General features: G+C 46.0%; 2 protein-coding genes across 5 annotated transcripts; one reads left to right on the top strand and one right to left on the bottom strand.

Annotated features, from left to right (window-relative positions):
- Positions 1–14028: 14028 nt before the first annotated feature.
- On the bottom strand, positions 14029–26672 carry Mfap3 (microfibril associated protein 3). The gene is made up of 3 exons (XM_051167714.1): positions 26526–26672; positions 17274–17711; positions 14029–14949 (listed from the first exon to the last, which is right to left on the bottom strand). The coding sequence occupies exons 2-3, from the start codon at positions 17545–17547 to the stop codon at positions 14180–14182; spliced, it is 1044 nt and encodes a 347-aa protein (XP_051023671.1). The 5' UTR covers positions 17548–17711; positions 26526–26672; the 3' UTR covers positions 14029–14179.
- Positions 26673–30560: 3888 nt separating this feature from the next.
- Fam114a2 (family with sequence similarity 114 member A2) lies at positions 30561–56186 on the top strand. Of its 4 annotated transcripts, XM_051167711.1 has the most exons (14): positions 30561–30842; positions 31182–31281; positions 31602–31694; positions 33737–33825; positions 35242–35376; positions 35817–35975; positions 37437–37563; positions 43233–43312; positions 45449–45571; positions 46371–46510; positions 49565–49637; positions 50502–50537; positions 53111–53164; positions 55860–56186. In XM_051167711.1, exons 1-14 carry the CDS (start codon positions 30648–30650, stop codon positions 55992–55994), a joined length of 1539 nt encoding a protein of 512 aa, XP_051023668.1. In that variant the 5' UTR covers positions 30561–30647; the 3' UTR covers positions 55995–56186. The 4 variants fall into 4 exon arrangements, 3 of the variants coding, with proteins under 3 accessions (XP_051023668.1, XP_051023669.1, XP_051023670.1); XR_007833092.1 differs by lacking the exons at positions 53111–53164; positions 55860–56186 and adding an exon at positions 50106–50238 and having other exon boundaries at positions 30566–30842; XM_051167712.1 differs by lacking the exon at positions 50502–50537 and having other exon boundaries at positions 30566–30842.
- Positions 56187–70905: the final 14719 nt, after the last annotated feature.

Below are 70905 nucleotides of genomic sequence, written 5' to 3'. Positions count from 1 at the left end.
CACTGCTACCTGCCACTGGGCGTGGCCCTGCCCACTTCTCTCTCTCTCCTTCTCCCTTTTACTGCTCTCTCTCTTACCTCTCTCTTCTTCTCTCTCCCTATCTCTCTGTTCCTCTCTGGGGTACCCCTCCCCCTTTTCCTTCTTTCCCCATGTTCATTTAATAAACTTCTGTATATCAAACCTATTGTGTGGCAAAAGAAAGGGGGGATGGGAGAGAGAGAGAGAGAGAGAGAGAGAGAGAGAGAGAGAGAGAGAGAGAGAGAGAGAGAGAGAGAGAGAGAGAGGCGCGCAGAGACAGAGAGAGGTGAGAGCGGTGAGACTGGGGCAGAATCCTAACACTGGGTCTAATTGAGGCTGAAACAGACTTTGGCAGCAGCTCTGAGGCTAGGTTGGCACACGTGAAAGACAGAGTTCTGAAATGCTCCTGTGTTTACCCTAAGAATGTTTCTCCCATTCCAGAAGGTTGGGGAGGTGGGGAGAGGCAAGAGAGAGCATAAATACATTATGCTTGAGATGTTTTGTTTTGTTTGGGACAATGTCTGACACTATAGCTCAGATCTCCTGGAGTTCATTCTATAGATGAGGCTGGCCTTGAACTCAGAGATCTGCCTGCCTCTCCCTCCCGAGTGCTGGCAATAAGGCATGTGCCACTATGCCCTAGGTGAGATGTCTTTCTTTAAGGCACAACTGGAGATGCTGACTGGGCCTTGCTCAGGGGAGGTGACCAGGCTGGATATGGAGCCCTAGGTGACAGAAGGTGTTAAAGAACTTAAAGCGAGATGACGTCAGTTAGGAGGGAAGAAAAGAAAAGAACAAACAAGCAAACAAACAAACACACAGACTCCCCATATTTCTGAGGCAGTCCCTGGGGAACTGCACTACAGGAAGGAAGTAGTTGCCTCAGGGACCCAAGAAAAATCTGTTGCAAGAAGAAAGAGTGGTCAGAAGCTGGCCAACAAGATGGGGGAAGTCCACAGGGTTCTGTGGTGTGGAAGTGCAGGGGACACAGTGACAGAAATGTCAGCAGAGGGATGATGCAAGGGGCAGAGGTCCCTCTCAAATGGGAGGAGGGAAACTGGAGATAGGGAGACAATCAAGCCATTGGCAAGTTTAGTCTTTAACAGGAAAGAACCAGCAGGCTTGTCTCTTGTCCAATGCTGGGGAAAGGAGCAGATATTTTAATAAGAACCAATGCTTATTAAGCGTATTTTTATACTCTCTGCACTGCATTTAATGCTGCACATGAATTATAGTCCCCCCAAACACTTCTTGCTCACCATAGCCCTCTGGAAAGTTCTATCATTGTCTCTAATTTACTGACAAAGGAATCTGAGCTATGAAGAATACATATTCATGCCCATAGACACAGCCAGAGGGATGGGAGAGGCAGAGGTCACCCTAGAGCCAAGGGCTCCAACAGAAGAGATCCTTCTCACCACGTGAAGCTCCCGAGTCTGAAGCCCCTTGCCAGCCTGGGGGTGCTCGGCATACACACTTGAACGCTGATGGTCCCCCAAAGGAACACAATAGCAATCAGCAATAAGTTAAAGCAAATGACCACCGCTTTGCACAAGCTTCCCAGGATCCCCTGCTCTGCTGTGTTACCTTGGCATTGTGTGGCTGTGTGCAGGACACTTACTGCCTGCACCATGCCCAGGGCTCCCACACAGGACTGCAGGGGGAAGACGCTGATTCCACGAAAAGCACCTGACTGCTCAGATGTCCTCCTCCAGCCCTGACCCTAAATTGCACTCGTCTGTACCAGGCTGCAGGTCTCTCCGGGGGCCATGGGCACACTGCTGTGATAGTCTGTACCCTCAGTAGAAGGCTCGTCCATGCCTGGGTGTCATAATCAGACTTCACGTTTGTAAGAGAGGACATTTCTCTTATATTAAGACACTAAGTTTGTAGTGGTTTTTGTTGTTTTTCAAGACAAGGTTTCTCTGTGTAGTCCTGGCTATCCTGGAACTCACTCTGTAGACCAGGCTAGCCTTGAACTCAGAGATCTGCCTCCCGAGTGCTGAGATTAAGGGTGTGCACTACCACTGCCTATCAAGGAAACTAGCAGAGTAACCCCCAAACCTGTCAGTAACCTGAGAAGGGTGTGTGCCTCTCCAGCCCTAATGTGAGTTAGAAAGGCTGGATTGAGATTGCCATTAAGAATACACTAAGGGGGACTGGAGAGATGGCCCAGAGGTTTAAGAGCACCTTCTTCTCTTCTGAAGGTCCAGAGTTCAATTCCCAACAACCCCATGGTGGCTTATAACCACCTGTAATGAGATCTGGTGCCTTCTTGTGGTGGGCAGGCATACATGTGGGCAGAACACTGTATAAATAATAAATAAATCTTTAAAAAAAAAATACACCAAGGAAGCTGGGTAGGAGTGGCACATGCTTTTAATACACCAAGGAGAGAGGCCCTGTTGGGAGGCTTTCTGGGGATACTGTGATTCTGAGCTGACTTTAAAGTCAGGAAGAGTAAAGTCTGGAAAGAGCAAGGACCAATCCCAGGTCACATGGTGAGGTGGCAGAGGTAATTGCAGGTTTTGCACCCATTTTGGGTCACGTTCCTCTTGGTGTCCATCAGGGGACCAGGAAATGTTTGTTGAGTGAATAACTATCACAGTGCAAATGTTCAGCTTCTTCCCGAAGCTCTGGGCTGGCGGGATAAGGGGCAGTGCCGTTTTGTCGAAGTTGGATCTGCTTTCCTTCAGATGCCCAGGGCTAACATCTCCTGGCTGCAGTGACATTATTCTGTCAAAGATGTCAAGGATCTTTGGAGATGTAGCCAGAGGAAATTTCTAATGTCGAAGCTTTGTAGGTTCTCCTTTACCACTGAAAGGCTGGCAAGATGGCTCAGTGGGTAAAGGTGCTTTCTGTTACATCTCACAAACCTAGTTCCATCCTAGGATGCCATGGGGGAAGGAAAGAGCTGACTCCTTCAAGTTATTCTGTGACCTCCACATGCACATTGTTGCATGTGTACCATCTCCTAGTAATACTAAATAAGCCATTTAAAAGTTAAAAAGAACGAGCTGGATGATGGTGGCGCACTCCTTTAACCCCAGCACCCAGAGAGGCAGGCGGATCTCTGTGAGTTTGAGGCCAGCCTGGTCTACAGAGTGAGTTTCAGGACAGCCAGGACTCTGTTACATAGAGAGACCCTGTCTTAACAAACAAACAAACAAGTACAACAACAACAACAAAAGTTAAGAAAAATAGGACTTAATCAGTTGGACAGGTCTATTAAACACATGACCATGTCCCCACACCAGAGCTCAGGAGTCTATCAGCCCCTGACTCCAGTCACCATAGTCCTCCCTGGGACTCTGGTTATGCCAACTCACTGAGCACCCCTGTACAAAGGGTCCTAACTGGTTGCTGACCAAAGATACAAGCAATAAAACCAATAGTCAGCATCTATCAAAACAACTAGGGGAGGCCACATATCCCTTAAATGCATGTCGTTATGTTACCACCAATTTTCACTATAAAAATTAATGATGTGGAAGACACCCAGCACCCTGCCCTGGCCTTGCAGCCTAGGGTGACAGAAGACATCTAGTGCTCTACCCGCACCTCACAGTGGGTAACACTACAATGAATAAATATGTGATGGAGAGGTGGGAAAGATAGAGAAACAGAGTAGTGTGTGTGCTGTGGGGAGAAGAGAAACTGGGGAGATGATGACAGGTGAGAGAGAGAGAGGGCTGAGGTGGACATGCTGTCATTGCCCAGTAGGGTCAGTAGGATGGTGTATGACAGCCTGAGCTTATGCAGAGGCAGACTCAGCTCCTGAACCTGCTACCCAGCCGCTGGATTGCCCTGGCTCTGGGTAATGTAATGACAGAGGTCCCAGATAAGGAAAGGTTCACTTTCTGGATTGGGCCTCCTTAAAGGACCAGCATGATCTGCAATGCCACCAGAGGATATGTTGATGTCTGTGGTCCATGCTGCGGCCCTAGGCCACAGTGAAGCCTGAGATCTATGTTGACGTGTGTAGTCTGCTCCGATGCCTGATGCCTTGGAGATATCCTCGGGCTTTGCTGCCTCAGGGGGCCATGCTGATGTGAGTGACATGTGTAGCCACCTGAGGCTGGGTTGAGGCTCATGGTCCATGTAGCCGCTGAAGGCCATGAATGGGTCAGTGACTAGGGGCCGGGTTGATGTCTGCAGTCTTTGTTACCAGCGAAGCCCATGTGAATGCCCATGCTGTGGGCTCCTACCTGAAGCCATATTGATGTCTGTGCACTCGGCAGAGTTGGCCCCACCCCTCTTGGGCTACCTGGCTCACCCCAGTTGATGGCTTCTGTGGAGGATGCAGGCAGAGAAAGACATCCTCCTTTGTGGGGCTGGCCACTAGGAATTTGACCATGTTCTAATGAGCATATGGATAACACAAAATGGACTTGTTTTTGTGTGTGTGTGTGTGTGTGTGTGTGTGTGTGTGTGTGTGTGACGGGGAGTGGACATGGGAAGATTGAGAGGTGAGCATGACTTGGGTGCACGATGTGAGATTCCCAAATAATCAATAAAAATATTAATGATAGACCCTGAGGTATTGATTGCACCTCTACTATTCAGCCACCAGCCACCGGATGAGCGTTCTTTGGAGGACCAGCAATATCCTTGGCATGCTGGAGCTGGGCAAACATACAATATAGGATGTCCATTCAGAGTTTGAAAGTAAGAACTTACTTTACAGATAAAGTCCCTCAAACGGGCCAAGACATTCAGAGAATGATTTTACAAAAGTGCTTGCAAAAGCAAAAGACAGAAACATCTAGAATATACATCTACGGGAGCTGGTTAAAGAATACCAGCTGGAGCTGGAGAGATGGCTCAGTGGTTGAGAGTAGTGACTGCTCTTCCAGGGGTCCTGGGTTCAATTCCCAGCACTCACATGGCAGCTCACACCTGCCTGTAACTCCAGCTCCAGGGGATCGGACACCTTCACAAAGACATACACTTAAGAATACCAGATAGCTACTCAAAAAAAAAAAAAAAGAGGTTTATAGATAGAGTTATAGAAGGCATCTAAGATACAGGGTCTGGAGAGAATATACAGGAAGGGAGATGATGGGAAAGAAAGATGGGGGTAACATTTGTATAAAATAAAGACATTTTAGGGGAATAAATGTTGAAAGAAAGGAAAGGATGGACAGGAAAATTCCTGGAAGGGTGTATCAAATGCTGTTAATATATAGAGCATAAATGGGGAGCAGGAGGTGGGCAGCAAAAGAATCGATTGTTTTTTCCTTAACCCAAAATCCTTCTATACAGTTGATATTTTTCAGACAATATACTTGCGTTACCTTGCATTACAATTTAAAACCTGGTAACTTAAAAAATAGAGCGTATATGGCTTGTTATTAACACCACTGGAGTCAGTGAAGAGACCACAAAGAAACTGTGTGAGCTTATTTCCATATGTATGCTCTGACAGCAAGGAAGGTTGAGCGTGTTAGCAGAGTTGATACGGATATATGCTAACTCTAGTTAGGAAGGTGTTCAGAATAGATCAGAGAGAGCAACACGGCGTGTGTTATAACCGTTAGAGGGAAGCCATTCCAGGGCCCAAATGTGGGGAAGACGGAGGTATAAGATGCCTCCCAACAGGTTATAATGCTTCAAAAGACACAGAAAATGGTCTATGTAGCATGAATTCCTCCTTCTCCTCCTCTTCTCTTTCCTACTCCTCAAGAAACATTCATTTCTGAATTCTTTCTCCTGCTGCAGTGGTCTAATATGCATGCTATTAGTTATTAAGCTAAAGCTTACCAAACTATTAACAAACTGCTCTGATAGTCAGTGCTGGTTCTCTTTACCAGGCATGTGAGCCCTTATAACCTGGTGAGGCAGCATGCCCACAAACAGTCAGAGAAGTCAAGTCATTTATTCAAGGCCATTGGTGAGAAGATGGAGGAACCTCCACTCTGCCTTCTGCTGGCTAAAGCTGCGCATCTCAGCACAGGGGTGTCACATAGAGGTCATGCCAAGTGGCTCTGGACCTTAGGGAGCCATGCTGCATGCTTGTTTCCTGCTTCAACAAACCTTTCCTTAGTCTTGCATATATAGCAGTTGTCTAAAACAATAGTGACAAGGCCCGCACTAAATATAGGTCCTTTCCGGATACCTGTACTCTCCACACCTGAATACACGCTGTTTGGTTTTTACCCCTTTCAATCCCCAAGCACCATTAGTTCCAGTCTATGGACAGTGGGCCAAGTGGGCCAGCCACACGGTGTCATTTACCTGCATCTCCACAAGGTGCTTGCTGGTGACTGTGCTCTCTTTAGCCTGTTTTGAAGAGCCCCACTGATCATGTGGCTTCACGCTCTAACAGTCCACTTCCTCTCTGAGAAAAAAAAAAATACATCCCCAGCTTTGGCTGGCAGGGGGATGGATCTGCTGCCTGGCACTGGACCACTGGGCAGCACCGTCAGAGTCAGGCTGGGCTGTTTGGTCTGCTCAAAGGCACACAGTCTTCTTCTTTCACAGCCTTTGCTAGGGCATTCCATGAGCCAGGAACATCCCTTTATTGCCATCATCCCCGAGCCACAACTTCTTGCTTTGAATCAGCTGAAAGAAAGACTATCTTCTGCAGAGTCCCAGGTGGCCTTTGTCAGTCTGTCCTCCCTCCTTTCCTTCTTCCGTGCTTCCTCCCATCCTTCCTTTCTCTTTCTTTCTGAGACAGGGTTGCATGTATCTCAGACTAGCCTTGAATTCCCTATGTAGCTGAAGATGACCTTGAACTCCTGAGCTTCCCCCAAGTACTATGATTCCAAGTCTGTGCCATCAGGTCTAGTTGATGAGGCTGCATCTGGTTCCGGCTGGTGAGCTTTTGGGACTCTTGTCACACATGTGTTTCCTTGGTCACAGTGTATCTTTCTCCAGAACACTCTGAGGTTTGGAAGAGCAAGGACCACACTGATCTTGTTCATCACTCACAATATAGTGATGTTTTTGCAGGCACCGTGGCATGCAATAGAATCCTTTGGCTGGGCTTGGAATGCACACCTTTAATCCCAGCACTCAGGACACAGAGGCAGGCGGATCTCTGTGAATTTGAGACCAGCCTGGTCTACAGAGTGAGCTCTAGGTCAGCCAAGGTGACAAAGACAGACCGTGTCTCAAATAAAATAAAATCCTTAGGAAAAATTCTTTCTCTGTTTTGTTACTTTGTCCACACCTTCCACTATTTCTTCCCAATACTTTCTAAAGTCTTCCGTGTTCCCATTTATCTGAATTCCTCTGTATTCTAGAAGTCAAGTAGCATATTATCTTCTATCAGGTAAAGGGCAAAGATGCCAGATAATTTCCTGAAGCCCTTACAATCAGTATCTATTTGTCAATGAAAGGATCCAGTGAATGCCAGTTTGGGGACAGGCTCTATTTCAACTGCTGGGGATGGAAAAAGGAGGTGAGGTGGGTAAGGGCTCTGCTTTCATGGAGCTGGTGCTCAGGTAAAGGGACCACACAGTCCTTCTACTCTGCTTGAGACAGGGTCTCTAGTTGCTCAGTGTGTCCAGGTGTCGGGTAGGGGGGCCTCAGGAATGGATTGCTTGAGGTCTCCAAAAGCACAATGGATTTCGCACAGAAACCAACCATGCAGAGAATTCTTCCAGATGCTTCCCTTCTCTTAAGGCCAAGTTGTTTCCCAGAGGGCGGTGCTTTTCTCGTAAGGAGACCCCTTCAACTGATTCACTGGTACTCAGGACACTTGAGTGCTCCTTTTCGAATGACTGAATGGGAGGCAAAGCAGTGAGCCCAACTGTCAGAAATGATAAGCATCCAGCAGCACCACGGGTCCCCCAGCATATGGGGTGACATATGTGTATTTGCATATATATATCGCCTGACCGATAGTTCTAGTGAAAACGTGAACACTCAAGAACACGGCTGGAATTTAAGAGGCCCTGACGGAGTTTCATTCCTTAAAGAAAATCAGCGTTAAGTCTGCAGACTTCCGGAAAACCAAAACTAATAGTGCTATTGAATGTCAAATCCTCCTCGAGAAACATGCAAGCCTCCGTTTCTAGATCAGCTGCTTTTAGCGCCTCTTCTGGAAACATCCGGGACGGGCTGGGGGATCTACTTGTATTCATAGCTCTTGCTTGCCCGTCTTTGCATGATACCTCAGGCCTGTTCCTTCTTTCTCAAGTAGGCCACCTTGCTGTGCCTTTCTTCTGTCTTCACGCATACTTGCAGGAGGCACGGGGTGAGTGAACTTAGCACCCTGACACATTTTGTTCCTCTAATTGATGGGGAGGTGGCTTTGCTGCATACTGCTTCTGGCCTACAGATTTCATTATTCTAAGCCTAAGAAGTGACTCAGGCTATAGGTAATGTACCTCTTAAAAATACACTTACCTCGGGCTTTATTTTTATATCTTATTATTTGTGTGTGTGTGTGTGCATGTGGAGGGTAAAAGACATGTTATGGAAGCCGCTTCTCTCCTACCCTGTGGGCCCTGGGGATTGAACTCAGGTTGGTAAGCTTGGCAGCAAGGGCTTTAACCCACTGCACCGTCTTGCTGGCCCTCATCTCAGGCTTCTGACTGCAGTGGCAACCACTTGTGATATTAACCTTGTCTGCTTAGCTGAGGCAGACCTCTGTAATGGCATCTCCGGAGAGTCTGATGCATCCTGGATGTGGGTGGCATCATCGCATAGGTGGGGAGCTTGGATGGAATCAAGGAGGAAAAAGGAGGACACTCGCTTGGCACCACCATTCCTGCCTCTGCTTCTGTGATCTGCTCAGGCGAGTGAGCCCTTGCCTCCTTGCTTTCTCTACCGTGATAGACTGCACTCTACCCCCTTCCTCCCTTAGGTTGCCTTTGCCAGGTATTTGGTCACAGTGACAAGACAGGTAACGCACCCTAACCCATTTCTGGGTGCTGCTGGGTAGCACATGGGTACAGCTTTGGGAAGCCTATTGCTTTCTTGATTAAAAAAAGCCTCTTTACCCTGATTGCCGAGCCCATGCTGGAGGCGAGAAGGTTGTCGTTAGTGGTTGCTGTTGGCACCCTGCCGATAAATCTCTGCCTTTCACTATCCCTTCATCGCCTAAGACCTCCTACTGACAGACTTGAGTCTCTACCCAGCACATTCATCTGTTAAAAGGCCAGGTGGACTCAAATCCCAGGGTGCTAGAGACCCGGAGAACAGCCTATAACTAATAACACATACTTTGGTGGGGGGAGGCAAATATCCCAGCTTGCTGGCCTTTGGGCCAGAGAACTCTAGATAGGACTGTCCTCTGAAGGCAGGTACTTATAAAGTAACCTTCTCCAAAATGTTCCTGTACTGGTTTCCTTCTCCTTCATGTCTCACATCGTCGCATTTATACAATCATCTCCAAAATAAGTTGCGCTCTCTCTCTCTCTCTCTCTCTCTCTCTCTCTCTCTCTCTCTCTCTCTCTCTCTCTCTCACACACACACACACACACACACACACACACACACACACACATACACGTCTCACGAGGTCCTTCTAGAACCCAACTATGACATCTTGTGACTATGAGAATGAAACCCATATACAAGGATGGAGAGGTGTCTAGAAGTCAGGCCCTTAGCAGCAGGCCTGTGCCCTTGCACCAGCTTTGACCTGCTTGTGCTGGAATTACTTGAGAATCAGTCTGCTTTTGGTAGGCCAGCATCCTCAGGTTGCCTCAGCAACAGCCAGATGCAATTCTGAGAGGTGTGAGGAACTTGTGGCTGGCAGCACTAGTGCAGCCCTTGTACTAGACACCATGCTAAACAAACCATGTTTCCTTAAGCTGCTCCAGCTGGTCGTCAGGCGGGTTCTACCACCAAGTAGGCATCAGCTCACCATCGTCAAGCATGGAGAGTAAATGCTGAAATGTGTGGTGGAATCCCAGGCTGAATTTACATTTACTCCTCTTTAAAGCAATGAACACCAAACTCCACATATGCATCCTTGTCTACCAAGCCAGTAGTGGCAGCAGGATCATGCCTTTTGCCACTGAAAGTCAGCTGGATCTTCACTCCATGGAGCCTGTGGCACCTAAGTAGTGAACTTATGTCCCATCCTTGTCTTTCCCCTTCTCTGCTGGGCTCTGTCATCAGCACTAACCACACACTTCTCTAGGAGCCAAGGCTCCCAGCTCCCAGCTGAAGCTCATGAACATGCACACTGGGAACACACACTAAGCCTCTGACCCCTGGGCCTTTGTTGGATGTGCTTCTGAGTCATGGAGAGCTTTACTTCACAAGAAGGAAGCTGTGCTCTTTGGGTCCAGAGTGACTGTTACCTGCTAGTTTGCTGTAGGGACAATACCCCCACCAAAGCATGGCTCATGGTACCACACAGATTAGGAGAAGAACGCTGTATTGAAACAATCACACTGAATTCAAATCCACTCTTGTTTATAATCAAGTTCAAACTTCAGGGGCTGGAGAGATGGCTAAGCAGTTACAAGCACTGGCTGCTCTTGTAGAAGACCTGGCTTCAGTTCCCAGCCATCTACATCGTGGCTTGCAACCATCTATAGCTCCATTTCCAGGGGATCCAGCATTCTTTTCTGATCTCCTTGGGCACCATGCATGCATGTGGTGCACAGACATACACGCAGGAAAAAAACCTCATACACATAAAATAAATCTGAAAAAAGATCAAACTGGATCATATATGAGCAGAAATCATCCTGTGGTCTCAAGTGAATTCTCCATTTAATGTACATCATTCAACACTAACTTTTTAAACACAAGTGCAATCAAACAACACTCATTTCCTGTCATGAGGCAGGTCCATAAGCACCCATAAGTTTTCACGAAGACTGGCTCTGAAAATAGGAGACACTAGCGTTACAATGGCTGGTGTGGGGATGAGGCCAGCACTGTGCTGAGCTGGGTTCTACATGGCAAACACGGAGCCTCCTGGGACAGTCAGGGACCCAGCTTGGTCTGCTGTAGGGTGAAGCCACATGCAGGGCATAGAAAGCATTGGCCCAAGGGCTCCTGAGGTTGGGAACAGAGGAGCAAGTAGCATACAGATGGAGACTGTCCGTAAGCAGGGGAAGGGAGGCAAAGCAGCAGCAGGGGCTTCCTCAGAGTTGTCCCATGGTCAGGAATTCTTACCATGTTTATATCAATGTGCAGTGAACAGGAAATTGACAAGCTCACTGGGCCTGACTCAAGAGTTATGCCTAAAAGCCAGGCAGAGTGACACAGACTTGTCACCCTAGCATTTGTGAGGCAAGAGGATTGCTCCAAGTTCAAGGCCAGCCTAGGCTACATACTGAGATAAAGGCAGATGAAGGCTGGCATGGTAGTGCGTGCCGTGTGTGAGCCTAGTATTCAGAAGATGAGACTAGAGCAGAATAGGTTTGAAGCCAGGTTGGACAAATAGCAACACTTGCTTTTTAAAAAAATTATTTAAACCATAGTAGACATGACTTTGACAACTGGGGTTACCAAACGCTATAAACACAACAGAGCATCAACTCACACAGTGCATGTGTGGAAGCAGTACATGAAAATACCAAAGTGGCAACTTGTGGTAGATTTATTTTACAAAGCCATTATTTAATTCTGTAAGGACACTGAATTCACAATATGGCAACAGACCGATTTTAGACACATTTTGCTGCTCAAAGGCATTAAAACAAACACACAAAACAAAACTAACCTTTATAATTCAGCCAGAGAGAGAGAGAGAGAGAGAGAGAGAGAGAGAGAGAGAGAGAGAGAGAGAGAGAGAGAGAGAGAGAGAGAGAGAGAGGTGATGACACCAGCTGGTAACAGACTTTCAGACTGTGGCTTTAAGTTCATAAGGTAAAAGGTTTACAAACAGATGAGACTGTTAAGTCCATTTGGTTTGATTAGACACAAAATATTAACAGCTGTCCTCTTCACTCTGAAAACTAGCTTTACAAGTTTGTCGCGCCTCCTGAGTTTGACCTGTCCTGTGGTGATGGAACTGGAAGGCTCAAAGCAGGACAGTTGCTTTGGCCACCAGTTCGCATACCACTGGTGATGGGCTTAGGGCATGCAGGAAAACTGATCCCCGACTCTAATGACATGCCTAATGGTTAGTTTTTTGAGACAGGATCTTGTTAGATAGCTCAGGCTGGCTCAGCACTTGCAATCTCCTTGCCCTGTCTTCCGGTGCTTGGGATTACAGGCGTGTTCTGCCACACCCAGTGCCTGTCTTATGTTTGTTAAAACTAACCCAAGCTATGGTGGAGTAGCCTGTATTAATTCTGTTAGCTTACTCATCTGTTAGTATTTTCCATTTTTGCAGAGTACCATTTTCTGAAACTGGTCATTAACTATGTCTTAAAGTTCAAGATCTTAATGTCCTTTCTAGGAACATGTGGGGGTAAAACCAGTATTTAAGGCAACAAACTTCATTGTAAGAAGTGACTCCAACCTTGCTTTATCAGGCGAGGGACTGCAGATCTGAGGAACATTTAGGAGACTGACTCCACAAAAGAGATTTTTAAAAAATTTAATATGTCCGGAGAACAGTGTGGGAAGGGCAAACAGGTTCTATAATTTAGGATATTCATAAGAGCCCTTGTTCTACAGCCAAATGTACAAAAACAGCTTTTCTTACAGAAATATACATCTCTGAGCCAAGGCAAGCTTCTTGGTTGAATGATTGGTAGCTTTTGTTTGGCTCTGGAGGTTTCCATGGAAACAGCCTGAGAGACAGAAAAGGCAGCATTACAATATTATCCGTATGCCACCTGATGTAACTGCACACTGATCCCTTCACGCTGTCCAGAGCAGAGGAGTCGCATCTGATAAGCCTGGATAACGGCAGGCACTGAGTTCACTGGTTACACTCTGAATTTCCTCTCCTCCTGTTTGTTTGACACTTGAAATGAAATTCCGATCAACACCTCCTCTGCACGCTTCCCTCAGGACCTTCTAGCTCAAGCAATGCTTCCACAGCCAGAAGCCAAATGAAGTGAAGCATCGCACTGAGCTTCATGGCCATGATGTTAAATTTCTATGCCATGAGCTTCCTGCAGCTGAGGAAACGATTTAGAAGACTCCAGTCTGCCATGCCACTCTCATCACCTGTCACTTCCCCGTCATGTCTGGATTATCTGTTTTAATATAATAACTCACTGACCACAATGGTCTCATCTGATTTCAGGTAAGTGCTTCCAGAAAGGCTACAGAAGCAGCCTCCACTCAACGGAATGCATCTGAAGACCACAAACACCAACAGTGATGGGGCTCAGCAAGACAAGAGGAGGTGTTCCACCTCTAGCACCAGGTTGAGGACCACAGAGGGCAGGAGTGCTGCTGGGCTGTACAGGGGACTCTGCAGTTCTGGACCCAGACAGAGCCCACCTAGGAATTCAGAACTTCTAAAAAGAGAAAGCCTGAGACACTGCTCAAAGTATCAAAATGGATGATTTGCTAGAGAGGTGACTTGACGTCACTCCTGTTCACAGAACACTGAAAACATTCTTCCTTTGGGGCATCAAGGCCAGCCTCGATGGACTAAACGTCTTGGTAAGCAAAAAGACATAATGCACTCCCAAGAAGAATACATTTCTCATGGAGAGTGGTTTTTCTTTTCTTCTTTTTCCGCCCTTCGGTTTTTTGACAGGGTTTCTCTGGAACCCTGACTGCCTTGGGACTTGCTCCACAGACCAGGGTGGCCTCGAACTCAGGGATCTGCTGGTCTTTACCTTCCGAATGCTAGGATTAAAGGCGTGTGTCTCCATGTCCCAGTGAGAGTGCTTTTCTAATGGCAATTTGCTTTCCATTCTGTGTTACACAGTGCTGCCTCACTGAGATGATTGGCCCCAGCACATGTAAGGCTGCTTACTGTAGACAACTAGAGTGCAGAATAAAGTCCCAAAGGAGGAACCAAAGGTCTGACAGGTAAGAAGTTTTGGTTGAAGTCTCAACTTACTGAGTTTCATTTCATTGATGGAGAAGCTCAGGCTTCAGTGTGTCACCCATGAGCCAAACAAAAACTGACCAGCTCAGGCACCTTTCAACTGTAACATACATCACTCTAGCACCCTTATACCAGGAAAATGCTGCCTTTGCATGATGACTTTGGCAATTCATGCTCTGGTGTGCTTAAGGTTAAAGGGAAGACCCTGGTCATCTTGTAATAATGCTATGTCCTCAATGCAGGCTCGCTTCCTGAGCACTGGGGAAGCTGTCTGTTGTCACAAGCTCACTCTCTGTGGTGAGTGCTGCCCTCTGCAGGTGCAGGGTCATCGGGTGGGCTGAAATGACTGCTGTCTTGAGAATCTGTCCCGATACTTTTGGTCTCTGACTGAAGGTGGACAGACACCTGCACTGCTATCTCTTGGCCTTGCTCACTTAGAGAGCCATCATCTGAATCTCCACCAGGTGAGTTACTGCGCCCTAGCTCTGGGTTAATTACATAGATGCCACTTTGAGCATCCAACGCAGGCCTCTCCTTAACTCTCTCTCCCATGTCATCAGGGTCACCCACTCGCACAGCCTCAAACATTTCCTCAACAAAGGCTCGGCAGTTCAGAATGAGGGGTGGGAGAGGGATACTTCTGGCCAGCTCTTCAATGTAGCGGGCAAACTCCATGGTCTTAAACTGTGTGACCTTGGCCAGCTCCAGGGTCTTGGCCGAGGTGATGATGGGGATGCGTTTGGCAATCTCAAAAGCCTTCTGGAGCTTTTCAGCCCCCTCAGTTCTGAAGAATTCATTGATGGCCTTCTCAGTCTTTCGGAGATGCGTGCTCATCAGGCACAGGCGAGTGACATTCAGGATGAGTGTGATTGTGAAGGCGATCAGGCAGACAACCATATAGTAGACACTCATGTCTCCAGAGGTGAAGACCACACGGAGGGTGACCGAGTAGGAGGCACGAGTCGGAGAGGTGACGGTACATGTATAGAGCCCACGGTCATCAAAGGCTACGTTGGTGATATTTAGGAAGTTATCAGAAACCAACCATTTTCCACCTAATAAATCCAACAGAAATGGGAAAAAAATTATAGAAAAGGCCAACTGCTTTGCCAATATTAGCCTCTCGTAAACTACTGCAGCTTGCCTATTAGGTTCTACTATTTCCATCATGTTAGAAAGAGAAAGAAGGAAGAAAGAGACCAGCAGACCATCATGTCCGATCAGAATTCTATCAGCATAAAACAATGAAAAGTCATCTTTCAATTATCCTAAGGCCAGCATTTCTTTCTTGCTGCCAGACAGGAGACCAGCCTTTTAAGGACATGCTCATCCGTGTGTGAGCCTCCACCATGCTGCTACCTACACATTTCATACATGAGAAGGGCATGTCTCTGAAGTACAAAGGCATGTTTATGGGGCGATGGGCTACACACTTTTATCTTTATAGAGATGTTGCTTACTTCCCGTGATGAACTTATATGACAAGGTTCACAAGTTATTTTGTAAAAAGCACCTAGCCTGGGGCCAGAGATGGTGCAGTGGGTACAGGCACTCCTCACTAAGCCTGATGACCGATAGCTATTGCGCTGAGCAGCAGCATGCGTTCACTGCTCTCTGCTTCTTGATTACGGATGGAGTGTGACCAGCTGTGCTGAGCTGCTGCCACTGGCTTCCCTGCAATGACAGGCTGTAACCTGGAGCTGAGCTAAAACAAATCGGTCCCTCCAAAACTCCTTTTGTCAGAGTATTTTATTACAGCAGCTGAAGAGATTTTTTGTGTGTGTGTGTGTGGTGTTAGAGATCCGAGCCATGTTTGCTAGGAGAGGACTTATCACTGAACCATGCTCCCCTGCTTAGAAAAGGGAAGAGCACTTGTCTCTTCAGGGTTAACTTAATATGAGGAATACCCTCTATGTTTTAAGAGGTAATACTGTCTATCTTGATAACAGTATTTCCTCAAAGTTTAGTTCACAGAGATCCTAGGATTTATTATCTTTCTGGGTTTCATGGTAACTTCTTTTTGAGGTACTTTATAACTCAAGTACTTATCACAAAGGTTTTTCCTTTCTTTTCTTTTTAATGATTGATTTTTAAAAAATGTGCATTGGTGTTTTACCTGCATGTATGTCTGTGTGAAGGTGTCAAATCCCCTGGAACTGAAGTTATAGACAGTTGTGAGCTGCCCATATGGGTGCTGGGAATTGAACCCTAGTTCCCTGGAAGAGCTGCCAGTGCTCTTAACTACTGAGCCATCTCTCTAGCCTTCTTCTTTCCTTCCTTTTATTTTCTTTTCTTTCTTTCTTTTTTTTTTTTTTTGAGACAGGATTTCTTTGTGTAGCCTTGGCTATCCTGGAACTCACTCTCTAGACCAGAGTGGCCTCAAATTCAAGAGATCCACCTGCCTCAGCCTCCTGAGTGCTGTGAGGAAAGTAAGCCTTGACTGGATTGTCAGTGTACAACTCTAAGAAATATATATAAATACATATATATGTATATACATACATACATGGTATAAATAGGTCTATATACGCAGTGTATGTGTGGACATCAGAGGACAACTTGTGGAAGTTGGTTCTCTCTACTATGTTGGTACAAGTTGGCAGGCTTGGTGGTAAGTGCTTTTACTTACTGAGCTATCTTGGTGACCCATCATTGTGCAATTCTTTTTTCTAATTAATTCATTAATTAGGTTTTTCCAGACAGGACTTCTCTGTATAACCTTGACTGTCCTGAACTCACTTTGTAGACCAACCAGGCTGGCCTTGAACTCACAGAGATCCATCAACCTTTGCCCCTTTTGTGCTGAGATTAAAGGCATGAGCCACCACTGCCTGGCTTAAGACAGAAATAAAGATTAGAAGAAAAACTTTGTTTTCAAGTAAATTAAAGTTAGATTAGGAAAAAAAAAAAGAGCTGAAGTTGGGCATGGTGGGGCATGCTAGTAATCTTAGGACTTGGGAGTTGGAGGCAGGATCAGCTGGAGTTCAAAGTCATTCTTGGCTATGCAGAGTTCCTGGTGAACCTGAACTGTAATATTTTGCTTAAAACAAATTAAAAAAAAAAAAAGAAAGATAAGGAAAACTCAACAGGAAGAAAACTAGTTTACTGTCATGTGATCATTTAAAAATTTTCTATCTATTCTTTTTATAAAAAATTGTAATTTTTTTTGGTATGTATAATACTTCAGACCTTAACCCCTACCTCCATGCTAGGGATCAAACCCAGGGCCTTGTGCGTTCTAGAACACTGCTCAACCACTGGATAGGTATCCCTAAGTCCCTTTGGAGCTCATCCCCTTGACATCTTGTCTTGGAGAATTCTTGCTCATTATGTCATAACCCCCAGGAGTCACCAGGCTGATCACATCTCTCAGGATTACCTCTGCTGTGCAGCTGCTGTCCTTTTGAGTTGTACCAGTGAACATCTCCATACTGATCCACCGTGAGAAGACACTCCAGGGAAATGTTTGTTCCCTCTTTGGCTATGATGACATCATCACCTGAGTAGGCTCCTGCTGAGAGTTCAAAGCTCGGGAGAAATGATACATTGTAGGAACTCTGATTTGCTCCCAGTGGGGCCACATCTTCCAAAACCAGAGCAGCTGGCACAAGAGTGACCACAATTAAGATGGACAGGCAATGATGCAGCTTCATGGGAAAATCAAAGGCAGTTCTGTTTAGACTTGGAAAACCTGGAACGTGGCTATGCTGAACAGGATTGCAGTGAATGACTTGTTGCTGGTAGAAAAGATTTCCAAAGAAGTGGTCCAAGAGTGTTCTGAGCTTTCAAGATTAAAAAGATGAGTGTGGAGGCCAGCCTAAAAGAAAGCCATATAGTGTTTATCCTACTGAGACTTGTCATGGGATAAGACTGCATGCCCCAGAAATGAATAGCCATGAGACCAATTCAATAACTAGTGCTGAGAGCAGGACTGACTAGAGTACTACTCAGAGATGGCGAAGCAATGCGGAGCCAGGCATAAGCAGACTTCCAGTCAGGCTGTTGCCAGTGCCCCTACCAAGGCAAGCAGCTTTCTCTGGGCTCCCACTTTCTCATCTGCCCACTGAGGGTAAGGACGAGAGACTCTAAGGATGCTTCTGGTTCTAAATGCTGAGGGTCCATTTCATTTGGAAAATTCTATGCACAGGGAGCCAATGAGAGCTGGAATATAGTTCAACGGTCTTTTATTCACCCTGCACCACAACCATGTGCCAAATCAGTATGTAAAGGAACTGAAATGTCTTACTCATTGCCATGGAGATCAGAATCTGTACTCCAACTACATCTGTAGCTCAAACAAATAATTCAGGGACAGCTGAGGTAGAATCTGGTCTTGTTAGGAAAATAATCCAAAACAAAAATACTGTGTGACCTACAAAGATACTGACTTCTGAGGCTATATAACCTCCCTCTCAGAATGCTATAAAAAACAAAACAAGGGCTGGAGAGATGGCTCAGCAGTTAAGAGCACTGTCTGCTCTTCCAGAGGTCCTGAGTTCGATTCCCAGCACCTACATGGTGGTTCACATGATGATCTGATGCCCTCTTGTAGCATGCAGGTATACATGAAGATAGAGCCCTCGTATACATAAAATAAATAAATCTTAAATAAAACAAAACAAAAAAACAAAAACCTCCAACTTTTACATTTAAAAGACAAAACAGTACATTTAATAGTATGCACAAATAACAAATTTCTTGATGGAAGTCTAACAAAACTAATATCTTAAGTGTGTAGTTGGTAGAAGTACAAAAATACAACTACAAGGAAAGATTATTAGACAAATTTGGAAGAAGAATAAAATATGACTGAAAGGCAAAATAAAAGTCTAGGCTGAGTCCAGGTGTTTATAATTTTCTTCTTGCTAATTTGATTCCCCACGTTAAAGCGCCAACTCACAAGGAAAATGTCAACTCACACTTCTATAAATATGTGGCGAGACACTCTGCTTTATTTCTTGTCCAAGTCCACGGTAATTAGCTTTGGGGATGGCATTTATCTGCTTTTACACTCACAGGAAGGCTGCTTGATCATAGAACATAAAAACCAACGGGTCATTGTATTTTGCCATTAAACCCTCACAGTCTGAATTATACGTTTTAAAACGTCATTTAATTTTCATTATGCTTCTAAAGAACTGGATGAATAATGACAATAAAAAAAATCTCAATCTTTAAACTTGGGGAGAGACTACTTAGAATAAAACAGAACTTCAGACTTTGGCTCTACAGGAGAGATTAAACGTGTTTACTTCCATTTCCTCATAAAAACCGACTAAAACAACACTGAAGAAAGCAGCCTTGGGCATTTAATAAACAATTTAGCTTAATGGGAGGCTAATCTAATAACCAAGGTGACAGACACGGACAATGAAACACTGATGAGGACCAGGAGCCGGTTTTGTGCTAGTACAAGCTCCAGGTTCCTGGTCCCTGAAGATGAACAGATCTGACAGAGCAGACTAGCAGTTCTCACGGTGAGTATTCCAAGCTTCCCCTGAACTCCAACAGGGACTTCCCCAGGTCCATCTGAATCACCCCACTGCTGTACTTTTTACTATGTGCTAAGGCAAAACTTTAAATCCACTCATTCTCTTTGTGTGTATTTATTTTAAAGGGAGGCTGTGGAGAAAATCACCTGTGTGGTTGAGTGTAAAAATGACTCACTTCAATTACTGCCACATACTTTAGGCTCAGAGACGAACATCCACTATCTTATCTGTGCAGTCTTGTGGTGTGAGGATGGCTGGCTCAGCAGTCCTTGTGAGGCCAGCCACTGCCAATGTGCTTGTGCAGAGAAGGTCTGTTCCACACCGTGTTCTCTCGCTGCCTTGATCCTGCAGTCAATGCCCATCCCACAAGGAAGCTGTGTCTCTTGAACTACTCTACTCTTTGACCTCTTCAATTCTTGTTATTGAACAAGTATCTCTTTTACTTACCCTAGCCATTATAATCCCCAGAGTCCATCTCTGATTTCACGTCAGAACCAAGAATCCAACCCAGTCTCTTTCTGTCCAGAATCAGGATCCAACATTCTCTGCCCCTGAGTCTGGTTGTTAGATCTACCTGTCACTACGACGTGTGGCTCTTTCCTGTACACCTCTTGACCAGTGACCCCTCTGTCTTTAACTTGTGCCTTGCCTTCTTCTACCTGAGCATTCCATTCTCGATCTGCCAATCCCTCAGATCTACTGCGTTGTTTACACTCGTGGGGAGGCTTCCTGCTTAGCTCCACACTTGAGTCTTCCTGCACTTCTGCCTTCAAGCACAATGTATGTCCTCTGACAGGTTGGCACCTAGTAGACACTCAGTAGAAACTTGAATAGATGAGAATGTGGGTGTCTACACTGAAACTCAGTGCTGGTACAGGTAGAGAGGAAGGTGCCAGGATAGGAAGAATTAGCACAGACTAGAACTGTGGAGAGCTTCTTGGTTTGGCTTTTGTTTTCCCTATCAACATGGTGGTGTCCATCTCAGAGCCTGAAGCAGGTGGCAGTATCTCTGGAGTGAGTAACACTGAGTTTCTGGGTGTAGCCTTGGCTGTCCTAGAATAGCTCTGTAGACCAGGCTGGTCTCAAACTCACAGTGATCCACCTGCCTCTGTCTTCCGAGTGCTAGGATTAAAGGTGTGCGCTACCACACCTGGCTGAGTTTCTGTTTTTATACACAAGTGTACAGGTATTTCCCAAACAGACTTGCAACCTCTTCCTGACCTGGTACTAGAGCAAAAATGTGTAAGTTTTTTAAAAAAAGTAAAATAAAAAACAATCACCAAATTCAATAATTCAAAGTATTATCATCCCTTGGGGTGCTGTTAAAAATCCAGATCTGATGTGGGCTTAGATCAGCATCCTGGGTGATTCTGAGGCAAGGGTCCCTGGACTGACATCTGGTGGCACTGACACAGTTCTTCTCTCTGACAGCACTGCAATGGTGCTCTAGACTGCTAGAACGCTTCCTACCCCAGAGCTGAGCAGTCACACCCATCTCAGTTCTGGCTTCCTCTGCACTAGTGCACCTGAATGCCTGCTATCTGGTAAAGGCAGGCTGACAGAGGTTCAGAGTGCAGACTTGATTGAGCCTGTTTCCTGGGTGGACATTCAAGCCTGGATTCTAACCAGCCCTGTAGTTTTTATGAAGGACTTAAAGTCTGTGCCTTGTCCCCTCATCTTTAAAGTAAGAAAAACAAATAGTACTTAATCTTATAGGAGAGTGACACCTAGAGATAATCCACATGCAGCATAGTCTGGCAACAGCACCCACTAAATGCACTCTGGTTATTATTGCTGATGGCTATTTAGATGTTGTGCTTACACGCACAGCATCTGACAGCTACACCATTAAGCACCTTTACTCAGAACACCATAACTATGTAATAATCTGGGCTGAGGAGTACCACTGCCATTTCAATTTTTCAATTCAAAACATCACTTTTCTTACAGTCTCACCACAAATCAGTATTCCACAACAACACGAGTCAAAAGGGGCGCTGTATGTCTCATTACCCGAGCCCTGAATTTGTGGCAGACAAGCTAGCTTCCTCATGATCCACTTGCCCTGTGGGTCTCTTTTCAAGCCCAGCCTCTGTCTGCTTCAGTCAATCCCTTAGTGAAGTAAGCTAATTAAAACCTTTGTTCTTGGGATTTCGAATGGAGACATTTGTAGTTCAGGGTCAGTTGAGAAGCACCCAGGGTGTTGTGACAGTTTGGCTCAGCCCTCCTATATGGAAAGCTGAGAGGCAGGACAAGGGGGATCAGACTGAGAGAAGAGAAAGCTATGAGATGGAGGAGGAGGCGGAGAAAGAGGCTCGTGCATGCTGTTTTGGCTCTTACAGAATTCAAGTGTTTGGTAGCAATGACTTTTTTCCTTACAGAAATAAACATCTTTATTTTCATTAATTAGTTAATTAATTTAGAGGGTTTCTCTGTATAGCCCTGGCTGTCCCGGAACTCACTCTGAGAGCAAGCTGGTCTCTCTCTGCCTCCACCTCCCGAGTGCTGGGATTAAAGGCATGTGCCACTATTGCTTGGCTCTCTATTTGGTTTTATTCAAAATTAAAACCACAAATCATTAAAGCTTTCTTGGAAAAGAGGAAGCAAATGGGGTAAATGGTTAGGGAGGAGAAGGAAGGTTAAGCCTTGTAGAGCTAACAGAGCCACAGCTCTAGTCACCAGGTGACCCTCTTGCCATTTATCTGCAACTAGTCTCTCTATACTACGGCAGTGGTTCTCAACCTCACAGGGCTTGTTATCCGATACCCTGCGCATCAGCTGTTTACATTACAATTTATAACAGTAGCAAAATCACAGTTATGAAGTAGTAACGAAAATAATTGTACGGTTGGGGAGGCCACCAGAACGTGAGGAACTGTATTAAAGGGTCCAACCATTAGGAAGGTTGAGAGCCACTGCACTATGAGGTGTTTTGAACAAAGAGCCCTGTGGCCCGTATCTGCAGTCTTTGTTCTATATTGACAGCCATTTGTGTGGACTAGGGGTTCACAAACCCCTTCAAAACAGGGTCCAGGAAACACCACAGCCACCCTGAAGCTGGTCCTAGGCCAAAGGGAGCACAGCAACTTGAAAAGGACTTCATTCTAGGACTTGGGATCTGGCCACAGCCTGGAGTGGCTAGTGAGCACCAGCCATTTCAGACCCGTCATAGGCATATGAACACGAAGGCCTTCTGATATCAGCCATGAAGAAACAGAACCCTGCTGCAGGTAAGAGCTCTTGAGCAGATGGAGACAAAAGTGGCCGAAGTCCAAGGGGACAGCAGAAGGGGAGTGAGTGAGGGTTTAGACACCATGGCTTATTCCTCCTATGAAATCTCAAGTTAGCTAGGTGGTTTCTACTACCTGTAACTAAAACTTTGGGTGGCCATTCCCTTTTCCAAAGCAGTGGTGATGGACATTAGCAACTGTTGTGCCACAATTCATAGCCTGACTTTACACCATTGATTAAATCTGGAACTACCACCCGAAAGGTGAAGTAGCCAGTGCTTCAAGTGCTGCGCAGGTGAGTCAGACTTGGTCTGCGCACTCAGGAATTTACAAACACACACACACACACACACACACACACACACACACGGTGGCATGAGCAGCGCTGAAGGGAAGTGCAACTGTGCTGCAAATGCAAGAAAAAAAGAGGCATTCATGAGTTTTAGGAGTGAGACCCACTTTTAAATTTGGCACTTTCAGTACCATGCCTGTTATTCTCAGTGTAGCAGCTGACATGTTAAGATCATGAATAAGCAGAAATGTAGATGATTTTACCCCAGAAAACCATTCTGAATATTGACTATTATTTTAAAAGTCAAGAAGAGAAGAGCCTCCGCTGTCATCCCTAGCAGACTGCTTGGCTGCTGTTCCTGCCAACTTTGAGTGAAGAAATATTTCCATTCGGCTCCAATTCTCAACAGAAGAAAATACAGAAGCAATGTGGCTGCCTTCTATTCCAGTGCCTCAGTAATAAGCTGGCTGTGGCAAATGCCATTTGTAGAAGTCATTCTGGGATAAGTCAAGGGGGGAAAACACTAGCGCCCAGATGGCAATGTTTTTCACTCCAATTACAGTAGGATACTAATGTCTTATCCTCATAATTAACTGCTCCTTGCTGTACTTACAGCGCATCTGTTCTGCTAAGCCTTCAGTCACACTTGTAAGTGGAGGTGCGCCTACGAACTGCCACACCGTTGACAAAGTGGCATTCTGAGCTGGCAAGGGGGAAAGCAAATGGAGAGCAGCTCACCCTCCATCCACTGCGAAGAGCAAACGCAGCTGTGCTGCTTACCGCTAGTGCTACCATGGGGATCGGTGACAATGCAGTTAGTTCTGGGGCCAAAGAGACGGTCCACTGGGTAAAGACACCCGCTGAGCAAGCCTGCAGACCTGAATTCCACCCTGGGACCCACATAAAAGTAGAAGCGGAGAACTGACTCTACCAAGTTGTCCTTTGATTTCCACATGTGCACCATGCCACACATGCTGCCTGTACGTGTACACACACACACACACACACACACACACACACACTTATTCAAACAGAGGTCATCATTTTGAGAGCCATTCACGTAGAAGTTGCTAGTCTATATTTCCAGTCATATCCTGGGGTCCACCACTCTATCCCCCCCCATCCCCCCACCCCCCGACAGTCTCAGCTCAAATGTCAACGTATTTTCTGGCACAATAAAAAACACTTTCCGCATTCATCCTTTTTGGAACTTTGTCTAAATGCAAAAACCACTCTGACTTGCAGCTTTTTTCTTTTTTCTTTTTGGCACATTAATGACTGGAAGTGGATGGTAAGATCATCTGTGAAACGAGCTTAGATTCAGGGCCTTCTCATCTCATTTTCTGTCCTCTGTAGTCTGAAGCTGAGGAAGACCCCATGGCATCTTTAACTTAGTAGCTATAACCCCTCATGGTAACCCAGAACTACTTGTCCAACATACACAGCTTAGAGGGCATCCACACAGCCCTTCCAGTTTTGTAATGCCAAAACTATATGACTATGTAGTTCAGTGCTTAGGAGAACAGGCTCTGGAGCTACAGGTACCGGGTCCTTGCTCTGGGTGAAGCTCAGGCAGGAAAAGCCTTTGTTTTCACATCTAGTGAATGAGGCTAGTAACAACTACCTCAGCATGCCTGGAAGCACAAATGTAGGCACATTATAAGTACCTTTATACCTAAATAAATATTATTACTCTTTTTTACTTTCCAGTTAGGTTCTACTGTATCTGCCCAGATTACAATCTTTTTATTCCATCTGGGTACCACGCTGAAGTCCAACCTAACCCCCTTGTGAAATATCCAAATGCTGTCTTCCAAAGAAAAACAAAATTTATTAGGGGACTTTTCACTACCCAGGAGATGAGCTTAAAACCTCAGATAGCATCTGTAACCCTCTAGGAGATGCGTATGTAGGCAGCAGTGCACGCACGCACAAACTGCCTGAAGTGGGTGGGTTTATAATGTGGTACGGCCTTTAGTAGCTGCACCTCCATTACTGGCTCTGCTGTGCTCTAGGACTGTCTGGAGGTTGATGCCATTGTCATCCTTTTCTTTACCTAAAAGCACATGATGTTTCCAGCATACCCCCTGCCCGGCATCCCCCCTCCCCCGGCTTCCCCCTCCCCCAGCACCCCCCCCCCCCCACAGCTCCCGTTCTCAGTGTCTTATTCTCTACTGCTAACCTTCTGGCGCTAGTTGCTCTTTTTGCTTATCACTTCCCTTCTCCAGAAACATTTTCCCATGAGAAATTCTATTTTTGTTGTTTGTGAGAAAAGGTCTCATATAGTCCAGGCTGGCCTCAAATTTGCACCCCATGATAAACTTGAACTCCTCCTCCTGCCTGCCTGTATTTCCATCTCCCAAGTGCTAGGATTACAGACATGTGCCAGCACTTCCACCTGGAAAATATTCTTTATAGAAATGTCAGTTATCATTTAATGAGCTTACTATTTTAAAATAAAATTTGGAGTGATTTTGATTTCTCAAATGGAAACTACTGGCAATGGTAGACTACATAAACAAAACTCTTTGATACTCTTAGTAGTTTTAAGTGTAATGGACTCCCAAGACCAAAAAGTTTCACAACTGTTGCTAGATTAATAATGGCAACATGTAAAAGATAAGACAGTTACTAGTTGACCAAGGTACACTCTTGTTCTATACGTTTTTTCTTTACAAAATACAACCAGAATAAATCCATTTTATACTTCTAGTTTATCTGTTGGACCAGACATTTTTGTTTGAGACAGGATATAGTTACTTAGCTCTGGCTGGCCTAGAACTCACCATGTAGCCAAGGCTAGCCTTGAACTTAAAATCCCACTTCAAAGGAATAGGCATCTAGCGAGGTCCCAGGTAACATCAATGTACCAAAACTTAAAAGAATTGCCATGGAACGAAAGGAAGATATTTGAAGTGGCAGTTACACTTGGGCACTGGTGTAAGGGACTGAATATAAGGGGGAATCTAGACACTTTTTGTTTTTAGGTGCGAGGGATCAAACCCAGGGCCTTGCACACTAGAGGCAAATGCACTACCACTGGGCTACACAACAGCACACGTTCTTGACACTTAAACTCAAGTCATTCCTCCCTAGGCTTCAGGTGTCCCCATCTTTACAAAATTGTGTTTTAATGCCTTCCTCGTTCTGTCTGTCCGCGGTTTGTGCATCCAAACTGCCCAGGGGCAAATGAAGGGACGCACTACGCATTGGAGCAACCCTAAAATTATAAATCAAAAAGCACGCCACTCTCCTGCTTAGAAACCTTTAATTACTCCTCACCGAGGTCCAAATTTCAAGTCAAACGCCTTGTCACACACCTGACAAAGGCTCAGTGCCTAGGTCTCTGTTCTCGGCTCCCTCCCTCGGCTAGACTTGGTTGTGGTCTCCTTTTCCCCCTCACCTTTGCAATGAGCTTGAAATCAGGGCCTTCACTGGTTTCCCGGACGTCGCTGGCCCTCTCTACTCTTCTGGAAATACTTCCTGGCGGAACCCCAAAACCCACACGAGGCCTTCAGGGAGGGCAGACATCCCGGTACCTTCCGTGTCCACCAGCCCCAAGCAGTCCTTGTCTCTCGGGACGCTTAGCTAGCTACCTGAGCAGAGCATTCACTCACCTCACTGGAGTCAGCAGCGCCTCCCGCCCCGGCGGATGCTTGACCCGGAAGCACTCCTTGAAGGCAACCCGCCTCCTTGCGGAGGTCAGGAGTACTTCCGCGACGGTCGGAGCGGCGAGCGGGCGGCGGTGGCCGCGGTGAGGGGCGGTGTCGGGACTGCGGGGCTTCCGGGGGAGGGCGGCGAAGGGTGGGGTCGCGGTGGTCACGGGCTGAGGGGCTGCGGCGCTTCCGGCTAGGTTTGGTGTTCTTGTCAACCTAAGGGGCTGAAGAGGTTGTTTACCTCCGGCCTGGGGGGTGGGACCTGCGTGTTGACGTGCGGAGCCGGGAGACTTGGCCACGTTAGCCCGGGAGCCGCCGCCCGGGATGCTGTTCCCGGTGACCCGCAGCGGCGCTGACACCGGGTCCGGCTCTCAGCTGGTCGGAGACCCCAGCCGCGCCGCCGCCTCTGGGTAAATGCGGTGGTGGGGACACGTGTGCATTGAGGCGCCTCGTTCGATTTCTCCAGTTATCTGGATCTTTCTCCTCCAATCAGAAAAGCACAGTTACCACAGACTACCGGGAAAACATTAAACAGTACAATTCCGTATGTCTGGTATGTGTTTAATTTTACTTGCATGGACGGTGGAGAAAATCATCAACACACACAAAAATCTTGTCTCCTGGCTCAATCTAAACGCCAGGCACGCCCTCGGTGCTTATTAAAATCTTTGTTGCGCAAGAGAAAGAATAGGGGCAACCTGAGTGTACCAATTTGGAATGTTCCAGTTTCATAATATTAAATGAATTTATGCAACATTTATGTTCTATTTGCTCACATTATGGACTATTATAACATGTTATAAAGCGGAGAAGAGGAAAATGGTCGGGTTTTTGGTGTTTGGTGTTTTCAAGACAGGGTTTCTCTGTATAACAAGCCATGGCTGTCCTGGACTCTATAGACCAGGCTGGCCTCGAGCACATAGAGATCCACCTGCCTCAGCCTCCCGAATTCTGGGATTAAAGGCATGCGACGCCATGCCCTTTGAAAAAAGATAGTTTTAAAATACAGTTTTTATACAGCTGCAAAAACACCTTCTGGACTTTGTGCGAGCGTGTTGGTGTCTTTTCATTTAGATCAGCCTTTGGACTGACCGGGGCAGAAATTGCCTTATGTATCTTCCCTGTCTCCGGAGCTGGGTACATAGTGGGAATGCAAAAGATGCTTGCTATGAATAAGTAAATGAGTTTTTATTTTTTCCTGAGTTGGTTTGCATGGCGATTGGTACTTTTATATGGATTATTTTTCTCCATGAATTTTGGGACTGCTTAATGTATGTATGTGTGTTGTCTTTTTTTTTTTTTTTTTCCTTTGAGACAGGGTTTCTCTGTGTAGCCTTGGCCATCCTGGACTCACTTTGTAGACCAGGCTGGCCTCGAACTCACAGCGATCCGCCTGCCTCTGCCTCCCTAGTGCTAGGATTAAAGGTGTGCGCCACCACGCCCGGCTCCACAGTGTGTTGTCTTAATCCGCCTTTCTAGCCTCCTGCCTCCCCTTGCTTCTTCCTTAATATATTCATTATTCCACGTGACTATCTCATGGACCACTCACCTTTCTTCTGTGTTGTTCCTGTACCCTTTGTTTTAGTTACTTTCCTGCTGCTGTGGTAAAACACTCAGACACAAAAACAAGGAAGGGAGGTCTTATTCTGAGTCACAGTTCACTTGGCCGTACATTGTGGCAGCAAGGTCACAGAGGAAACTGACTGGTCACGTTGCATCCACAGGCAAGAAGCAGAGAGCAGCGAATGCTTGTGATCAGCTCCCTCACCTTTATATACAGCCCAGCATCCCAGCCTGTGAAATTGTGCCACCCACAGTAGGCTGGCCTTCCCACATCTCTGAACCTCATCATGGCAGTCTCCACAGATGTGCCCAGAGACTCTCTCTGGTGGTTCTAAAGCTCATCAGTTTGGCAACTGAGATTGACTGTCACCCCCTTAAATTCTTTCTTGTACTGACGTTTTCATTTGTCAAAATCTTGAGGGTCTGGAAGGCAGGCCTTGCAAACACATGCATACAGGGTCTTATCAGATAACTATAAAAGAATAATATGGGTTTGGAGATAGTGGAGTCTGAGAGAATACTGTTCTCAGGCAAAACGCTCAGAAGTCATGTGGGACCAAATAGTTTTTACCGAGCCAGATGCCCCTGTTGCCGATATTTCACTTTTACAAGGGAAGTTGGAAGTTTCTATTTGTTTCTATGGAAGATGAGACTTTAAATGCTAGTAACTTGCAGGGCGCAGTGGTGCACACCTGTAATCCCAGCACTCTGAAAGGCTGGTGCATCTCTGTGAGTTTGAGGCCAGCCTGGTCTACAAAGCGAGTCCAAGACAGCCAGGGTACACAGAAAAACACTTGTCTCGAAAAAACGAAACAAAAGGTTAGCAACTAATTAAAAAATGATTAAACAATGTAGTCCAATTAAAAACATCTGTAGTCGGGGCTGGAGAGATGGCTCAGAGGTTAAGGGCACTGGCTACTCATCCAAACGTCTTGAGTTCAATTCCCAGCAACCACATGATGACTCCCAACCATCTATAATGAGATCTGGTGCTCTCTTCTGGTGTGCAGGCAGAACACTGTATAGATAATAAATAAATAAATCTCAAAAATAAAATCTATAGGCTGTAGTTAGCTAACAGATTTCTAGTTTGTGACTACTGTCCTGGGCTCATTTTAGGTAGACCTTATGAATCATTCTCTGATGCTTATGTCTTCTCTGGTGTGTGTGTGTATGTGTGTGTGTGTGTCTGTCTGTGTGTCTGTGTTTGTGTGTGTCTGAGACAGGATCTCACTAGTAGCTCTTTTTGTCCTAAAACTCACTATGTAGACCAGGATGGCCTTGAACGCGCGGAGGTATGCCTCTGCCTCCCAAGAGTTGGCAAATAAGCACATGAAAAGATGTCTAGTGTCTTTAGTCTTGAGGAGATGCAACATAGAAGCCATAGTGAGTTACTACCGCATACCTATAAAAGTTATAGGGAAATTTAGGGATTAGGGGAAAAAGCTGGTCAGAATGCAGACATTTTTGGTTATTTGTACTACTCTGGAAAAGATGATGGTTACATATAAAACAAAGCATGTACTTACCATATAACCCTTATTATTAATACGGTCTTCATCATTTATTCCAGAGAAAAAGCTAATGTTCACATAAATACCTGTACGTGAATTTTGAAAGTTGTTTCAATTGGCAATGGCTTCATGTTGGAAACTGCAGATTACCTTGAATGGGCAAATGCACTGTGATGCGTATATATATATAGTGATGCCACCGAACACTTGAAAGGGACTTCTGATTCAACCATAGTGGAAGGGAGGGACTTAGGCTGAGTGAAAAAACGTCACTCCAAAGGTAATTTGTATGCTTCAATATATAGGACATGAAAGTGCCAGTGTCAGAGAACAGATCAGTAATTGATTGCTATAGGTTGAAAGAAGTGTGGGACGTGTCTGGCTACACAAAAGATGATGCAGGGATCCTTAGGACTGACTTGGGCCTTACCTGTACTGATGGTCAGGAGAGTTAGGCAGCTGGCCCTCTGTATCCAGGAATCAGCACTCATAGGCTTGACCAATCATAAGTGGAAGACGGTTGGAAAAAGTCTCACCTGTACTAAACATGTATAGACGTGTCATTGTTCTAAGACAGAGCATTACATGTGGTGTTGGGCATTACAGATGAAGTAGAGGTGACGGAACCATGAGAATGTGCTTTGGTTAGAGACAGGTACTGTCTGTCTCATAGAAGGGATGTGGCCACTGGGATTCTGTTGTCTGCAGGGCTCTTGCAGCCAATTCCCTGCAGATCCCAAGGGACAGCTGTGTATGGGGTCACATTTTGTGTAACTACATATATGTGGGCACATGTAAAACCCGTAAACTTGGGAGGACGTAGGGGAGTTGTAACAGTGTAACTTCTGATGGGGAAGTGGGTGGAGCTATATAGGGTCTCTTAGTGTCATTGTACTAGTATATGAACCCGAAAGTCTCAAAAACATTAAGCAAATAGTTTATAGCAAAGAAGCCAGCATCAGTAGATTGTTGTTGGGCTTTTGTTTTAGCAGGTAATGTTCTAGTCATGTCGGATAAAGATGCTACAGAGACTCCAGAGGTAACTGAAGCAGCACCACTCCCCACAGATGGGAACTGTGAGCCAGCGGAGAAGCCAGAGAGTGAATCTCAGCCTGTAGCGTCCACACGGAAAAGACCAGAGATCAAACCTTCCAGTGACCTCGAGGCTTCCGAACCTCTTCCTGATCATCTTCCTGCTCAGGTGTCACAGGCTGTAGGCAAAGTAGCAGAGCTGTTAAAATTTTGGGATTGAAAAATATGAGGCTTAAAAGGGCTATGGTGCTGGTACTAATTTATAGTGCCACTTCTTACAGCCATAAAGTAACACCTTTTTTGAGTTCTAGAAATACCTTTCTTAGCAACTGCATCTGCTGCAGGTATTTATGTGCTAATGGCATTCATTTGTCAGTCAAGCAGCGTTCACCCAAGTCATGGCTCTGCCCACCTGTGCTTGGCTAGTGATTAGCTACCTTGTCTGTGCACTTCTGAGTTTCTAATTTTCCTGTTTTATCCTGTTTTCTCTCTCACTGGAATTCGATAGGAGACTGTTTCTAAAGATGCAACCCAGACTGGATGGGGTTATTGGGGCAGTTGGGGCAAGTCCCTCCTCTCTTCAGCCTCAGCTACAGTAGCTACAGTAGGTAAGACCATTGGCCAGTTCCTGATTTTTTTTTTTTGCGTGCACTGGAGCTCGTTGTTCCGTGCTCTCTTAGGATATTGATATCTAGGGATTAATTTAAGCCTAAGCCTATGTTTTAGAGAGGATAAGTCAGTGAGGTTTTTGTTTTGTTTTGTTTTGTTTTTTGGTAAGGAGATAATGACAGGGATGCATATTTCATTAAAATAATGTGTCTTGCGACCATGATTTTAGAATGATGCAGATTTTATTATTATTTTTGATTGTTTCTTCACTTTTAGTAGCAACACGCAGCACACAGGTGCTAATTGTTTCTCTCACTAGGACAAGGCATTTCAAATGTCATTGAAAAGGCAGAGACTTCTCTTGGGATTCCTAGACCCACTGAGATTTCAACTGAAGTCAAGCAAGCGGCAGGTCAGTATATGCGCTTGGGGTTTTGGTTGAATCGGACAGTTAAGTCTGTTTTCAGTACTAGCACTCAGTAATGATACTAAGTCAGAAGTTGACACGGAGGGCGTCTTGAGACTGTGTGAGGAAGAGGTTTGGAAGCTTGAGCCCCAGCTGCGCCTCCTGTAACCATTCATGTCTCTTTTCCCTGTGCTTTTGCATGGGTGAAATGATTCCAAGGAGTGGTAAACTTTCAACTGTGAGACCACGACGTAGAGAGTGAGCCGTGCTTGGCCTTGTGCTTCTCATAGTCAGGGTTAGCTAAGTTGAGTATGTCGCGGCAACATGAACAGGTCTTCTGTGCTAGCTTTTTGGTTTTCACTTGGGTCTTTTATGAAGGTGAAGTTTTATTCTGGTTTGCGTGGATCAAAGGGGAATGTGCTGTCACTTAACCCCAAAGGACACAGTTATCACTAGGGATCAGGAGGTGCAGGGGCCAGAGAAGAGAGGGTTTTTTTTTTAAAGGTCTGTTTATTTATTATTATGTATACAGTGTTCTGTCTGCATGTACACAGGCACACCAGAGCCAGAAGACGGCGCCAGATCTCATTACAGATGGTTGTGAGCCACCATGTGGGTGCTGGGAATTGAACTCAGGACCTTTGGAAGAACAGGCAGTGCTCTTACCCTCTGAGCCACCTCTCCAGCCCTCTTTATGGCTTCTTAGGGATCGCCAGATGACACTGTAACTGGAGTAGGGAATTCTAACCAAATGTCCTCCAAGGCAGGAAAGAAGTAGAAAGGAAATGACGTTTTTCCGACACATCTCTCTCCTATTGGAAAGAGTCATTTTTTTCTTCCAGCAGTTCCTAGCATAAGTCTCAAATGGCATTGGTTAAGAGTGGGGTCTTGGAGAGATGGCTCAACCCCAAGAGTACTTCCTAAAGCATGGTTTCCAGCACCTGTGATAGACAGCTCGCCTGTGATTCCAATCCCAGGGCATCTGACCCTTTCTTCTGGACCCCAGGGGCACCCGCATACACATAGCATCTACTCACCCTGCTACCCATAAACAGAAGTAGACCTAAAGAAAGTGGAGTCTTACACTGATGCTCTAGTGGCCAGAAGTAAGGCAAGAGTGGGCTTGGGAGTTAGAGGTGCTGAAGATGTAAACTGTATCATCTTTGTAACACTGGAGGCTGACGGCTACCCAGGACCACGGGTCAAGAAAGGCACTGACAAACGAGTCCTCCACGGCAAGCTCCCTGGTGGAACAGCTAGAGAGTTAATGTCTTACGGGAGGAAGTGGCGTAGTGGATATGAAACATGAGGACAGGAGAGTGTGTGTGTAGGTGCTGCTTCTTCTTACGTCTCTGAAGATGAAGATGGAGAACAGGGCTCAGGCTTAGTGTTTGGGGTTCAAGGGGTGAGAGTAACTTACACTCAGTGGAAGTTATATGGGCTTAGATTGCAGTGCAATAAGAATAATAGCACTTTGCCAAGTTTGCCAAGTTAGTAGACTGCTTTTTGAGGAGAAGTCCTTTCTGTGTTTAGAAGTTCTCCCCGCGTCCCCACCTCATGTGCGTGTATGTGTGTTTATGTATGTGTGTGTGTTAATTCCACCACCAAGGATATTGTCATCATGATGATGAATCTTTGCAGAACTCGAGAAAGGCTGATGCTACCAAGTAAATCATTTGGTTAATTTTTTTTCTCTCCCCAGACAGGTTTTCTCTGTGTAGCCTTGGCTATCCTAAAACTCACTGTGTAGACCAGGCTGGCCTTGAACTCAGAGATCTGCCTGCCTCTGCCTCCAGAGTGCTGGGTGTCTCTGCCACCACCACTAGGCTTATTTGGTCATCTTTTAGGGTCTATGTTTCTTTAAAGGACCATGTTCATCTTTGCTTTGTTTTTGTTTGCCTGTAGTTATGGTATGTGTGGCTTAAATGGGTATCTAAGGCCTGCGACCTTGTGTGGAAAAACAGTGTCTAAGTTTTAAGACCCACATATTTGTTATTAAAGCAACTGATGATCCTCTCTTTCATGTTTGCACACCTTTTGTGTTTCAGGAGAAACCAGTGCGAGTAGGAAGGAGAGCTCACCAGTGGCTGGGCCTTTTGGAATGTTCTCAACCATCTCAACAGCTGTGCAGAGCACGGTGAGAGGACGTGCGTGAGCCTGCTCTGTGCTGTTATGACGGGCTGTGTGCTTGTCGCCCTTTCCTGGCATGTTGTGGGTACTGCTGTGCCTCAGGGAGTCCAGAGATCTGGGGGTCGCTCACTTCTTAGGGCTAGAGTAAGAGCCAGACAAGTGGAGTGTGGATTGCAGAGTGACAGATTATTTTAGGGACCGCAAGTCTTGGTTTTGTGCCCTTAGGGAGTGTTTCTGCTTTACAAAGGCATTTCTCTTATGACTTCATCTTTTAAGTAGAAGGGACACATCTTTTTGATGGACACTTGCTAATGCCTTTTCTACACGAGGGTAGGTAGCTAGTATTTTTATTTTATTTATTTATTTTTTTAACTAAAACTTTTTTTGCTTGAGACAGGATTCTTGCTTTGTAGCCCAGACAGCCAGCAATGTACAGTCCTGCCTTTGCTCCCAAATGTAGAGATTGCAGGCATGCCATGTGTAACCCCATTTTAACTTTTTGAAATATGCATGCATATAGACTGTGAATGGCTTCATTTGTGTTTAGTTGAATTTTTATAGCACTCTAACTTTCAACCATAGTAAGAAACCTGTAAGTCCATTGCCTTCCTGTCTTGAGACACGTGCTCTTTCCTCAACTCAGGTAGTTACCGTCCAGACTACTACTGTCATGAGTTAGTTTTGAGCAGCTCTTCTGCTTTGTATATATGGGGTCCTAAATGTGCGTCCAGTGTCTTTCATGCATTGTGTCTGTAATACGTCCATGTAGCAGCTTTGCTGCGTTCATAGTGTGACTTGGCCACATGTTATTGATTGTACAGTTAGTAATCAGCAAGGCAGTCTCCAGTGTAAGCTGTTATGGAGTATTGCATTGCAGACTCTTGAACATGTCTTCTTGTGCATCTCAGCATACATTTCTTCTGGGTACGTAGCCACGGGTGGGCTGCTGGGTAATGCAGCTGCAGTTGATACTGTCCCACAGTTTCCGAAAGTGGTTCTACCGCTGGATTTGTGCGAGCAGTGTATGACTGTTTCAGCCACTCCTCAGGCTGCCCAGGACTTGGCATTGTTGGCGGCGGCCACTTCTCTCTCCTTTCTTCTTCTTGAGATGCCTGAACTGGCATTGAGCCTAAGGCCTCACCTGTGCCAGACAAATACTCTGACATTAAACTAGCAATGCATCCCTAGCTGCCTTTTACTTTATATTTTGGGGAGGGTTTTTTACCATTCTCCCAGACTGGCCTGGAGTTTACTGGATGTGCCTTTGCTGTACCTGAACATTCTCCTCCCTCAGCCTCCTGAGGAGCTGGGGCTGCAGGCCTGCATCACCAGCCCCACACTATGTAGCCATTACTGAATAGCCAACTTGCTGTAATAGGATTTTGCAGAAATTTGTTTTAATAGAAATTTTTGGCTCTCCTAGGGCAAGAGTGTTATCAGTGGGGGTTTGGATGCCTTGGAATTCATTGGGAAGAAGACAATGGATGTCATAGCAGAAGGGGATCCTGGATTTAAAAGAACCAAGGGCCTGATGAACCGGAATTCTACATTGTCACAGGTGCTGTTTCCTTTACTGTCAATTCCTGTTTGTGTTTTGATGTGATTTTTTTTTCCAATGTTAACTTGGAAACCTTATTAGTGGTTTTTTTTCCCCCTTTGTGTTTGTGGGGTGGGCAGTGAGCACTCCAGTGTGTAGGAGCTTCAGCTGTTGCTTCCTTGTTTCCCTTTTGCAGCGGCCTCCTGTCAGCAGACAACTGCTGGATTAATGTTTAAACCCCCTGCAGAGCAGCACCTGGTGTCTTGGGTGTTTTTTTAACATCGTCTAGCATCAGAGTCTGCATGATAACTTTTTCCTGCTGTTCCCGAGCTTCTTGGGTTTGAACTGCGATGGCAAGACTGAAGGGGTGGGGCTCCAGGCAGCTGTCTCCCTTCTGCTCTGCAAACTCACTCTTGAGCTCTCATTACTTGGTGCAGTACAATGTTTCCATCTCTTTTTAGGTTTTACGAGAGGCGAAGGATAAAGAAGAGCAGTGGCCCTCCAATGAGGTAACCATGGAAACAGACAAGAAAACTCATTATGGGCTACTCTTTGATGAGTTTCAAGGCCTTTCACATCTAGAAGCTCTGGAGATGCTTTCTCGAGAAAGTGAAATAAAGGTAATTTGCCACCCCAAATCCTCCTGAAAAAGTCTGCATACAGAGGGATGATGCAGACGCTTTTCTGTTGTGCATGTGGAAGGTGAGGTGTTTGTGGTGGAGGCTTGAGATTTTGAAATCTCCCTACACAACAAGCAGAAACCAATGTATGAACTAAGTGGTGTTAAGGATCCAGGACGGTTGTCCTAAATATACGGAACAGGATCAGAGAGGAGTTCTTAACACATATGTCAGCTTCCATCACCTGTCTGAATTTCTGCAGTGTCTGGCTTTAGCTGCCAAAAAACTGACTTACGTTGCCAATTTGCATATAGTTAGCTATTGTCTTTTAATTGGTCCTAGGCTTCTTATTTATTTTTCAAAGATTGTTGGGTTGGAGAGATGGCTCAGAGGTTAAGAGCACTGTCTGCTCTTCCAGAGGTTCTGAGTTCAATTCCCAGCAACCGCATGGTAGCTCACAACATCTATAATGTGATCTAATGCTCTCTTTGGGTGTGCACATGTACACGCAGGCAGAGCACTGAATACATAATAAATAAATAAATATAAGACTCTTTAAAAAAAAGATTGTTTTATATTGAGGCGGGACCTCATCGTATAGCCCTAACTGGCTTGGAACTTGCTGTGTAAACTAGGCTGGTGTCAAATGCACTGAGATCTGCTGTCTGCCTCGTGAGTGTTGGGATTAAGGGTGGCCATCATCATACCTGGTTAAAGATTTGTTTTTTTATTGTGTGTGCCCTGCCCTGCCTGCTGCAGGTGCCTATGGATGCCAGGATCGGATACCAGATTCCTGGAGCAGGGGATATGGCTGACAGTGAGCAGCATGGTGTGGGTGCTGAGATTTGAACTCAGGTCCTCTGGAAGAGAGGCAAGCACTCTTAGCTGCTGAGGCGTCTCTCCAGCCCAATTTCAACACCCATTCATTTCTTTTTATTTCTAAGCTTCTGCTAAGCACTAATAGTTTTCAGATTATCTCTAGGCCATGCTACCTTGGAAAGTACAGATTCTCCCAACTTTTCCATAGGAATTAGCTTCCTGAGTTAAAATTCTTGGTGTTTTGGGGTTTTTTGAGACAGGGTTTCTCTATGTAGCCTTGGCTGTCCTGGACTACTTTGTAGACCAGACTGGCCTCAAACTCACAGATATTAGGCTGCCTCTGCCTCCCAAGTGTTGGGATTAAAGGCATGCGCCACCATGCCTGGCTTGGAATTAAAATTTTTAAGGAGTAGGAGTTGGCCGTGGTGGCACAGGCCTGCAATCCCAGTTCTCAGGAGGCTGAGGCAGGTGAGTTGGGAGCTGAAGACTAGTCTGGGTTATTTGGTGAGATGCTGCTCTTCCCTCCATCCCCAGAACCGCATGTGCTGATTGGTTAGTTTATAATTCAGATTTCATTTGACTTGTGGGCTCTTCTTTATTTGATTTTTAAAAAAAAAATTTGTTTGTATTATATCCCCTTAGGTAAAATCTATCCTTAGTTCTCTGAGTGGAGAAGAATTACAGGCAACAAGACTTGAGCTAGAGCAGCTCAAAGAAGCATTTTCCCTAGCAGAGTTCTGTGAGGAGGAGGACGAGGAGGAGAGACAAGGTAACGCAGGTTCCGCAATAAGCAGCAAGCAGCAAATGGGTAGCTCCCGTGTTGGCTGCAGTGGTCCCCTTAAAGTCACTTACTGGCCTGAAGGCACTTTCTCACAGAATCCCCATGTTTTCCCTCCCCAGGGGTTGTCCACACCCTCTCCTGCAGGGCTCTTCCACCTCTCTAGGATAGTCTGTAGCACATCTCTCCTTATTGCTTCTTTTAGAGAGCCACTCCTGCTTGTCTGGTCGTGTCTAGTTAGATACTTCAGCCATGCCTTTCCCACTTCTGAGATCTGTGATTCCGTCTTGAAGCATGCAAGGTAGTTGTCATCCAGGGTGCGGGAGCTCCTTTGTCTTTTCCTGTTTTCAATTTAATAACTATATGGCTAGAAAATGTAAATGCTGCAAAATTATCAGGGAACATGGTTTATTTACAGTGCACTTTCTGGGCAGGTGAATCTTAGACTCTGGTCAGGCTGGTTTTATTTGGATATTTTCATTGAAAATATTACCAGAGCCAGGCATGGCGGCGCATGCCTGTAATCACAACACTCAGGGAGGCAGAGGCAGGCAGATCACTGTGAGTTCAAGGCTAGCCTGGTCTACAGAGAGAATTCCAGGAGAGCCAAGGCTACACAGAGAAAACCTGTCTCGAAAAACAAAAACAAAACAAACAAACAAACCCCCTCCCCCAAAAAAAGAAAAGAAAAAGTTTCCAAGGTTAAGAAAGTAGAGTTTAATGACTAGTTTTGCCTTTTCTTTATGAAGTAAGTAAGTAGAAACGTTGAATTTCAATGGAAAGATTCCTTCAGGGGAGCAAGCTGCCGTGCAGAGCCTGCCGCCTGTGTGGTTTATGAAGTGTGCTGTGGAGATCCTTATGTCCCCGTTACACTTCAGGGAGTCAGACCTGCACAGCACTGTCAAAACGGAGGAGAACTTCCCTCCAAAGCAGCGGTTCCCAACATTCCCAATGCTGGGGCCCTTTACTGCAGTTCCTCATGCTGTGCTGAGCCCCAGCCAGAAGATCACTTTGTTTCTACTTCATAACTGTAACTTTGCTGCTGTCATGCCATATCCCCTGCTCCAGGAATCTGGTATCCGATCCTGGCAGGATGCCTGATCTGCAGCCCCCACAGGAGTCCCGGCCCACGGGCTGAGAGCCACTGTTCCAGAGGGTTTTAGTTTAGCTTTCCCTGTTTTATCACTTGGAGGAGGAAGAATAGCAACAGGCGAAGCTGCCTCCGCCACAGTGTGGATCTGTCAGAGTGGCGGCACTGGCTTCCCCTGCTGTGTTGTCTTCACTGCCGTGCGCTCAGAGTTAACAAGAAAAGGGCCAGTTTCATTGCCCCTTGACGTGGAGGAATGAGATCAGTGATCAGTGTTGTGAGATCTCGCCTCCAACATGCACTCGCATGTTCAGTGAGTGGATACTGACATATTTCTGGAGTATTAAAGATTATTCAGTAGGGGTTAGAGAGATGGCTCGGTGGGTAAAATGCTTGTTGTGCAAGTGTAGGCACTAAATTTGAGTCCTGAGAAGTCATGTGCAAGCTGGGCGTGGTAGAGAGGGCCTCTGTAATCTCAGCTCTGACTGGAGACGGAAGATGGAGACCAGAGACTTCCTGGACGCTTGCAGACCAGCTAGCCTGATCCACTGCAGTGAGCAACGAAGACACCCTGTCTCAAACAGAAAGGTTGTTGTCTGAGTTCCACACATGTGTGTCCCTCTCCTCCTCTCCTCTCCTCACCTCCTCCACTCCACTTGTCCCCCTTCTTTTCTGGCACAGACACACAAGATTATTCAAGGGTAGTTGTTACTGTTATCTGAAAAGCCATTAAAATGTAGCTTCCCTTTGCAATAATGCATCTGTAAGACTGGATATTGTCCACGAAATTAAAGCATCCTGTCTTAACAGTCTAAGTGTAAAGCTGTGTAAAAGAGTCTAACTCTGTTTCCTTAAGCTAGCTATTTTTATTTATTTATTTATTTATTTATTTATTTATTTAAGCTAGCTATTAGACATGTAACAAAGATATAAAACAGCGACATTGTTTTCAATATATACCTAACTTTAAGGTATGTTTTATTGGGGCTGGCAGTGCAGTTCAGTGCATAGAGTGCTTGCTTACATGCATGAAGCTGTGGCTTCAGTCCCCACAATCACATAAAATGGGGCATGGTGGCCCATGCCTGTAATCTCTGCACTTGGGAGGCAGAGGCAAGATCTTCTGTTCAAGGTTGTTTTCCATTAGTTAGGCCTTGCTTCAAAAAGTTTGTTTTATTAACAAGTAGTGAGGTTATTATCTCTCTTTCCCTCTCTCCCACCCTCCCCCTTCCTCTTCCCCCATTCTCTCTCTCTCTCTCTCTCTCTCTCTCTCTCTCTCTTTCTGTGTGTGTGTGTGTGTGTGTGTGTGTGTGTGTGTGTAGGTAGGTAGGTAGGTAGGTAGAAGTGGGTTTGTGCCCATATGTGCATATTCTTATTAACGATGATGTTGGGTCCCTTTTTCTATTGTTTTCTGTTTTATATTTTTTAAAAATAAGATCTCTCAATGAGTCTGGAGCTCCAGTTTCTGCCAGGCTGCCTGGCCAGTGAGCTCCCAGTATCCTTCTGGCCTGCCTTCCAGTATTGGTATTACAGATACGAATTATCACACCTGGGTCTTTATGTGAGTGCTGCAGATCTGAACGCAGGTCATCATCCTTGCACAGTAAGCACTTTACCCAGGGAGCTAGTTTCTCAACCCGGATTTGTTATCAGTACTATTATTTTATTATTATTTGAACTTTTTCTTTTATTGAAATATTTTCTCATATTTATATCCTGGTTACAGTACATTTATTATTTTTAATGAATAAATACTTTAGAAATTTTAATTTTAAATATGTGTAACTTGCATTTAAGATAAAAGCTCAGGCTGGAGAGATGGCTCAGAGGTTAAGAGCACTGACTGCTCTTCCAGAGGTCCTGAGTTCAATTCCCAGCAACCACATGGTGGCTCATAACCACCTGTTATATGATCTGATTGTTTCTTCTGGCCTGCAGGTGTACATGCAGGAAGAGCTATTGAATATATAATATATAAATAAATAGATAGATAGATAGATAGATAGATAGATAGATAGATAGATAACTAAGTAAATCTTTAAGAGTAAAAGTTCCTAGGAGGCCACAGAGTTTTATGGTTGAGAATGTCTGGACTGCTTCTTAGAACTGTGTGCTCCTGTCTCCTTTGTGTGTTTGTCTTTTATTTCTGTTGGGTATGGGCAGCTCTCAGTCTCACATGACTCTTCATTTCCAATCTGCTGTGAGTGGGAAACCAAATAGCTAAGTCTACTGAGAGTGAAGCAAAGACCTCCTGAGACAGGATCCGGGAGAGAAAAACAGAAGTTAAGACAGGGTTGTTTTCTCTTCTGATTGTGTTCCGAGAAGTTATGCTGGCCACATCTGTAACGTCTCACTAGTGACAATTTATGTAAAGATTCAGCTCTTGATTAGAAATGGTTTTGCATCTTAAAAATTGTCTGGAGATCTGAGATGCCAGTTTAGTCCCCCAAGAGAGACAATTTGAAGTTAGCCCTGGGATCCAAATGAAGACTTACCTCACAAAGCCATGTAACCCCGGAAGTGTCTCAGCACAGAGCCTCTATTTCATCGTGATCAGAAGGTGATCTGACTCCTCTCCTGGGGTTCTAAGGAGCTGTGAGGCATATAGTAGGTACCTAACAAACGGCCATGGTTATTTTCACTATTTAGAAAATAGAAATAAGTAGATAAAATTTGCATTTTAAAAGTCTCAACGGGAAACAAAAAAAGCAGTTTTGGTTTAAGTTGCTCCAGGCAAGGTATGGCATTTCCATTTACTTGTCAACCTAGTTTAGGTTATTTGTTCATGGAGCAATTAACAGTCGTTGTTCCATTTAGTCAACATCTGGACTTTGCATAATAATTAGAAACCTTTATTTTTCTTTACCATTCTGAAGGCTCCAAGTTTTCTGAACAGTTGGAACAGTCTGTGATATTCCTTCTTACCTCTGCTAGGAATGAAGGCTTTGGAAACACCGTGGTGGCTTCTAGCACACTTCTCCTGCCTGCCCCGCCCCAGCTCTCCTCCGTCATTCTCCTGCCTGCCCTGCCCCACCCCAGGTCTCTGATTTTGGTGGAAAGTGCAGTAGTGCCTTGGGAGCTAATTGTGTGTCACTGATCTGTTAAGACAGACACTTGGGAATGGCAGGAGGAGATAGTGCAGAGCCCAGCTCCGGTTGTCTTTTCCCATGGGCCTCTGATTTCTACACTTCATTTCAGAGCCCTTCCTTCTGGGCAACTCCAGCCTCTACCCACAGCCTCTTTTAATCAGTAGTGCCATGCTTCCTTCCCACCCGCGCATCTAGACAAGGTCTTGGCCACTGAGCCACACAGCCCAGCAGCTACTCATGCAGCAGGCATTTGTACAGTTGGTTTTGTGTAGCAGAACTTGACAATTGGCAGGTTTTTCACTACTTCGATAGTAACACCTTTTTGATCGCTCAGACATAATATACTTGAATGCTTATAAATTTAACATATACGGTGCCATCTGTCCTGTTAATAACAACCTAAAATACATCTCAGGGTAGAATTGTTACATGAGGTGACCATAGATTCCTGCTCTTTCCTCTGCACCATTGGTTATTTTGTGAACTCCTTGACCGCCTGTGTCCCAGGTGGATTCAGAGTCCCCCTTACACCTGGTCACACTTAGAGCTTAGTTGGGAAAAGTAAATGACTACGGAAGTCAGGTTTTGTATACTCTCATGGTACGTTGTGACTAGGAGTCGTTGGCATGAGTTATGTGTGTGAGGGCTGTGTCAGTGAGAGTAGCTTTGCCCAAGGCCTGTAATACTGGGGACCAGTCAATAATTTTTACTCTCAGCCTTAACTCTCCAGAGAGAGGGCAGAAGTACAGATGAAAGAAGGGAATCAAGGTGGCGCCCCTGGAATCTCTCTGGGGATGTTTCTGGGGATATGCTAGGTCTAAAGGAGAACCAACTGCTCTCATGCCCCATGGACTTATGGTTAAGAAATACTCTTACAGATGTTCATGCTCTACGATTTCTGGCTTTAAGGTTTCACTTCTGTACCACATGGGCTGGCCTCAGCAGGGGCCAGTGGGCAGGGTTTAGGTGAGAGAGAGAGAGAAGGCACTGTTGTTTGTTTAGATGTCTCTAGTGTGCTGTGGCCATGACCCCCGTTTGCCAGCATGTGGTGTGTCTCCTTACCCTAGAGAGGATTTTTACTCTTGTGACAAATACCATGACCAGAAGCAACTTGAGGAGGACAGGGTTTATTTTGCTTACGCTTTCAGGTAACAGTTCATTGCTGAGGGAATTAGAGCAAGAACTCAAACTGGGAAGACATCTGGAGGTAGCAGCTGATGTAGAGGCCGTGGAGGGGTGCTGCTTACTGCCATGCTCAGCTTGCTTTCTTATAGAATCCAGGACCACCAGCCCAGGGATGGATCCTGCCCACAATTGGCCGGGCCTTCCTCCATCAATCACTAATTAAGACAGGGCTGGACAGGCTTGCCGATGTTCTACATCTCCTCTCAGATGACTCAGCTGTATCAAGGTGATGTTAAGCTGGACAGCACAGCATCCTTGACAGTCTTTCCTGAATGTTTTGTTTGGGTATTGATTTTTAGGGGATGAAGATTTTACCAAGGAGATAACAGAACTGTTTGCTCAGCTTCACGTCTCTTCTAGACCAGAGAAACTTACCAGGGTAAGTTACTCCCTTTGGGGGATTTTATTTTATTTATTTATTTTTCTTCTTCTTCTCCTCCTCCTCCTCCTCTTCCTCCTCCTCCTCCTTCTTCTTTTGGTTTTTTGAGATAGGCTGTCCTGGACTCGCTTTGTAGACCAGGCTGGCCTTGAACTCAGAGATTCACCTGCCTCTGCCTCCCAAGTACTGGGATTAAAGGCGTGCACCACCAGGCCTGGCTCCTTTTGGGGATTTTCATTATGTTGCTTCTAAGGTTTTAATGAGTAGTTAGATGTGATGGCAAATGTCTGTGATTCCACCATTTGGGAGCCTGAGGCAAGGGATTGCAAGTTCAAAGCCAACTTGGGCTATATAGCAAGCTGTTGTCTCAACCTCCTTTACTAACACATACACATAATGAGCATAAGATTGCAATTTCCTGGCCAATAGGATCATTAGCATGGAGGATATATTCTTGATAATTCTAGAAAAGGAGCCCACACATTTCCCCTGCCTCTTATTCTCCAGGATAGTGTGCAGAGCCCATGTCCACCTCCCCAGCACATGTTCCATCCTGACCTGTATGTACGGAATTTTTTGTTTGAAGGCTTCATTGAGCCTGTAGAGTTTGTCATTTAAAGTTGGTGGTACTGACCAAGATTTATGGGACCAAAGTGTCCATTGAGTGAGGTCTCTGATCATAGGATGAGGCATGGGCCCTGCCTGCTTGGAGCTGTGGCCAGACAGTCACTGACAGTGACTCTGCTAGTGACCATTTAGAATGAATGAGGAAGTCCCATGGCTGAACCTGGTCTTTGATGTTGACTTTGAGCTGTCCTCATGTATTTGGAACAGAGCCTTATCAGAGCTCAGAATGGGGAGCCCCCCATATATTCCACTGTCTGCTCTTGAGATAGTTTGTAGTCATGCACTGCTGCCTGCCTCTGCATCCACCTCTCCCAACCCTGAACAATTCTAGCAGCTGTCGGCAACAGGCAGGCATTGTCAGCTGGCCACCAGAGCTGCGGGCTGTGTGGAGGCAGCACAGCCAACTTTTCTCCCCTCTCAGCAGGTAAGGAATGAGAGGCTTTGTGTCCCAGGGTGCTGGCCTGGGGAAGATGGTACATTCCTAGGGGAAGCCTTGCAGGCTGTGCTCAGCTGCCTCCTCCAGCACTCCACCTCCTGGAGTGGAGTGCAACTTTTACATCATTGCAGCCAACTGACATTCTTGACTCCAACAGCTCAAGGGAGGAGAGTCTTATTTAGCTCACATTTTCAAAGGGTCTTAGTCTACCATAGCGGGGAAGCCATGAGAGTAAGAAGGAAGAAGTATGTCCCTTTGCATCAGCACAGTACAGATGTCACATTAGCAGAATTAACATTAAAACAAGACTGTGATTTCATCTGTTTTCTGTATCTGTCCACTGACTGTCTTAGTCAGAGTTATGTTGCTGTTAAGAGACGCTCTTGCAGAATCAAGCTGAGTGGGGTAAGATCTGTAGAGGGTGTAGGTTGGGCTTTAAGATCCGTATTGCACTGATCTTGGAGACTGAAGAGCAATGACTGTAAGGATGGGTGAAGAACCAGAAGATCGTGTTTGAAACAAAACAAAACAATACAAAACAAACCCAGAGACACTAGAGAAAGGCTCACTATTAGGAGAAAGGAATATTGTTGAGTTTGTATGGAGTGACAGTCTTCAGGCACTGTCAATTAGTACATGTGACTGTGGGTGTGTCTGACACTGGCTGTGCTTTAAACATGCGTGCACAAATGAAAGTTAGTCTAGGGCCCATTTTTTATGAATTTTAAGAAGAGTTGAGGCTGTTGATGGTGAGCCAAGGTCTCTGGGTTGAGCAGAACTGGATGAGGGGTGTGGAGAACTTTGCTGGGGAGAGTGCTCTGCAGATTGTCCCAGCTTCCGGTTTCAGAAGCACAGGCCTGTGAACAGGGCTGATGTGTGCTCCAGATACTTGGACCACAGAGCTGGGGGCCTCACAAGGGGCCACTGGACAGGGTTCGGTGTAAGAGTTTGTATCTAGTAAGACAAGGACTCAAGTCACACATCTGTGCTTGTGAGAAGAGCTTGTCCTTCAGGGTGCTAGTGGGTTCCTGGTAGTCATTGCATTTAATTATTGGGTTGTCTCTCTTATTTAGGCAAGAAATACAGCCTACGAGTGGATCAGGACATCCCAGGCTAAGCCAGTTGCAGAGAAAGAAGAAGGAGAAGAACAGTCGGAGGCAGAAAATACTGAGGAAGCCAAAAAAATTTTAATAGAGGTAACCAAAGCAACTAAGCTCTTTTTTAAAAAAGACAAAATTGAGAGGGCTAGCAGATGGTTCAGTGGTAAAATGCTTGCTGCCCAAGCATTAGGACCTGAACTTGGGTTCCCAGCATCCACATAAAAGGCTGGGTGTGGTATCACACAGTTGTAACCCAGTGCAGGAAGGTGTGGGGGTGTGAAGGCAGGAGGATTTCCCCAGATCTCACTGGCTGGACAGTCTAGTCATAACAGTAGGCTTCAAGTTTTGTAAGAGACTCTTGAAAAAATTAAGTGTAGATAGAGGAAGACATTGGACATGGGACTCTACGCATGCACACACAGGACAGTGCACCATCCTCTCCCATCCCCCCCTACCCCCGCTCTAAAATAGAGATGACATTGCTGTTGAGATCAAGGTCCTTTTATTTGTTATGCTGGTATCAGTAATTTCAACATTATGATTCAGGTTGGTATCATTTTAGTGCCAGACTGTAGGAAAAGAATGAAGAAAAAATAGTGAAGTGAAGGAGAGAGGGAGGGAAGTTAGTTGTAACTCAAGGTAAGTTACCAGACACCGCAGTCCTTTGGCCAGACTTAGTTACAGGGTCACAGCCGTGCAGGAGCCTGTTTCTGTAGTTAAGGCCAGCTGTGGAAGGTGCCGTACTGCAGAAGAAGAGCAGGTCTATTAAATGTTGATTTTCATCTTTTCTGCTTGGAAAGCACCATGTTCTAGTGTGAGGCGCAAGTTGCTGTCATTTCTACTTACAATGATAAACAACATTAACAATATTCTGATTGCTTTGTTTGCTTTTTAGGATATCCATGCATTTGCAATCCGGAGCTTAGCAGAACTGACTGCCTGCTCAATTGAACTGTTCCACAAAACAGCTGCATTGATTCTGCATGGCCAGAGGCAGGAGGTGACAGCCTTAGAGAGGAGCCAGACGCTCTCCCAGTAAGTATGATGCAGCCTGCATCTCTCAAAGGAAACTGCTGAGAGGGATTTCCTTTCCTCCCACCTTTTAGAAACTTGCTTTTTAACAAAGTACTGTTCCCACTGCACATGGGTAGGTGTTAAAGGCTTGCTCAGTTAGGGTATTGTCCTGAGCAGGGACAAGTCTACGTAGAAACCTGCCTGTTTCCATGAACTGAAAAGCATTCCTTTGCAGATTGTTAGTCTCAGTGGGAGTGGAACTTGGTATAAGTAACACCAGGAGGCAGTCCTAAGAACCTCAAATCACAGTTGTTAGTCACCAATGCTCATTGTGTGCCACGCTGTGCTGATGGATTGATGTGTGTTACTTCTAATTTTACAACGGCACAAAGGCAATTGATTAGCACAACTTTACAAACAAAGGAGGCTGCCCAAGCTCCACATGCATATTTTTTTTCTGATTTTGAACAAATGTATTTCAAAGTATTAAAATGTGAGTAATTCTAGAGGAAAGGATAAGCCTAAGCCAGGTAATTTCTAAATCTAAATAGATATCCGTGTGTGTGTGTGTGTGTGTGTGTGTGAGAGAGAGAGAGACAGACAGACAGACAGACAGACACACACACACACACACACACACACACACACACACAGAGAGAGAGAGAGAGAGAGAGAGAGAGAGAGAGAGAGAGAGAGAGAGAGAGAATTTGCTATGTAGCCTAAGACAGCCTTGATATCTATAATGCCCCACTTTCTGAGTGCTGGGATTAGACATCTGCAGTCTGAGAATCTATGGTGATGTTCTCCAGACCCCCAGCTGCAGCATCCTTGCAGCTCTACAGGGTTTCTAGTATAGTCTTGAACATCCTTAAGGATGAAGGACACAGACCCAAAGCAGCCTGTTGTGTGGAAGAGTGGCCATTCCTGCAGCTTAGGGTGCCCTCCCATGCCTGCCTCCTTCCTTAGCCATCTACTCCATGCTACCTCAGGACTATCCTCACTACAAGTCTAAAACAGCTTCTCTCATTCTCTAGTCCCGTTTGCTTTTGTCTTTGTAGCTCATCTCACCTCCTACAGTGTGTGTTTCCGTATACTAGTGTTTGTACGTTTGTGCACACAGACTCATGCATTGGTGTATTGGTGTGTAATCTCTTTTTTTTAAATTTTATTAATTAAAAAATTTTTACATATACATTTATATCATTATACATATATACAATAAACTACCTAAAGCAAGAAGAACTATGACATAATCAGGAATTATATAAATGTTACATTCTTCGTGTTTTGGCTGTTTTTTTTTTGATAGCCTTGAAGAAAACATCTTTCCTATCTTGGTGCATCTAAAATTCTGAATATAAATATCTATCATATCTTGTCATTATCAACTTAAAACATCTGTCTAGACCTAAAAACATCTTAACCCCTAAACAACTGAGCTTAATTGTAAAACTAAAGTATCTGGTCTTCCACCCCATCAGAGACTTGAGAAGGAATAAAATTGATTCCCTGAGTATGCTGGGAATACAGGTTAGTAGCTTTCCAAATGAGAAGATGACAAAGACAGTTTGCTACTTGAATAATCACCCAAAACTCTCTATAGCATTGGAGCATCTTGTTCAGCCTTCTGGCCCAGTATATCTGACAGACATATTTGTGAGACAGGAGCTATTGAGGACTTGCTTACCCTGTTTTGGCAGAGTTTGGCTGTCGACTCTGTCTGCATCGTGTACTCCTCTTGATTGGCCAGTAGGTTAGAGTCTGTGAGAGCTGGTGGAGCTCTTTTCACTGCTGCGGGCCACAGCTTGCCATGGGTATTTTCTAATGAGTGCCTGCTTAACTCTGCTTCTTTTCCTGTGGTGGGAAATAAGGTCAGTGCTTGGGTGCTAAGTTCAATGACACTTCCGCCTTTTCCATAGGAAGTGAACAGGCTTCTAGGGAGGACTCTCTCCTAGTCAGTGTGCCCTTATTAGGGAAGGACGACTGCATTTACTTACTCACTGAAACTCATAATGAGTGAAATAAATTCTGCTATGCCTCCTAGAGCCACCATGTGAACAGTCAGGAGAAGACCAATAGGCACCCGAGAATGTATAGGTTCTAAGGAGACTTTTAGTGCTGGGATGTCTTGTTATTAATCTATTGGAGTTGACTATTATTTATAAGTTGAGTGACAGTGTTTCATTGTCTTCCTAGCATTTGGAGGCAGAGGCAGGAGGATTTCTCTGTGAGTTTGAGGCCTGGTCTACATAGTGAGTTCCAGGACAGCAAGAGCTAGATGACCCTGTGTCGGGGGGAAAAGGCCAGTAATAACCGTGCCTGTCTTAGAGTGGTGTTGGGAGAGTAAAGGAATCAACATATGATAAGAAGAATTTGCTAATGTTTGGGCATTGGGAAATTGTCACATGAGGTGTGGAAGAGATGAGTAAGGTCAGGGAGATGTAGGGGAGAGAGGAGTAAGGGCAGGGAGCTGTAGGGGAGAGATGAGTAAGGGCAGGGAGCTGTAGGGGAGAGGAGTAAGGGCAGGGAGCTGTAGGGGAGAGGAGTAAGGGCAGGGAGCTGTAGGGGAGAGATGAGTAAGGGCAGGGAGCTGTAGGGGAGAGAGAAGTAAGGGCAGGGAGCTGTAGGGGAGAGAGGAGTAAGGGCAGGGAGCTGTAGGGGAGAGATGAGTAAGGGCAGGGAGCTGTAGGGGAGAGATGAGTAAGGGCAGGGAGCTGTAGGGGAGAGAGGAGTAAGGGCAGGAGCTGTAGGGGAGAGAGGAGTAAGGGCAGGGAGCTGTAGGGGAGAGATGAGTAAGGGCAGGGAGCTGTAGGGGAGAGAGGAGTAAGGGCAGGGAGATGTAGGGGAGAGAGGAGTAAGGGCAGGGAGCTGTTTTCCCAACTCAGGATGGAGGGACTTGGGAAGAAGGAAAGGAGCTAGAAAAGGGAGGGGCTGCCCTGCAGGGAGTAGAACCTGCGAGAAGTCCTGACGAGGGGAGACTTCCTTTTTCCTTGTTACTAGGAGTGATCTACTTAATTAAATGAATAGACACAGCCAGAAGAAGAGCAGACTCTTTTGACGTGTTCTTCTCTCCAGGATGACAGTCATGCTGTGTAAAGACCTGGGCTCTCTGTCTAAAGAATTCACCACCTGCCTGACCACTGCTGGGGTAAGAAGGCCAGCCTCCTGGGCTGGTGTCTCAGTGCTTCCTTTCACACACCAGGAAGTTCACCTGTTCCGGGGTACGGGTTGGTGGTTGGTTGTGTATACAGAGATGTACAGTCATCATCAGAATCGGATGTTAGGACATTTCGTCACTGCCCCCTAGTTTTCCACACATTAATACTTCCCATTTTCTTCTCCACACTCCCCCATTTCCTAGGCAGTGGTGGTGTATTTTCCTTCTCCATAAAGCTTTCTTACTCTGGGTATTTTATATCAGTGGTAGTTTTAGCATGCGTTAGTACTTCCTGTTTTTATATTTACTTCCTGTTTTGTTTTATGACTGGGTATACCATATTTTATCTGTTTTTTAGTGGGTAGACTTTTGGATTGTTTCTATTTGTGGTTGTGAGTGTTGTTGTCATGAACATATAGTGAGTTGTTGTGTGAACATGTTTTCACTTCTCTTGGGTAGATGCAGAATTTCTGGGCCTAAAGGGTGACATAGTAAACATCACATTGCTTCCAAAATGCCTCCGTAGTTTTACATTCCTCGACATGTGTGAAACGCCAGCTTTCCTGCATCTTCACCAGCACTAGCTGTCTTGGTGAGTGGAAAGTGGTGTCTCACTGCTGACTAGATTTGCATTTCTCTAGTGTCATCTGAGTGTCTTTCCACACTTCTTGGCTATTGGTGTGGCTTTGGAGAAATGTTTGCTTCAGTAACTTTAATTGGGTTGTTTGTTTTTTATTACTGACATGTAGGAATATCTGTGTCTTATGAATACAAATTTCTTGTGCAGTATGTGATAGACACAGACTTTCCCTCAGTGCATGGGTTCTTTTCACTTTTGTTTGTTTGCTTTTGCAGTGCTGGGGATCATACCCAGGGACTATTACACATAAGGTGAGCACTCTACCACTGAGTTATAGGCCCATGTTTTGGGTTTTTGAGACAGGATCTTTTGTAGCCCAGGCTGGCTTTGTACTTGCTATCCTCCTATGCTTGTTTCCTGATCACTGGAATTACAGGTGCTTACCATGATACCTGAGTTCCAGTTTTATTTTCTTGGTAGTGTCCTATACAAGGCTTAAAAATTTCAACAAAATTCTTTCATTGGTCTTCATCATCACATACAGTTTTGGTGTCTTAACTGAGAGGGCATCAACTAACCCAAAACCAACTTTGCATTTTCTTTGGTGAGTGTCAGTGGGTCTGTGATGGACCCTGAGTTAATTGTGTGTGGTGTGACGTGCAGGGTACAGCTTCATTGCCTTGCGTTTCTCTATCTCTGGCACTGCTGTAAAGGTTACCCTTTCCCCACTGCCGTGTCTGGTCCCTTGCCAGAAGTCATGAGACCGTAGACACAGGGTTTCATGTCTCGTGTCTGTATTTGCATACCATGCATTGTACTGTGGTGGTCTGCATGAGAAATGCCTTCCATAGACTCGTGTATGGACTGTTTGGTCCCCCGTTGATGGCCATATTTGGGAAGGTCATAGGATTTGTAGGATGTTGAGCCTTGCCGGAGGAAGTATGGCACTGGAAGTGGGCTGGGAGGATTTGAAACCTTGCTGTCTGCTTTCGGTTTCCTGTGTGTGGCTGACGGTGTTTCCAGCCACCCTCCTGCTCTGGCTGCCTGCTACTCTGCCTTCTTCACCTTAATGACCTAAAATTACTGAAGGTCTGTGAGTGCTGTGGAAAGTGCTTGGAAAACCAGTCATCACACAGTGAGATAAACCACGAGTATGAAAGTGCATGGAAATGGCTTCCCAGTGTGCTCATCACTCTTGTGGTGGCAGAGTGGCTGTGGAGACTAAATTTAAGAAAACCATAGCCCAGATGAAATTCTAAAGCTGGAGTTCCGACATTTTCTGTTTGGAGTAATCCTAGGATGTAGCTTCTCTTCCCTCCTACTTTTTCTTTGTATGAGCTCCTGTATATCCTGAGAGTAGCTTAGTGGAGTCATTTTTGCGTTTGGTGAAGGCACGCCAGAATGGTAAGTCAACTACACAACGCTGCTTGTGCTCAGTTGAAATTCATACTGTTTTTGCATGAAATGAGACTCACAGCAGCCTGTCTTCAAAATAGTTGAGGTGCTTGCTTTAGAATTGTTCCAAGTTTGTAGTCAGGTTTCCGACTGTCCTTCTAGAATGAAGAGTCCTGTTCCTCTTACGGTTTCTCTGCATGTTATTTCATTGTTTGAGTGTCTGTGAGCAGACTGTCTTGGTTTCCTGCTGCTCTGATGGAACCCCGGGCCAGGCGCAGCTAAGGGGGAAAGTGACAGCATTCTGTCCATCATGGCGGGGGAGTCACTGTGGCAGGAGTGGTGCAGCTGCTCGTACTGTCTGCAGAGATGACAGCAGTGATGCGTGTGTGCCAGTGCGAGCCTGCTGCCCCCACTGAAGCAGTGCAGGAGGGTTCCTTACCCCAGTCAAGAGACGCTTCCACAGGCACGCTCACAGGCCCATCTCGCAGCGGATTCTAGAGTCTGTCCAGTTGACAGCACCAGCCATCATGTTATAAATTCACCCCCCCCCACCCCCCGTTTCCCTCTCTCCTCCTTCCTAGAGCTGGCTGATCACCCTCTGTCTCTAAAGTAGCCCTGCCTCCCCCATCTCATTCCCATAGTCACAGAGATCTGTTGTCTAAGTTCTTTCTATTAGAGAAAGCATGGACATTTTCTTCCTCAGGGCAGCTTGCTCTGCTCAACATGAAGATGATTCTGGGGAGTATCATCTCTCCTGCCAATGACAGACCTTCATTTTTCTTTTTGCCTGACTGAAACTGCATTTTTTTTTTTGTTTACATCATACAGAATGAGGATATTTTAAAAAGTTGATAAGTGACTACAAGGTTGGTGAGATGACTCAGGGTAAAGGCACTTGCTGAGCAGGGCTGATGACCTGAGTTCAGTGTCCACAGCCATGGTGGAGGGAGAGGACTGACTCCTGAAACATTGTCCTCTGACCTCCACACTCATACACACACACACACACACACACACACACACACACATACACACACACACACACACACACCATATAGAGACACCTACAGACACACACATCCAGAGACACAGACACACAGATACAAAGACACACACACACAGTATAGAGACACCTACAGACACACACACACACACACACATCCAGAGACACAGACACACGGACACACACACAGTATAGAGACACCTACAGATACATACACAAACTCACACACAAGAGAAACAACAGCAGCAACTCCCTACCCCCCCATAAAAAAACTACAAAGCAGTGCATTCTCAATTTTGTGGCACAGGAAGGTATAAAAGGGAAGTTACAACACTTACAGTTTCCTTCCAGAGAAGACACTTTGCTCTCTCTTGGTCGAGATGTTCTGTGCCTGTTTACCCATGTCTGCTTCGAGGTGGGAGTCTGTTCTGCCTGTTGTTGTTGTTTTTAAGGCGTGCTGTGACAGAACTCTCTTCTTTGTTCCAGGTCAGAGAGAAGGCGGATGCTCTGAATCCATTAATCACTGCAGTGTTCCTAGAGGTTAGTAGTCAGGGTTCTACATCTCTGACTCCTGAGGCGTTTGCATTCATTTGTCACATTCTTAGTTTTTGTCCTTTAAAAGCCAGATTGCAGGTTAGCCTGCTGATGCAGATATGACTAAATGCTGTTTATTCAATGTGCATTCCCTACTCAGTAGTCAGAAGTTGTACCAAAGCTGAAGGGCAAAGTGGGATGGAAGAAGCCAGAGGCTGTCAATACTCAGTTCCTACCCCTTGAAGTTTACTGCGCTTTTCTCAGTAACGGAACACCTTCTGGAGACCAGCTGTTGAACACACAGGCCTGAAACTTCATCAGACACACACTGCTTCCCGAAGGGCTGGGCCTTGCGCAGAGGTGTTAGAAAACAAGGCATGTGGCCATTTCTAAGGGAAAAGTCTTTCTCTGTTTTGACAGAGCTTGCATATCCTTGTCAGTCAGTGAGCATTAGGACCATAAGGTTTAAGTCTCCAGAAGAGGGGGCTGGAGAGATGGTTCAGCAGTTAAAAGCATTGGCTGCTCTTCCAGAGGCCCCTGAGTTTAATTTCCAGCACCCATATGGCTGCCACAACTGTCTGTAACTCCAGTTCCTTCTCACAGAAATACATGCAGGCAGGACACTGACACGCATAAAGAAAAAGTCTCCACAGGAGGAGTGAGAGGATGCCAGAGTTGATCAGATTGCCACCAGTTCGGGGTGCTTTCTGGAGTCCATGCTCTCAGAACTACGACAGCTTAGACCTATGATAGCCTATGTAATGCTAGGAGAGAAATATGTTGATAAGTGTCTAGGTTTTAAGTGTGAATTGAGGGTCAGTGAGATGGCTCAGTGGAAAAAGGTGCTTGCTCCCAAGTGTGGCAGCATGGGTGTAATCCTCAGGATCCCACATGGTGGAAGGAGAGAACAGACTTCTGAAAGTTGTCCTCTGACCTCCACATGTGTGTTATAGCATGTGTACTCCCACATGTGCACACACTCATAAGTAAATAAAAACATAAAAAAGTTTTTAAAAACCAACTAGACTGCTTAGTTTAAGATTATATTAAGTTACGTCCCATGAAAGTGGGATAGAGGGGAGGACATCCTATTGGAACTCTCGGTGAGAGAAGTATGGGAGAATGAGGAAATAGATGGATCCAGAGGATCCTAGAAACCTACAAGAAGAGCATTATGATGGGTGGATTTGGGCCCAGGGGTCCTGCTCAAACTATGGCACCAGCCAAGGACAATATGTGCAGTAAACTTTGAACCCCGAACCAGATCTAGCCAATGGACAGGACAGTCTCCACAGTTGAGTAGAGTGGAGAGTGGGAACTGACTTTCATACGAACTTGGGTGTACCATATTTGACCACGTCCCCTTGATGGGGAGACCTGGTGGCCCTCAGAGGAAGGATAGCAGGCTACCAAGAAGAAACTTGATACTCTATGAGCATATATACAGGGGGAGGAGGTCCCCCTCAGCCACAGTCATAGGAGAGGGGAGTAGGGGCTAAGCAGGAGGGAGAGAGGAATGGGAGGACACAAGGCATGGGATAACAATTGAGATGTAATATGAATGAATTAATTTAAAAAATGATATTAAAAATTATGTTAAGTTACTGTTAAATGTTCTTAACCATCCAGCTATACAGTTTTGAGTAGCTCAGAACTCTTATGATAAGCTATTTTTAAACACAAGTCTCTAGTTTAGTACCTGGCAGAGTGAAAGCACTTTGCAGCCAGGAGGCCTCCCTAGGCCTCTCTCATGTGCTCTTAGTCCTGGTTGGAGAAGCCTTTCCTGGCAGTCTTACTTGTTTTAAAGTACAAGGAGCTGTAACTAGATGATCTCAGGTCTCTTTTGGCTGGAAACTGTGTTATCAAGTGTCCTACTGAACTTCTGATAGGAGTGCCAGCCATTGATAAGTGCACAAAAGGCAGGCGCTCTTGCTGTGAGCTCCCTGATGCCACTTTGAATGGGCTAGTCTTTTTTGGTTTTTGTTTTTTGTTTTTGAGACAGGGTTTCTCTGTGTAGCCTTGGCTTTCCTGGACTCACTTTGTAGACCAGGATGGCCTCGAACTCACAGAGATCCTCCTGCCTCTGCCTCCCAAGTGCCACCACCACATGGCAAATGGGCTGTTCTTACATACAAATTTGCAAGACTCGTCCTTGGAAATGTACATCTTTATTTTAGGGTAGTACCACTTGCTGTTATTCTGGAAAGGGAGAGCTTGTCAGTTATAAACCAGATCTGCACGCTTGGGCATAATGGTTCTCTGAGGCTTCCCTCGTCTGTGTGTCCTTCACACCAGGCAGGCCGTGTCTGTACTGTTCATTTCTGTGCGCAGTGCTTCCATCATGGCACTGAATCTGTGGTGGTTCAGAGCCTCGTGAGAGCATCTGCCAGCCCTGACGCTAGTGTGGGAACAGAGTGTACCCATTCAGCCATGGGACAGATAACCCTTGCATGTCAAGTTTGAGCAGCAGTCCGAGCTTCTGTGTTTGACGGGCGAGTCGGGGTGCTGGCATTCTTTTGGAGCTGCTGGATTACCTGAGTGCTAGGGTTGTCTTGTTCCATTCAGTCCTGACTGCGTAGTCAAGTCTCTCCTCTACCTCACAAGCTGTGGCAGACACAGTTCTGTCACTTTGTTGTGTTCAGTATTTCCCCTCTCGTGTGATTGTAACAGTTTCTTTTTGGTGTCTTGTCTATCCTTCCAGGCCTCCAACAGTGCCTCCTATATTCAAGATGCCTTCCAACTCCTCCTGCCAGTGCTGCAGATCTCTCTCATCGAGAGCAAGACAGAGGCACCCAGGGGTGAACCACCAGCCCAGAGACCTCTGACAGAGCACTGAGGATCAGAGAAGAGTCTGCCTGAGATTGTGATGGCTGAGAAGCCCGACTTTCCTCAGGGAAGCCCTGCAGCCAAGCGCGGTGTATTCCTGACTGTGTGAAACCCAGGCAGGGCGCAGGCTCACAGGGATGCTTGCTTCTCTACGTGGTTGATGTACTTGGGTCCTCACACTGTTCTTCCCAGCCTTATAAGTAATAAAAGTTTTGGAAAAAACACAATTCAGGAAAGTCAGCGGGACGTTTTGGCAAAAGTGCTGGACTTTCTTAGAAATACCAGAAAACACTAACAAGTTTCTCATGGATGTAATTTTCAGCCAGGGGGTAGAACTGTTAAATAGGACAGAACAAAACCTCAATCTGGTAGCCTGGGCTTTATGATCGCGTTGGTACCCTGGGTTTCCTCCTTCCCAGAATAAAGAGTGTGTGGCTTTTAAAGAACTGAGACTCCATAAGCCCCAAGTGAGATGACTGCACCAAGTCCTCTGTCCTTTCATCTCTGTACATGTTTCACATGAGCTGTGCGTCTGAACCACAGCAAAGTGCCCTTTGGCTTCAGAAGACTTCCCAGCGAGACCTCTGCTCAACCCCATTCAAGACCATGCAGTTGCATGTCTGCAGACTCTTCGAGTCTCTTCAGGCTGCACTGTGCACACCCTGCCTGAGGCTGCACTCACACAGGGTGCGTTCCTCAGCCGTGTCCCCAGAGCAGGAGGGGCTCTGGTGATGAGGCTTTTGTTGAGTCCTATGAAATTGTTCACTTACAACGGGATTTAGTGCCATTATTCCTCTGCTTTAATGTGGGTGTTATTGGGCTTTGAAAAGAGTTCAACCGCCATCCTGTTCTCTTGAGCCTTCATCACAATTTTCAAAAATTAAAAGCTATTTTGGTATCCAGGCTTTTAAAAAATGTTTGTTAACTTTGTGGTTTCTAGCGTCTCTGGTAACTTTTGAGAGCCACGCCCTTCATCTTTGAAAGCCATTACAATAAAATTTAAGTATACTCTACTTATAAATGTGGTATTTAAAAAAAAAAATCAAGAGTTAAGATACTTTACTTTTATATTGTCTGTTTTCATAAAAGGCTTAAAAATTAAGCATATGAGAAACAAGACAAGCCTCTTATGTAGCATGTCTTTAAGGTCCATGTCAAATCTCTGAGGGGAACTTTGAAAATCCACGTCCTGGTATGACCCTGGCTGCAGTCTGCTCCTCAGATACCAGTCTGCTTGTTTCTCTGCTTATAACCCTGGCTGCTTCCTGTGCTGTCTGGAGGAATCCCATGCCCATAAGTACTCTGTGGCTGGCACTTTCCCAGGGAGCTTGAGGGACACCCAGATGCTCTCTCAGCACTTGCTGTGGAGCTAGAGGTAAGGAAAAGTGATGGGTGTTTCACTCACAAGTCAGTGCTGTACTTGCCAGAGAGTAGTTTCTGAGTGGCCCACCCTTGAGCGAAGACCTTGAACAGAAGGGAGGTGTAGTCAACACCGTACTTGTGTTTTCTGTACACACCGCAGTTGCTGTGTACTCCAGTTGGTTTTAAAGTGGAGGTCAAGTGACTATGCATGCATTGATATTCTTGAAGTACTTTTGTGTTTGTTTGAGAATTTCACGCATGTCAGCAATGCATTTGAGTTCTATGTGCTCCCAGCTCCTTCCCTAACTTTCCCAAGACCATCTTCACAGTGTCCCCTCCCAACGTGATGTCCTTTAAAAAGCTTGTTTTGATAACCCAGGGCCCCGTTAGTGCTGCCCACAGTGCATGTGTGTGGGGCCGTCCACTGGAGCATGGGCAGCCCACCAGTGGCCACACCCCGAGGAAAACTGACTCACCCCTTGCACAGCAGCCATCAGTAGCTGCTCAGCTACAGCTTGGGCCTCACGAGCCCCTCCCTTCCATGTTGGACTGTTGACTGACTTGACCTTGTTCAGGTCGTGTGCAGGCATCCACAGCCGCTGTAAGCTCATGAGCGCGATGTTCCTGTTGTGTCCGGAAAACACTTTCATGGCAGTCCTCCAGAAACTCTGCTCTCACTCTGCCTACTCTTCCGAGCTGTTTGTCCCCTAGCTGTGTGGGGTAGGGTGTGATACGGGTGTCATATTTGTAGCAGAGCATTCCACTATCACTTAATTTCTGCATATTGACCCAGACATACTCCCCCCCCCTTTTTTTTTTAGAATCTCTGTATCTGTGGCTGGTCTGGAGCTTGCTGTCTAGACGATCCTGGCCTCTAACTAGTAGAGACCCACCTGCCTCTGCCTCCCGAGCGCTGGGATTAAAGGCGTGTGCCACCACGCCTAACTTGCATAACTTTTGAAAGCATATTTATGAGCTAGAAAGAGCAGTCTTCTCTGAGTAATTTACAGTGACCGTGAGGATTTCAGTTGAGATTTTTTAAACCCCAAGGGCTTAAGTTTTTAATGCATCTGAAACTCCATTTACCTCTCATGTGGCACTGAATGGCTCAGGCTGCATAGCTCAGCTGTATATTAAAGAAGAAGTTTTGAAAATTGAACATTATACATACATTGCCTTCAGTAAATCCAGATGTGCTTCTGTATCTAGCACAACTGTATTAGTAAGGGCTCTCTAGAGTAATAGAGCTTATAGAATGAATATATATATGTTTATTAGGATGACTTACAGGCTGTGGTTCAGCTAATCCAACAATGGCTGGCTATGAACAGAAAGTCTGAGAATCCAGTAGTTGGTCACTCACAAGGCTGGATGTCTTAGCTGGTCTTCTGTCTATGCTGGAATCCCAAGGAAGTAGGCTCCAACACCAGTGAAGGAATGGACCTGCTCGCAAGGCAGGTGCAAGCAGGCAAAGAGCAAAAGCTTCCTTCTTCCGTGCTCCTCGCCCGTTCCCCCCCAGCCCCCCCACCCCAAGACAGGGTTTCTCTCTATAGCCTTGGCTGTCCTGGACTGGCTTTGTAGACCAGGCTGGCCTTGAACTTACAGCGATTTGCCTGCCACTGCCTCCCTGAGTGCTGGGACCCACCATGCCTGGCTTCTTCCATGCTTTTATATAGGCTTCCTGTAGGAGGTCTGGCCCAGATTAAAGTTGTGTCTTCCCACCTCCAAACCAGAGCACCAGAGTTTCCTGCCTTCCATAATGGGACATTGTCGCCATGAGCCATCAGTGAGGAAATGGGGGTAATTCTTGGCTGCTAGGGTAACGACTGTGAAACAGACTAAGAGGACTGACTTTTAGATGTCTCGGGTCCATGTGCAGAGCCTCCGCCTGCCTGCAGTGAGTCTGCAGTGTAGTTTTAACCTTGTACGTGCCCCACGTCATTTCCTGAAGGGAATGGCACAGAGATGCCTATCTAATGATAAATCCTGTTTGGAAGCATCTGGCTGGGCTTTTCCAGAGCCACTAGGACTTGGCATAGAAAGGACCATATGGCCATAGAACATGTTTGCGACAGCAGGAACTAAGACCTCAGTGAGGCCGGGGCATCTGTGTTAATTAGTCATCAGAAAGAAGAACGTGGTATGCTTAGCAGCTACACTTGTTAACACCCCCCAAACTGGACAGGCCTAGGCTCTGATACTGCCACACTCTGTGATTCTCAGCAATTAAAGTAATGAACTCATAATAGATCTTTGCACTAGCTGGGGTCAATCCCAAGGGAATTAATAATTACGAGGATTGGGGGCGGGGGAAAGTCCTAAGGGCTACACAATGCGTAATTCTACTTATGTAGCATTAAAATGACAGCACAGTCATAGGACCTAGCTTCTTGTCTGATGTCAGTACATCGCCTGAGTCTAAAGACAGGCCGGTCTCCAGTACTGTGAGGAGGGCTCTGGAGGCTGTGGGCTGCCTGTTTCACCCTGGCTGGAGAGCGGGGTAGCAGCAAAGAACCTGTGGCATGCCAGTAAGAGGACTCAGCTGTGGGCTAGCAGCCGGGAGGAACTCAGGCACACTGACTGACAGAGTCCTGGCCGAGTCACATGGAGTCGGAGTTGGGTGGGTTCCACCATATCTCAGAGAAGAGTGAGCTGAATAGGAGGCATGGGTCCTCTAGCTGGAAAGGAGTGCCCTGAGCCAGAGCACGGTCACACTTGAATGCAATTTCCAGACTCCACAGTGCTTGTTCTAGTAGCCCAGAATCCCCTGGGGGAAAAAGTCTTAATTGACTAATTGTCTTTATCAGGCTGGTCTGTGGGCGTGTCTACAGGGGGAGTGTCTTGATTGTTATTTGACATGGGGGAGCACCTAGTTCACTGTGGGTGGTACACTATTCCCTGGGCTGTATAAGGTCAGCTTAGCATGAGGCTTTGAGAGTTGAGAGAGCCAGTAAGCAAGCACTCACGCACGGTTCCTGATTGAGTTCCTGGCCCGACTTCCCTCTGTGATGGACTGTGACCTGGAAGTATAAGCTGAAATAAATAATAGTTTCTTTCCCTTAGTTGACTTTGGACAGAGACCTCCACAACCCCCCCCCCCCCAGTAGTAGATATGAAACTCAAACAGTGACCCTTCCACTGTCCCAAGCAGTGTGGGTCCCGACCTTAAGGCAGGATGCTCTGCCTCCACAACGTCTGGAAAACAGAGGCTCTGGCTGGGGAGGGAGGGGTTAGGTGTGAGGTGTGGGAGATGGAATTTCACAGCTGGCAGCAGGCGGGCTTCGGGGTCTGTAGAAAGTTGGAGACAAGACAGGTGAGGGGATGGAGCTACCCAGAAGTGGAGACAGGGTTCTAAGACACTTAGGCTGTGAAGCAGCTAAAGGAGGGCACGGTGTGGGATTCCCACGACCTCTGCGCTTTCTCATGCCCTGGCCCTCTGGCCTCTGCCTGTCATCTTGGTAAGGTCTGACAGCTTATCACACAGAGCCAAGAAGTGATGGCCAAGAGACAGAAAAAACTGTGCCTAACCTCAGGGCCTAGGTGAAGGGTATTCACAGCCTGGGGTGGGGGTGAAGACAGAAGGAAATGAGAGAAGGGCCCCACAGGTGTGTGAGAGCCCAGGGGGAAGGGCAGCAGTAAGGGAGAAAGGCCACACAACAGCACAGAGGACATATACTTGTTAAGCTTCTGTGTTTGTCTCTATCAGTCAGTTTTGACAGGTGCTATGTGTACATGCAAACCTAGTTTCTCAGGCTTGTTAGCCCGAACTCCTCTGACTGGTAGCTCCCCCTCCTTATTCCTTATTAGTCTACCACAAGCAAGCTAGAATTAGATCAGAGTACCTTGGGTCTATCTGCTTGACCAGCATCCTGCTGGCTGTGCAGAAGAGGGTAGGGCAAGGGCTAATGGCTGACCCTAGGGTTTAGCGTTGACAGCTCGCAGCTGGGAAACCTCAACCACATCTCTTACCTTTGTGGCTTGGTTTCTGCTGTCCTTGTAGCTTTGGAAATAAAAACTGGAAGTAGGAGCCAGTGGATGGCACAGCAGTTAAAGGTGCTTGACGCCTGAAGAATTGAGTTCAATCTCTGGGATCCACAGTGGTGGAAGGAAAAAACTGAAAGTTGTCCTCTGACTGCCACACAAACACACTGGCATGTATGTGGCACTTGCAAGCAAGCAAACATAAAAACCAAACAAAATGATTATCACCACCACTACCACCACCACCACCAACAACAACAAACCACAACAAGAACAACAATCCCCAAAACAAATCTCTCAAATCCTACCAAAATCCAAACTAGAAATCTATTTAGGATTCCAGGGTGCTTGGCTCCATCTGCCGGCCAGTTCTGGTCACTGCACCTTTTTTGCACTCTTGTCTCTTGTCTGTAAGTATTCAGGAAAGTAATTCTGTCTGCTGTGGGGGCTGGGGGAGGGCTGAGCATGACCCAGGTGTTCTGAGGGTCCAGAGAGCTGCTGTCATCTCTATATACACCGATGGTATTTTCAATCCTCTGTAAGCTGTCTTGATAGAGAAGTCCTAAGTGTCAGGCCTGATGTTTCTGACGTCATAGAGGCCCACGCGAAAGCAAGGACTCACTCCAGGTCACTCAAGCAGGTCCTGGTTTTACAACACCAAATCCACAGCGCACACCTCTCCAGCTGCCTCCAATGTCTCCAGGATTCCTGTCCTGGCTAAACCCTCTTTTCCTTCCTCCCGGAAGCAGGGAGAGCTAATAGCACAGTGCTTTAATCCAGTTGTTACCATGACAACCCCCTGATCCAGTTCCTTGCCCCAGGGTGTTTGTCCTCTCCAAGCCAGAGCATCCCTGGAGGGCTGGGCCGTGAAGGGAGGAAGGCCCTGCATTGCCTACAGCTTTGGCCCTCTTCCACTCCAGCCTCTCCGAGCCTCAGTTTCCCTGAGCCAATTAGCTCTGTGAAATGGCGGGGGAGGATGCATGGGCGGTTGGATGTCAAGCGCTCTGAGAGTCCGTGCTTCTGCCGACCTGGAAGCTAACTGCGGTCCAGTTAGCACAAGTTCTATGGTGCCTCAGAGCAGAGGGGTGTGTGGGGAGCTGGAAGGCAGTTCAGAAAGCTCAGCGAGAAAGAAGGGAGTGTGACAGCAGAAGATGGAAACACTTCCCATGTTCATGGATCGTGAACATGGACATATTACCAGAAGTGCAGACCCCATTAAAAGCCCAGTAACATTGGTCACAGAACTAGAAAAAAACAATCCTAAAACTCAGAGGGAAGCACAAACACTCTCCATAGCCAAAACAGCACTGAGCTAAGAGCAATGCTGAAGGGATGACAACATCTACGTCAAGCTACGTGACTCTTACAGGGACAAAAGCATCTGGGCACTAGCACAAAGCATGATCAGAGACCAGCAGAATAGGAGCCAGAAATAAGCCCCCAAAATCTATAGGCATCTGACTCTGACAAAGGTGTCAAGACACACACTGGAGAAAAGCTAGCCTCCGGACATCCCTGAGCAGAAGACTGAGCTGATCTCTGTCTCGTGCTCTACAAAAATCCACTCAAAGTGGACCAAACACTTTAATGTGAGGCCTGAAACTTTGAACTGACTAGAGGGGTGAGGAGTTCCTGAAAAGCTCCAGCAGCAAGTGGTGGCAAGAATAGACAAACGGCTGTGGTGGAGTGAGGGGACACACAGCAGTGGGGACACTTGGCTGAGTGAAAGGGACCTTTGCTGAGCACACAGAGAATTAGAGTAATCAACCCCATCATCCAGTCAACAAATGGACACACAAACCAGACTGTTCTCAACAGAGCAAACACAAAGTGGGTGTGTGGCGCCATCTGCAGTCCCAGCACTTGGGAGGATCAAGAGTTATCAAGAGTCCAAGGTTAAAAAACAAACAAACAAACAAACAAACAAAAAGAGTCCAAGGTTATCCCCAACTCCACATCCAGTTTAAGTCTAGCCTGGGTTACATAAGACTCAGTGTCAAAAACTATACAAACCATAAAGATAAAAAAAACAGAACAAATAGAAACAAGAAAATAATGCTTAACCTTTTTAGCCACTAAAGAAATGTAAATCAAAACTATAATCAGACTCTATCCTGACCCAGTGAGAATGGCTGTTCAAGAAAACATGCAAGGTATGGAGGTTCACACCAGGAACCCCAGAACCCCGGAGGATCATCATGAGTTTGAGACCAGGCTAGGCTATGGTGTGAGACCCTATCTAAAAATGACTAAAAAACCAAACAGTAAACAAAAGCAAGTGATATCACATACTGGGGAGGAAGGGACAGGAGAAGAGATGGGAGTTAGGAGAGAGAAAGAGAAGCAGGGAGGGCAGAGGGGCCGGAGGGGTTCCCCAAATCTTTCCAGAGTGTCTCTCAAAGACACTTTCCCAGGCTTGGGGAGAGAGCGTTCAGTTCTTCAGGGCAAGCACACATTGCAAGCTGTGGCAAATGCTGCTGCACTGTTCTGCCCAACAGACTGGCTGTCACTCTGGGTTTCCTCCAGGACCCGTTGATGACTCTATCCTCAGACCATCCACAAAGCCGCCAGCCTCCCAGTAGTTGGTTTGGTCTCCTTGAAGCGAAGGATCTGTCCACAGGGAGCTCAGACTGTTGGTACCCAGAGGCCTTTGCTAACTGATGCTGGTCTCCCAGGACTCCTGGCTGTCCATGCCGGGCCCAGCTCACGTTTTCAGTCTGTTATGAAGTCTTCCCCGGTGACCTGCAACACAGGAATCTTCCCTTTCCAAACGTCTCAGGACCTTTGTGCCCGGTGTTCCAGAATTATGCCACATCAAGGCCTCTTTACTAGGTTACAAGGCCATTAAGCATCCCATGAGAGTGGAAGAGGAAACATGCTAAATCAATTAGGTATAATAGAAGCTGTTAAGTGGAGAGGCTGGGGCTGGGGAGGTGGCTCAGCTGGTAAGGAGCTGTGCAGGCAAGCATGGGGGAGGGTTGTGTTTGATCCCAAGAACCTCACATTTAAGAAGCCGATGTTTTCTTGCATAAGACTTGAACTTTCTTGCTTAAATTCATTGTAAGACGCTTTTATTGTTTTTGAGGAGATTGTGAGTGGGTGTGTGTGCCTGCTTTCTTTCTTGGAACACTTGTTGTTGGAGCTGGGGAAGCTACTGGCTTTTCTGTGTTAGTTTTTCGTCTCACTGCTTCTCTGAATGTGTTCATCGCTGTCGGAGTTTTCTGAAGGAGTTCTTAGGGTCTTTTATGTATAAAAGCATATCATCTGCAAATAAAGATACTTTGAATTTTCCCTTTCCGGTTTGCATCCCGTTATCTTATTGCTCTGGCCGAGGCTTCAGTTACTACACTGAAGAGGCTGGGAGAGAGTGGGCACCCTTGTCTTGTTCCTGGTTTTAGTGAAAACGCTCTTGAGTTTCTGTCTATTTAGCCTGATACTGGCTGTCGGCTTAGGGTAAATTGCCTTTATTATGTTGAGGTACTTTCCCAGCATCTCTAGCTCTCGTTTTTTCTAAGACTTTTATCGTGAAAGGATGGATGTTGATTTTGCCCAAGGCCTTTTCTGCATCTAATGAAGTTTTTGTCCTTAAACCTTTTTATGCGATAGATTACATTTATTGATGTACCTCTACTGAACCATCCCTGGGTCTCTGGCGTGAAGGCAACTTGGTCACGGTGGGTAGTAGATAATATTTTTTTTTAATGTGTTCTTGAATTTGGTTTGGAGGTATTCTGTTGAGAGTTTTTGTGTCTACGTTCACCAGACATATTGTCCTATACTTTTCTTTCTTTTTTTGTGTGGTTTTGCTTGCAGGGTAATGCTTGCCTTGTGAAAAGCGTTTAGAAACATTCCTCTCCTTTCTATTCTATGGAATAGTTTGAGGTGTGTTAGTATTTGTTCCCCTTTGAAATCACTTTGAGTAGGAATCTGTTTGGAACTCATCTGGCCCTGAGCTTTTTTGACCTAGGAGACGCCATGTAGGTTCTGGGAAGCGTTGCCGGGTCCCCTGCAAGAGCGGCACGTGCTCTTAGCTGCCAAGCTGTCTCTCCAGCCCCTCTCCCATCTGCTTGTTTTAGGTGTTTCTTTTCTCTCAGTTGCATCATTCACTTATTAACTGGAGATTTAAACTTTTTTTTTTTTTTTTTTTTGATGCAGACAGTGTCCTAAACTTTCCTGATCTTAGCATTATGTTCATGGTGTTCTGTAGACTTTAGTATGTTGTGTTTTCATTTTATTCACTTCCAGGAATTCTGAAAGTTCTTTCTTGATTTCTTCCTTGTCTCAATCATTATTCAGCAGTGTGTTGTTGTTTCCATGAATTCATGTAGTTTCTAGTATATATATATATATATTCCACTGTGATCATATAGAACACAGGGTATTATGTCAATTTTCTTATAGTTTTTGAGACTTGCTTTGTACCCTATATGTGGTCTATTTTGGCGGAAGTCCTATAGGCTACTGAAAAAAATGTAGGTTTTTCCATGTTTGAGTGATGTGCTCTGTTTATGTCTCTTAGCTCCGTTTGATTTATGACATTATTTATTCCCAGTGTTTTCTGTTTAGTTTTTGTACCCCATCTTGTCCATTGGTGAGAGTGTGGTATTGAAGTCCCCGCTCTCACTGTGGTATCCTTGATCTGTGGTTTTTGTTCTAATAGTGGCTCTTTTATTTTAATTTTTTTTAGGGGGGTGGTGTTTTGAGACAGAGTTTCTCTATGTAGCCCTGGCTGGCCTGGAACAGGCTGGCCTAGAACTCAGCAATCTCCCCGCCTGTCTCCTGAGCGCTGGGATTAGAGACGTGCGCCACCACACCTGGATAATGGGTGTTTCTTTTATGAAATTGGGAACAACAACTGAGGTTGACTTCTGGCCTCCACATGCATGCTCACACACTTGCGTGTACACACACACACACACACACACACACACACACACACACACACGGCTATTTGGAGGTTATGAGTCTTTCAGGAGCTGACCTTGCTGATTTGTGACGGATTGATCCTCACACTGTTGACAGGACAGGAGTTGGGTCCCAGAGAAATGAAGGAGCTCGCTGATGCTCATGTCTTTAGTAAATGACGCTGTGACACCTTCTATCCCAGGCACTGGATGTAGCCTTAAATTCTACACAGGGCCTCTGTCCATTTAACTTAGCTGTACTTCCTATGAAATGCAGAAACATTTTATTTATTTATTTATTTTTAATTTTTGAAACAGAGTTTCTCTGTGTAGCCCTGGCTGTCCTGGAACTGTCTCTGGAGACCAGGCTGGTCTCGAACTCACAGAGATCCATCTACTCCCTTCTTCCAACCACCACCCAGTTGCCCAGGGTATTTTTCTTTTTAGAGATATTTCTTAATACAGTCATGTTCACAGTAACAGTAGCCTGCCAAGCCTAGGTTGGGATGTGATCTTTCCGACATGACGTCTCTGGGCTTTACCTGCTGGACACTGACAGCATGTCAAAGTCTATTCCTCTGGTATGTAGCTTTCTTTGAGCAACCATGAACTGAGCTCGTAGGCCACAGCACTGACAACAGTAACTAGTACAGGGGTATTGGGGGTGGGGATTCTTGAAGAAGTTGAGAATTGAGCTGAGCTGCCCAGAACTGGGGAAGATTCACAAATGTTCAAGAGAAGGGATGAGAACTGGTGTGGTGGGAGAGATACCGAACATATGGGAACCAGTGGGATATGTCAAGGTATGCTCAGGGATCCAGAGGAGGTAGGAAGGAGTCATTCTGAGATAGTGGTGCATTGAGGGAGGAGACAGAGAAGGAGTGAGTGACATAGAGAGAAAGAGAGGGAGACGGAGAGGGAGAGGGAGAGGGAGAGGGAGAGGGAGAGAGAGAGAGAGAGAGAGAGAGAGAGAGAGAGAGAGAGAGAGAGAGAGCACAAGAGCAAGCTAATAGTATAAAGCTGGGAGAGACCCAAGGGATCATCTGGCCTGTCTTAATTCCTTTTATATTGCTGTGATAAGACACCATGACCAAAGGAACTCGTGGAAGAGGTTTTAGGGCCTTACAATTCAGAGGGTGAGTCTACAGCCATGATGGCAAGCAGGTTTGGAGTAGGAGCTGAAACATATTTTGAGACATAACCATTATGGAGAGAGAGAGAGAAAGAGAGAGAGAGAGAGAGAGAGAGAGAGAGAGAGAGAGAGAGAGAGAGAGAGAAAGGCAGACAGAGACAGACAGACAGACACAGAGACAGAGAGACAGACAGACAGGCACAGAGAGACAGAGAGATAGACAGACAGACAGAGACACACACACAGACAGACACACACACACACACACACATACAAACAGAGAGAGAGCGACAGAGACAGATACACACACACACACACACACACAGAGAGAGAGCGACAGAGACAGATACACACACACACACACATACAAACAGAGAGAGAGCGACAGAGACAGATACACACACACACACACATACAGAGAGAGAGCGACAGAGACAGATACACACACACACACACACACACACAGACAGACAGACACACACACACAGACAGACAGAGAGAGAGACAGAGAGACAGAGACAGATACACACACACACAGAGACAGAGAGATAGAGATAGATAGAGAGAGAGAGAGGGAGAGAGAGAGAGAGAGAGAGAGGGAGAGAGAGAGGGAGGGAGGGAGGGAGAGAGAGATAGAGAGAGAGAGATGAGAGAGAGAGATTAGAGGGGGGGGGAGGGAGGGAGAGAGAGAGAGGGAGGAAGGGAGAGAGAAGAGAGAGAGAGGAAGAGAGAGGGAGAGAGAGAAGAGGTTAACTGGGAATGGCATAGGGAATGCCACACCTCTTAATCCTTCCCAAGCAGTTCCCACTGGGAAGCAAGTATTCAAACATATAAGCCTATGGGGCCATTTTCATATGAACCACCACAGCATCCAATCTTCCAGGAAAATACGCAGTGTGGTTGTAACGAGGGTCTAGTTAGCGGCTCCAGTCACGTATCATATGGCCTCGGTTTCCTTTCTGTGCGACAGAAATGAGTCCTTTAGTGCAAGCTTCTCTGTTATTACTGCTCAGGAAGGAGAGGGCAGCTGTGAGGGCTCCTGTGTGGGTCACCCACACTGACCAGCTTCTACTTGTTTGCCCCTGCCTACCCAGTTCCCTGTGCCCTGGCCCTTCTAGAAGTAGCCTAAGAGGAAAAAAAAAAATACCCATTCCACCTCTTTGCCCATCCCCCCCCCTTCCTGTCCACCAGACTCCAGTGGCGTCATGTCTCCCAAGCCTTTGCTTGGGGAAGAGACAGCTTGTGAGGATCTGGTACTTAACTCTTCTGCCCAGCCAGCCTCTCGTGTCACATTGGCATGGTTTCTCCAAAGCGTGGCGTCATGTGGCTTACCAGACAGGACTCTTGGCCCCTTTCTTGGGTAGAAAAAAGGAAACGTGGAGATGACAAGAGAATGTGGTTCTGGGAAAGTCTGGGCCAGGACCAGCCTGGCACCTTGGCTCTGCTGTGGGAATTCTCACCCTAATGGACATGAGAACTCACGTGGGAAGGGGTATTTGCCACAGTGTAGACACCCGGGCTTTCACCCCTGAGAGCGTATTCAGAGGGGCCTGAGATTTTGTCACAAGCACTCAGGGGTGATGATATAGCCAGAGTGTATAGACTGTACTGTAGTCCACCATGAAGTTTCAGTGGGTGTGAAGGGAGAGATACTCCCACTGGCCCCTCGACTTAGTCAGGTACTTAATACCCATTTTCACCCCCCAAATGAGGCAGTATTACTTGTTTTTTAATTTTTTTAAAAAAATATTTTTATTTTCTTTTATTTGTTTTGGTTTTTCGGGACAGGGTTTCCCTGTGTAGCCCTGGCTGTTCTAGACTCGCTTTGTAGACCAGGCTTGCCTCGAACTTACAGAGTGATCCGCTTTTCTTTTATTTTAAATTGTGTAAACGCCCATGTTTCTATGGGTGGTATATGCCCATTGTATGCAATACTTGTGGAGGTCAGAAGAGGGCGCCACATTCCTTGGCGATGGACTTGCAGGTGATTGTGAGGGGCCTGATGTGGGTGCTGGGATTGGAACTAGGGTCCTTTACAAAAGCAGCAAACACTCTTAGCATCTCTCCAGCCCTTTGTCTTTTATTTCATATGAGCCCACAACCAAGACTTTGGAGATTTAAATAGACTTTGGATGTTTGAAGTATTGGAAAATTTAAAGACTTTGGGGGCTTTTGGAGTTGAATTGTATTTTATATTATGATTTTTAACACATTACACTGGGGGCAAGGGAAGGGAAGCTATGGCTTACAGTGATACGCTTTGTGTGTCAGGCTGACAGAGGATGCACCATGCTGGTTAGTTTTTAAATTGTCAACTTGACACAAAGCGGAGTCACCTGGGAAGAGGGTCTTAATGGGACAATATCTAGGTGTTGGCCTGAGGGCACGTCCCTGGGGGATTGTGTAGATTACTAACTGCTCTAGGAAGATGCGTCACATTGTGGGTGCACCATCCCCTAAGCTAGGGGCCATGGACAGTGTAGGAGAGAAGAAAGCTAGCCAAGAGGCATCAAGCAAGGCTCTCACTTGCTCTTGACTGTGAAGGGAGTGCTTAAAGTTCCTGCCTCGACTTCCCCAAAACAACGTGACCTGGAATCTTAAGCCAAATGAATTTTTTCCTTCCTAAATTGTTGTTGTGTTTTTGTTTGTTTGGTTTTTTTTGTTTTTGTTTTACTTTTCCAAGATAGGGTTTCTCTGTGTAGCCTTGGCTGTCCTGAACTCTCTTTGTAGGCCAGGCTGGCCTCGAACTCACAGCAATCTGCTCACTTCTGCCTCCTGAGTGCTGGGATTAAAGGCATGTGCCACCACACCTGGCCCTAAATTGTTTTCTGTTGACTGTTTTATTACAACAGAAACAAAACTAGAATGAACGTTTCCTGGACCCGAGGATGGTAGCCTGGGAAGTTAAGCAGTGTGCAGCTGACATATTTAAAAGCAGGAATTAGAACCAGGGTTTCATAGTTCTGGAATCCCAGTGCCTGCCTAGGCCTTTCCATTGGTCACCCACCCATCTGCGGCTCCCACCTGGGTCCAGTCTCCAGCCATTAGAGGTTTATTTCGTTTGCCTAGGCTAACCGGCAAGGCGCCTTCTTGCAAAGCTCCCTTCTTGCCAGCAGGTGGCAGTGCCGGCCCGAACAGATGGACTAGGCCGCTAGGGAGCCGCTGCCCCTGGAATCTTGTCTGCACACGGTCGGCTTTCGAGCCTTCCTTGTGTGTGCTGAGTTGGGGCTTCACAGTCCTCTCTTCTGGCCTGTAATGCCCAGAGCCGTTCGCGGTAGTTTCAGATGTAGGCTGTAGCTAGAGTTCCTAAGCACAGGGCCTTCTGAGTTAGGTGCGGTCCTCTTGTCCATCTGCTCAGAAGAGACACCTGGGGGCTGCCAGAGGCTGGGGAGGTTGGCCAGTGTAAAGGATCAGGATAAGAGGCAGAGCCTGGCAGGATCCTAGAAATTGTGAAGCTGGCGTCCAGAGAAGGGAACGGATTCACTCTGAGGAGGGAGCGGCTGAGCAGGAAGGGGATGGGGAAGACCAGGGTCTGTGTGTCA

The sequence above is a fragment of the Acomys russatus genome, chromosome 25, assembly GCF_903995435.1.
Source record: "Acomys russatus chromosome 25, mAcoRus1.1, whole genome shotgun sequence".
Taxonomy (NCBI): domain Eukaryota; kingdom Metazoa; phylum Chordata; class Mammalia; order Rodentia; family Muridae; genus Acomys; species Acomys russatus.
The sequence above is the reverse complement of the archived record's forward strand: the minus strand, read 5'-3'. Positions and strand labels throughout refer to the sequence as shown.

What these genes read in the sequence shown, in the direction of transcription:
- Mfap3 (XM_051167714.1), bottom strand. Translation starts at nt 17,547, where the DNA reads ATGAAGCTGCATCATTGCCTGTCCATCTTAATTGTGGTCACTCTTGTG. An exon ending in ACAGCAGCTGCACAGCAGAG is followed by an intron (nt 14,950 to 17,273) that starts GTAATCCTGAGA and finishes TGGATTTATTAG; the next exon opens with GTGGAAAATGGTTGGTTTCT.
- Fam114a2 (XM_051167711.1), top strand. Translation starts at nt 30,648, where the DNA reads ATGTCGGATAAAGATGCTACAGAGACTCCAGAGGTAACTGAAGCAGCA. An exon ending in CTCGAGAAAGTGAAATAAAG is followed by an intron (nt 35,976 to 37,436) that starts GTAATTTGCCAC and finishes ATATCCCCTTAG; the next exon opens with GTAAAATCTATCCTTAGTTC. An exon ending in AGGAGCCAGACGCTCTCCCA is followed by an intron (nt 46,511 to 49,564) that starts GTAAGTATGATG and finishes TCTTCTCTCCAG; the next exon opens with GATGACAGTCATGCTGTGTA.